General features: G+C 43.7%; 4 protein-coding genes across 6 annotated transcripts in view; 1 reads left to right on the top strand and 3 right to left on the bottom strand.

The window, feature by feature from the left end:
- The window catches only part of LOC115787237 (malate synthase-like), a 16,406-nt gene extending 14,127 nt beyond the window's left edge, over positions 1-2,279 (bottom strand). The window contains exon 1 of the mRNA XM_030739829.1: positions 2,183-2,279. The gene's annotated coding sequence lies outside the window, so the exon portion shown is untranslated. The remainder of the gene's footprint in view (positions 1-2,182) is intronic.
- Positions 2,280-13,385: 11,106 nt separating this feature from the next.
- LOC115787311 (sterile alpha motif domain-containing protein 3-like) lies at positions 13,386-16,995 on the bottom strand. Its single transcript, XM_030739967.1, has 5 exons — positions 16,934-16,995; positions 14,742-16,284; positions 14,498-14,659; positions 14,322-14,417; positions 13,386-14,148 (listed from the first exon to the last, which is right to left on the bottom strand). Exons 2-5 carry the CDS (start codon positions 16,161-16,163, stop codon positions 13,840-13,842), a joined length of 1,989 nt encoding a protein of 662 aa, XP_030595827.1. The 5' UTR covers positions 16,164-16,284; positions 16,934-16,995; the 3' UTR covers positions 13,386-13,839.
- Positions 16,996-20,419: 3,424 nt separating this feature from the next.
- LOC115787383 (histidine--tRNA ligase, cytoplasmic-like) lies at positions 20,420-31,658 on the top strand. Of its 2 annotated transcripts, XM_030740074.1 has the most exons (14): positions 20,474-20,613; positions 22,001-22,400; positions 22,528-22,614; positions 23,469-23,588; positions 23,684-23,779; positions 24,112-24,237; positions 24,417-24,524; positions 24,599-24,697; positions 26,196-26,289; positions 26,834-26,961; positions 28,709-28,981; positions 29,088-29,204; positions 30,826-30,972; positions 31,106-31,658. In XM_030740074.1, exons 2-14 carry the CDS (start codon positions 22,290-22,292, stop codon positions 31,163-31,165), a joined length of 1,566 nt encoding a protein of 521 aa, XP_030595934.1. In that variant the 5' UTR covers positions 20,474-20,613; positions 22,001-22,289; the 3' UTR covers positions 31,166-31,658. The 2 variants fall into 2 exon arrangements, with proteins under 2 accessions (XP_030595935.1, XP_030595934.1); XM_030740075.1 differs by lacking the exon at positions 22,001-22,400 and having other exon boundaries at positions 20,420-20,613.
- Positions 31,659-38,552: 6,894 nt separating this feature from the next.
- On the bottom strand, positions 38,553-52,021 carry LOC115787218 (dead end protein 1-like). 2 transcript variants are annotated; one of them, XM_030739803.1, is made up of 5 exons: positions 51,977-52,021; positions 45,731-45,836; positions 45,195-45,520; positions 42,467-42,599; positions 38,553-39,233 (listed from the first exon to the last, which is right to left on the bottom strand). In XM_030739803.1, exons 1-5 carry the CDS (start codon positions 51,995-51,997, stop codon positions 38,677-38,679), a joined length of 1,143 nt encoding a protein of 380 aa, XP_030595663.1. In that variant the 5' UTR covers positions 51,998-52,021; the 3' UTR covers positions 38,553-38,676. The 2 variants fall into 2 exon arrangements, with proteins under 2 accessions (XP_030595663.1, XP_030595664.1); XM_030739804.1 differs by lacking the exon at positions 51,977-52,021 and adding an exon at positions 49,596-49,613.
- Between the last annotated feature and the right edge of the window lie 19,399 nt (positions 52,022-71,420).

Here is a 71,420-nt window from a genome sequence, read left to right as displayed (position 1 = left end):
GCAACCACCAAGGACTTCTCTTCTCCTCCGCCTTTGGTAGTCAGTCTCTACCCACATACATGAAATGCGATTAGTCAGAAAGGAGACGTCCTTCCCAGCAACCCTGCGGCTTCCACAAACCAGTCCCTTCTCCTATGTATTTTTAATGGATTAATGTTAAGTTCCAGTAGACTGACGAGAACATGTCAGTTTGTTGGAAGATATAATTACACGCTAATCTATGAATGAGTACAATATCCTTTTTTCCTATTAAATCATCTCAAATAATTACTGACTGTAGCTTTAAGTGATTTCTTAATCCAACAGGTCTGGCAGTAATAAGGCATGGCTGTGGCCAGGGTCTGTAGCAGCCAGGTGATGCTAATCAAATGCACTTGACTAACTGATCATCAGCAAGTGTGACCACCTGTCATCATATGGGATGCTGCTGGAGTCCTTCTGCTCTGCTGAGTTATTCCTGTAGGTAGGCTCCTCCTGGATGGGTGGAGTTTTCGGCGTCTCCTTCTTCAGCTGTACACACCTGTTCCTCATCCTCATAATCCAGCTCCAGTATTCAAGGACCAGCGGTGCCATCCATTCTCTGCCTATCACAGTGGTAATCAGGGCTACTTTAGCTCTCTCTGTAATAATCAAGTCTGTACTTACCAGTTTCTGCCTTGTTCAAGGAAACTTGTTCTGTCAGCTGAAAAGCCTCACGTCTCTGTTTCCAATCCCTTCATTGCATTCTGTTACCTGCCTACGCGCTCTGACCGGAGCTCAAGTAAGACAAAGACTTTTGGATTATGTTATTCACATTATATTGCCAATATTATGAATGGACTTTAACCTGCTTCTCCCTCTCCTCTCAGAGGATCATCAGCCCCTGAACATCACCCTCTCACCCCCTGACCCCTGCAATATCTGCTGTCCAGTTTGTGTTAATAAAGATTGTGAACTGTGACACTGTTTTTGCTGGCTCTGCATCGCGGGTCCTCTCTACTATAGGCTTTTATAGAGCTGTGACACGGCCTCTATAAAAGCAGAAAACTCACCTCAAGGTCAAACTATTCAACTGCAAAACACTCGAGTTACACTTCAAACTGTGCAAGCCTTGGTTTGAATGCTTGAATGCTATCAAAGTTCATGACGGTACAGCTTGAAAAAGACCAAATAAGTATGGCTGCCATGAGAGGAGGAGGAAGCCTTTTCTCATGGCAGCACAGCTTAGGTTTGCAAAGATGCATCTGTACAAACCACAAGACTTTCTTTTTGAAACAGTAACGCAGATAAGACCAACGTGGAGATGTTGGACTATAATGCAGTGCCACATTTGGCAAAAACCCAACAGAACATGCTCACATAAACTCTTTAAATCAACTGTGAAGCACATGGGTGGTGGTGGCCTGATGATGATTTGGGCTTTTTTTTTCCCCCCCTCTCTTCTAGCCACAGGACCTGGACACTTTGCAGTCATTGAGTCACTCATGAACGCCTTTGTATACCAGAGTGTTCAAGCAAAGTGTGGGCCATCTGTCTAACAGTTAAAGCTTGGGCAAAATTGGATCATGCAACAGGACAATGATCCCAAGTGCATTAGCAAATCTGCCACAGAATGGCTGAAAAAGAAAAGGGTCAAGGAGCCGCAATGATCCCGTCAAAGTCCAGATCTCAACCAGACTGAAATGCTGCAGCAGGACCCGAAGAGAGCTGTGCACACACAAATGTCCAGAAACATCAATGAACTGAAGCAATGCTTAAAGAAAACTGGGACAACATTCCTCCACAACAACGTGGACTCTGATAAAGTCAAGCAGGAAGGTGGTTCTACAAACTACTGAGTCACGATTCATAGTAATTAAGAGGCTGAGTAGTTTTTCTCACACTGCTTCTGGCTTCATTTTGTTAAATAAACTGTAAAACAATGTTTAACAAAGGACTCTATGCAGTTTTGTGAAAAACTAAGACTGTAATTTCAGCTCAACAATAGGTACTTTTTTTTGCCAGTAATAGTGCAGTAAAACAGTCCTGTGATTCAATCTGAAATATTGTGCAAACACCTGTCTGACACAGCACTTCAGCTACTGCAGAATACGGTTCAAAGTCCACAATAACAGCCCTTTGTGCTGCAGCTGTTTTACTTATAATAATGCATTCAGTGCATAATGTCTGTTTAGCTGGAAAATCGAAAATATGTTGTACTCACAGATGTGCTAATGACAGCCCTCTGTTCACTCCACAGACGTGGACGTTCGACTTTATGCACTTCCTTTCGTGATTATTTGAACAGGGACATGTTTGTTTGTATGGAGAGTTTAAAGTCCTTTCCTGTACGTGGAGCTTCTGCGTGCAGCCAATCAAAACACTGCATATCCTATTCAGTCATTTGCTCAAATGAACAACGATGTGCATATGACATAAATGAGGAAAATTATGGTATACAAATAGGGCTGCAACTATCGATTATTTTAGCAATCGAGTATTCTACCAATTATTCTATTAATTAATCAGATAAAAAAAATAATTTTTCGTATTAACAATTCATCTGCATGTTTTAACTTCTGTACTGCAGATTTCTCTGTGTGAAACAAGGTAGCTGGAGAAGCTACAAAGTTCTCCTTTCTTCATGTTGCTCATCAGGTGATCGGTGAAGGACCTCCAGCTGTTTCCCGGTTGCTCCACCTGACCTCACCGTCTCAGTAACGCCTCCGCCTCTTTGTGCTGCAGACAGACTGTGAAACAGCTGCTGCTGTTGTTTTTGTTGAAAAACTGGGGGCTGCATGAGCTTAATGCTGTAATGCTTTTTATTCACAAGCATTATCCTAAATACTGTAGCGATTCTCTTAGTTAGAGAGCGTGTTGATGTTGTGGGATTTCGGACTGTTCGGGAGGTTCGTGAAGGCAGCATGGAGAGAGAGAAAAGACCGAGAGCTTGCCTGTGTGTGTGTGTTGCTGTTCCGCTGTTGTTGTTGTGGTTGGCGTGGCTGTGGCCTACAGCAGCCGTTTTTCTGCTAATAAAGACGACCTTTGTTGTGAATATCGCCGACTGTGGAAGTGTGTTTACAACGTTACATTGGTGTCAGAAGTCAAACTGCTAACCGTCGGCTAGCCCTGCTTCGGCTACCTCAGTTGACAGCCTGCGCTAACTATGGCAGCGCAGCGAGATGTGGCCGGGGCCCGCCCGAAGATCAAGAGAGAGGCTATGGACAGTGACTTTGGGGGCACGCTGGGTCCTGAGGGAGCGGACAGTGCCGGAGAGCGTTTGGCCCGCCTCAGACGGACTGCCAGAGGCCTGGCGGCCGCCGCTGGCTTTAGCCCGTCGACTGCAGGAATATACGCGGGCGCGGAGACGCCCGCCCCGAACAGCGCGGGGCCCGTGCTTGGCGATAGTGGCGCCCGGCCCTGCCAGGCAAATGTGAAAACCCCCAAGTACTCCGGTAAGGCTGACTGGGAGGCCTTCCATGCTCAATTTGAACTGTTAGCGCATGCTGGGGCCTGGTCCAAAGACACTAAAGCACTCCAGCTAGCCTTGTGCCTCACTGACGATGCTTTGGCATGCCTGCTGCTGCTTAGCCCAGCGGAGAGGGGTGACTACAGGGCTCTGGTTGGTGCTCTGCAGCGGCGGTTTGGGCAGTGTGGCCAGCCTGCTGTCCTGCGGTCCGAACTGACGAGTAGACGGAGACAACCGGGTGAGCCGCTTCGCGCTTTGGCTAATGACATTGAGATGCTAGCGAAGAAAGCATATGCCCACATGCCCATCGACGTGCAGAACGAGCTGGCCAGAGACCAGTTCATCCGCGCCATTATCCCTGGTGAGCTGCGCATCCAGACTCAACTTTCCCACCCCCGCAATCTGCACGAGGCCCTGGAGATGGCCTTGGAGAGGGAGGCCGTGGTGGCTTCTGCGGGGTGCGACCATAGCGAGTATGACCCGGTGGTGAGGGCTGCGGTGCCGGAGGCCCCGGGCCAGGGGGTGCCAGCTTGGGCGGCCGAATTGACCGAACTGGTTCGAGGCGTGTCTCTACAATCTTCACGCCACGGTGCTCGTCCTCGCCGAGACCCTCCTGTTTGCTGGACGTGCGGACAGCTGGGCCACATCAGCGTGCGATGCCCAGACCGTGCCGGTGTTCAGGGAAACGCCTCAGGGCCTGCGTAGGCGGGACGGCGCAGGCCCCCTCTTCTGTGTCCCAATCCGCCGGGGCGCCGGTGGACAGAGCCCAACGGTACAGCTGGGGGTGCGGGGCTCAGCTCCCCCCAGAAGCAGACGACAGCACAGAGTCCGCGAGGGTGGTGGGCTGGACGCGTGCAGGGGATTTTTGTCACATCCCCATCACCCTGGCAGGGGCTCCGTGCACAGCTCTGGTTGACACTGGCTCCACTGCGACCTTGATGAGACCTGACGTGGCGCCGGTAGGAACCCAGTTGGAACCAACTACAGTAAAACTGCGTACAGTGACTGGTGAGTTAGCCCCGATGTTGGGAAAAGGACTGGTCCCTATTCAGGTGGGGGGCCTGGGAGTGAACTTGGAGGTGTGGGTGGCAGCGGTGCAGGACGTTTGCATATTAGGCCTGGACTTTCTGCGGGCCTCACAGAGTGTCTTAGACCTGGGGAATAACACGCTGACCTTTCCAGGGGGCCCCATGGTTGACCTGGTGCGCCCCGCACAGGCCCCGAACCTACACCCGCCAAAGTCGAGAGCAGCGGGGGTGCACCATGAGGCACACCTTCCGCCCCCGATCTACCCCCCTGCACCCCTGTCCCCTGACCCTGATTTAGCCACCGTGGTGGGTTCTCCTGCCTCAGACCAGCACACTGTAATGGGGGAGGGGGATAGACTGGCAGTAGTGAGGGACATATGGACACGTAGCTGCCAAGATTTAGATCATCCACAGCGGGAGGAGCTGTGGCAGGTGCTGCTGGAGTTCAAGGACATTTTTGCTCTGTCAGAAGACGAGGTAGGCTTAACTCACCTCCTGCAGCACGACATTGACACGGGAGATGCACGGCCTGTGAAGTCACGCCCTCGCCGCCTCCCCCTGGCGCATCAGGCTGCGGCTGATAGTGCGATCGGGGAGATGCTCAGGGCTGGCGTCATTGAACCCTCCGACAGCCCCTGGGCCTCGGGGGTTGTGATGGTTAAAAAGAAGAAGAGCCCCAAAATGAGATTCTGTGTCGATTTTAGGCCGTTGAACAGTGTGACTAAGAAAGACTCATACCCGCTGCCCCGCATCGATGAGTGCCTGGATTTGGTTTCCGGCTCTTCCTGGTTCTCCTCGCTGGACCTGCGTAGCGGGTATTGGCAAGTGCCCCTCAGCCCCGCAGCCAGACCAAAGACTGCTTTCAGCACAGGCAGGGGGCTGTGGCAATTCCGTGTTCTCTGCTTCGGCCTATGCAATGCGCCGGCCACGTTTGAAAGGTTGATGGAAAAGGTGCTGGCCGATATTCCCCGACAGGAATGTTTGGTCTACTTGGACGACATCCTGGTCCACGGAAGTTCCTTCGAGGCAGCTCTGGCATCCCTGCGGCAGATTCTACAGTGGATAGCGGCAGCGGGCCTGAAACTCCACCCTGATAAGTGCTGCTTTATGAGGAAAGAGCTGGAGTTCCTGGGACACAAAATCGGGGGTGAGGGTATCAGTACGCTGGAGGAGAAAGTGCAGGCGGTGAAGGACTGGCCAACCCCCACAAACTTGAAGGACTTAAAGAGCTTCCTTGGTCTGGCGTCCTACTACAGGCGGTTTGTAAGGGGGTTCTCCTGTATTGCTGCGCCCCTGTTCCGCCTGCAGAAAAAGGATAGTGACTTTGACTGGTCAGCAGGATGTGAACAGGCTTTTGAGCGGCTGAAAAACGCCCTAACAGAATCTCCCACCCTCGCCACCCCGGACCCCAGTCTGCCGTTTATTCTAGACACAGATGCCAGCGATGTCGGAATGGGGGCAGTGTTGAGCCAGGTGGGGCCAGCGGGGGAGAGAGTGGTGGCGTACTTCAGCAGAACCTTTAATAAGGCTGAACGACGCTACTGTGTGACGCGAAGGGAGCTCCTGGCCATAGTACGGGCAATAAGTCACTTCAGGTACTACCTTTGTGGCCTGCCCTTCACTGTCCGGTCAGACCATTCAGCCTTGCAGTGGCTAATGGCGTTTAAGGAGCCAGAGGGGCAGATTGCACGCTGGCTGGAGGAATTAGCGCCATACGTCTTCGAAGTGAAGTACCGAGCGGGGGCTCACCACGCCAACGCAGATGCCATGTCCCGCCGCCCCTGTGCTCCAGCTGGTTGCCGGTACTGCGAAAAGCGGGAAGCCCGGGAGGAGGAGCTCCGGGCTGGGGGAGAGCATGATTCCGGATGTAGCGGAGGTGAGCTGGCCTGCAGAGTGGCACAGGTGATTGACCCGCTCGAGTGGAGAGCGCAACAGGAGCAGGATGTTGACCTCCGGCCAGTGCTACAATGGGTGGAGTCTGGTCAAAGACCGCAGTGGAGCGGAGTGGCTGGATACTCACCTGCAACTAAAGGACTGTTTGTGAAATTTTCAGCTCTCCGAGTAAAGGACGGAGTGCTGCAGAGAGCCTGGAAGGAGCCAGCTACGGGGGAGGAGAGGTGGCAGGTGGTGGTCCCCAGGGCCCTGAGGGAGGCAGTTTTGAAGGCCTCCCACGGAACCGCCGGGGTGGGGCATTTTGGAGTTTCCAAAACCCTTCGGCGGCTCCGGCAGAGTTTCTACTGGGGGCAGCTCAGGAGGGATGTTGAGGACTTTTGCCGCCGGTGTGACCTCTGTACAGCGCACAAGGGTCCCTCAGACCAGTCCCGGGCCCAGCTACAGCAGTTAGCAGTGGGAGCCCCGATGGAGAGAGTAGCAGTGGACGTGATGGGGCCTTTTCCACGCACAGACAGAGGAAACCGTTATGTCTTAGTTGCCATGGACTACTTCACAAAATGGCCGGAGGCATATGCCATACCCGACCAGGAGGCGGAGACGGTGGTCGACAGGCTGGTGGAGGGCATGTTTGCCAGGTTCGGGATGGCAGAAACCATTCACAGTGACCAGGGAAGGAACTTTGAGTCGGCTGTTTTCTCTGTCATGTGTGAGCGCTTAGGGATGCGAAAGACCCGGACGACACCGTTACACCCGCAGAGTGATGGGCTCGTCGAGCGCTTCAACAGGACCCTGGCGAAACAGCTGGCCATCCTCACTGCAGAGCACCAGCGTGATTGGGACATGCATCTCCCCCTTGTTTTGTTGGCGTATAGGTCCGCTGTGCAGGATTCCACCTTGTGTACGCCTGCCCTGCTCATGCTGGGGCGAGAGCTACGGACGCCAGCGGAGATGGCACTGGGGAGGCCTCCGGACGCTCCGGTAGTCGTACCGGGTCCGGAATACGCCAGGAGACTGCAGGACCGGCTGGAGTCGGCCCATGCTTTTGCCCGTGATCAGCTGGAGAAAGCGGGAATGAGACAGAAAAGGAATTATGACTTGAGGGTAAAAGGGAAAGACTTCAGGGCCGGTGACCTTGTGTGGGTGTACAGCCCGAGGAGGAAGAAAGGCCGGTGCCCTAAGCTGGACTGCCACTGGGTGGGGCCTTGTGTAGTGGTAGAGAAGCTGGGGGAAGTGGTGTACAGGGTTCAGCTGCCGACTAGGGGGAGACGAGTGGCCCTTCATAGAGACAGGCTGGCTCCATATAAGGGTGATGTGCGCCCAGTCCAGTCAACCCCCCTGAGAAATGAAACAGCCACAGCCCCAGACTCACTGACTGTGCCCCCTTCTACTGCCCCACAGCTTCCTCCACTTTTGCACCCCATCCCAGATCAAAAGCAGGGTGCTGCAGGACAGCAGACACAGCCCCAAGTGTCGTCTACAAGGGGGCTGCAGAGGCAGAGAAGACCCCCAGGTCACCTCAGAGACTTTGTACGGGATCCCTTGGGGCGAGGGATTTAGTGAGTGGGGGCAATGTAGCGATTCTCTTAGTTAGAGAGCGTGTTGATGTTGTGGGATTTCGGACTGTTCGGGAGGTTCGTGAAGGCAGCATGGAGAGAGAGAGAGACCGAGAGCTTGCACACTCTTGCATCATGTGCTCATGACCTGCTTACTTTCTTCAGGATGAGATGGACCTTGCCACATTGCTGAAAGAGTTCCAGGCAAACAACATAGAAAACAGCAACTCTTTTGTTGTTGCACGATGGAGGCATGTCCTGCAGAGTGACTGCACGGCACTCTCCAGATCCTCTTTCGCCTGGCATAAAGTGCCAAATATTGAGTTTGTGGACAAAATGGGTGATGATTACGGTGGCCCGAGGTGGGAATTTTTTGGTAATTTAAAGGGTCATCTGTACTATTCCAATACATAGCATGCATATATTGTCCTTTTTGTGAAATTGCAATGTGACTAAGTAAAAATGGCACTCTTTCTCTGTGGGTTACTTAGGAATTACACCCACACCAGGGATAAGGTGTAACGTACAAGCAAAATCAGCCAGAACCCAAAATGCAGCCAAGACCAGAGTTTGTTCACAAAATGTCTTTATTACAAAAATAAAGGTAAGGGGCTAGCAGGGAGTAGTCAGGCTAGTGGGTCAGGAAGGGGGAGGTCCACTGGGGTCAGGGATCCAGCCAGGGATGGGTCAGGTGGATGGGCAAAGGGAGAACTAGAGGGCTCAGGGGACAAACAGACGACAGGGACAAATTCCACCAACCAGAGGCTGAGTCAGGGGGGCAATCCAGGTCCATTCACAGGAGGGCCACAGGCAATGAAGATCCAGAAATCAGAAAAACATGAGACAAGGTCAGAGTCAGGCAGGGTCCATCAGCAGTAAGTCAGAAATCCTCCAGCAGCCAAGGGACAAGGCAAAATCTGTGGTCAAAAACAGGCAGGATCAGAAAACCAAAAAACTAGGAAACATGAGACACGGCTTGAAAGCTGAGACTGGAGCAACAGACGATCTCGCACTGAGCTGGTGACGAGCAGCTGTTTAAATAGGGAGCAGCACAGTGCAGGTGAGGGTAATGAGTAATCAGCACACTCAGGGTAGGGCTGCAATCATGACATAAGGAGATAATTATTGAATTTAATCAGCCACTTCACACACAGGTTACAGATTGATCTGGTTCAGACTGCAAAATATGATTAAACTAATACATAAGCAGAATCAGGGCATGAAGTCTGATTCCTATCTAAGTCTGTCCAGATCTCATATACTCAGAGCTTATCAGCTCTGTTACATCATATACAAAACAAGAAATGTGCAAGAAAATGGATTTCAGCAGCTGGTTCCTCGGACGGCCTCGAAGTTTCCTCTTATCTCCCAGTTTAATCTCCTTCTCGGCTGCTCAGGGCTCCATTCCGACGGACCATTGCCGAAACCTCGAACATCTGTGATTGATACACACATACCACCAAAACACACTGTCTGCCTAACCTAAACATCATACTTTTCTTTTATTAAGCATCTAACTTTATTTATGTTATACTCTAAGGCAAATTTTTCTCAACTAAATAAAATGTGAGAATAAAAAGCAAATGCACGACATGATTATAAGAAATAAGATCAAATGCATAACATGATTATATTTTGTAGCTCCATAAAACTCACTCCTCTTCACTCTCCAACCAACAATGGAACACAGACTGTGTGTGTGTATGCATGTTTGTATGCATGCATGCATGCGTTTTTTTTTTGTCATTCTCACTCTCTCCCAGGGTTGCTAACTGCAGCACCCCACATGACCTGGCAGAGCTGAAGAATCAGCAGGCTGTGGTGTCCCAGATGTATTCACTGCCACACTGTTGGATCTCAAGAGAATAAGGGGAGAGATTTTGGCTCACTTTCTCTTTCACAGGTAAGAATGAAGTAGCTGACTGACACTACCCCCCCCCCCCCCCCCTAATTTAAAACTTTGGTCAACAGGGTTGGACTGTAGGAGGAAACCCACGCAGACACAGGGAGAACATGCAAACTCCACACAGAGAGAGGGGGAGGGGCCTGGACCAAGGTGGAATCGAACCCAGGCCTCCCAGATGGCATTTGAACTGTGAGGCAGCAGTGCTAACCACTGCTCGTTTTAGCAGTGCTAGTGCTTTTTTACTGCTAGTCATTTAACGCCGCATGACGTAAAATGCGGCGTTCAATGACAAGAAAAAAAACGGCGTTTTTCCCGCCATTCAGAACGCCGTAAAATACGGTGTTTTTTATTTCTTTATTAAACCCGTTAGAATAGTGGCGAATTACGACCTTAATGGCTTAAGGTCATAATGTGTCTGCGTGGGTTTCCTCCTACAGTCCAAAGACCTGCACTTACTGGGGTTAGATTAAATGGTCACTCTAAATTGCCCATAGGTGTGAGTGTGAATGGTTGTCTGTCTCTCTGTGTTGGCCCTGCGACAGACGAGCGACCTGTACAGGGTGTACCCTGCCTCAATCATGTTTCTCCTGTTTGTCATCACTTGTGTTTGGTGACTTCTTGTTCCATGTTAGGTTAATTAGTCACTCTGAATTGCCCATGGGTGTGAATGAGGGTATGAATGCGAGTGTGGATGTTGTCTGTCTCTCTGTGTTGGTCCTGCGACAGGCTGGCGACCTGTGCAGGGTGTACCCTGCCTCTTGCCCTATGTCAGCTGGGATAGGCTCCAGCCCCCCTGTGACCCTGAACAGGATAAGCGGAAGCGAATGGATGGATGGATGGATGGTATCATATCTGAATGCAGAAGTCAAAGTGATGTTTAGGTGGCACAGCACAGGGAGAGGTGTCAGAAAGACTAAACAGATATTTAGTCCAGGCTGCATAGTAAGAAAGGTATTACCATCACAAGGCCCATCTGCCATAAGCTGGAGGTTGATGACTTACTTACTTCAGCCTACCATGTGTTCTATTGCTGACTGACCCACCTGTCCTGCAATAACACACGGGAGGTGTGGCAGGGCATTCAGAACATCACAAACTGTGACGTGACAGCAGGAGACCTGTCGTGCAAAAAGATCCACAGAGGACGCCATGAGTGTAGCTCTCCACTGTGTTGAGCAACTTGGAGCAGCAGCAGACCAACACTTGCATGCTGTTTGTGGATTACAGCTCAGCTTTCAACACAATCATCCTGGACATTCTTACTACCAAACCGCACTCCCTGGGGCTCCCCTGTCACATGTTCCTGGATAGAGGACAACTGTGAGATTTGGCCCCCATCTCTCCTCCACGCACACACACATAGCACTGGCTCCCCACAGGGCATGTAAGTTTTGATATTTTTAGGAAGTGACTTTCTACTGCATGGTACTGAACAAGAGTGGCCTTCCAATCTCTTTGTACATTCTGTATAATGACAAAGGCATTCTTGTATTTGTAATGTGTTTGTAATGTCCCTGGAACACTGAGGAGAAACTGCCTGTCTTGAAGCTCTGCCATCAACTTATCTTGCAGCGGTTTTAAATTTGTCTTTTCCACTGGCACAGGCAGATCACCATGATGGTGTGGTTAGTTTTCCTGCATTAACATCTGCCTGTATTGGCTATGCTATTCATTACATAAAGACCACAATAAATGAGGGACATGTGTTCTCCTGTCCAATTATACATGACCTGACAATGCTGCAAGCTTCATTCTAACCTTACCTTAGGTCTGAATGGCAGAATTGTGCTGCCACATCTGTGTCATGATCTGAACCAAAGCAAAACATCTGGATCAGATATTTGGCAGCTGAGAACATAAAAATGATTTGACCCCACCAAAATAAGCATAACTGAAAGCAATTCCAGTCATCTACAAAATTCTATGCAGAGATTTGCATTAATATTTAATGTAACAATGGGAACAAGTGCAATGTAGTAAATAAAAAGTTACATTATCTGATTTAGTGCATTGTTTGCCTTACGTTTACCTGACTTTTCAAAAGAGAACTATAAATACAACATAAACAGCAACATTTGTAAAGGGAGAAAACACACTCAGCACATTAAAACTCTACATTATAAAAGTCTGATGAAAGCAGAACGCCAGCAGGAATCTCCCTTCAAACCAAATGTACAGCTATGTCTTTCCAAAACCAAGGGATCGCCAAAGCAATGCAGGGAAATTATTTCTCTAGTCAGCATTTTCTGTATTTAACAGCTGTGTATATGATATGATCGATAACAGAGGCACGGCGCTGATTAGGCGCCCCGTGCTCCTTCACCTCCTCTCCTCCTGTTGCACCCCCACCCCCCCCACCCCACGCACACACTCACGCTAAAGACGGAGAGGCACAAAAGAAAGTTCTCCAGGCCACAAAACAGAAAACAGAAGAGGGAGGAGGATAAAAATGTTGTTGGGATTGAAGGAAATGAGTTTTTATGAGCTTATGGAATTATATTTAGGTCAAAAGTCACGCGTGAGCAAAAACACAATCCTCGCAAATAATTTTATTTCATGGGCGCAGGAATGCATTCACATTCGCTCGATGAATTTCCGCGCGCGTAGTAGCCACGCGAAAAAAAGAAGCCTTAATGGCAGCATACATCTGCCATGGGGTGAGAGGTAGGGTGCACCCTGTACAGGTCACCAGCAGTTAAACTGCATTTACACTGTAAAACCTGACAAGTCAAGTTAACTCAAATGGTTTGGGGAAACTGATTGCACAAATAGATTTAAGTTTTGTAACTCAAACTATTTGAGTTTATTTAATTATGTGATTAGAGTATTAAGAACCCTAAGCAATTATGATAAGGTAGCTCAAATGGATATGTTTATTAGCTCATTTTATTTAGTATGTTGCAACTTAAATCATTAACTATGTTGGACTAAAATACTGTATTTATTCACATGTTACATGTTACATGTTCATATTCAAATTAAGTTTAATTAACTTGAATGGTTCTTATTTAAACAACTTAAAAGTCTAATAGAGTTACTCAATCCAACTGGGGAAACCGATTGCACCAAACTGTATGAGTAGCATTAACACAACAAACTGACTTTTTCCATTGAGATTTTATTAACGGAAAAATGTAGCTTCAAACATAAAATAAGGCTACAAAAGCCATTATCAAACAAAACTTGGTCTTTTAAACCTGACACTTTGAATAATACATAAAACATTTGTTTATTATTCAATTTTCTAAATGATTATAAAACATTGCTTTAGGTGTACATCAATAAATTTGAATACTGTACAAAGTGAGAATAATTTAAATTTTTTAGAAGCAAATGAGTTTAGTTGTCATTAACTATCAGCCATAACCATCACAATTTTAAGATAAATTTTGATTAACGATTGTTACTTTACTTGTGCACAATATTCTGATGTACTGACATACACCTACAGCAAATGGAAGTACAGCTGAACTACAAGGATGTCTGTAACAACAATTATCCATGCATAATGTAAGAATGCATCATTTCAGTTGAACAATGTAAATGTAAAACAGTTTGCAAGAAGATATGTGGCTTTTCAACTGCTTTGCCCAAACCTCAAAATCAAAATGGCAAGCACTTATCTCACAACTCAAAAATAAGGATTCTAAATATAAATTTTGACTAATTATCAATTATTTTTTTGCTTTCAAATGTACTGACATGAATCTATAGTAAATACAAATATAGCTAAGATGTACAAGGATCTCAATAATTAAATGCTAAAAATGCATCAAATTAGCTAAAAAATATAGACTGCATGGAAAAAAAAATACTCAGATACTTGTGGCTTCTCAGTTGTTTGCCTTAAAATCAGAATCACAACAGAAATGTCAAGTATTCATTTGAACTTTTTCCTTAGTTTTAGTTTTATGCATATTGCCTACTTTAGAAAGCTTATCACCTGAACAAATAGAACTACTGACTTGAAGATATTCACCACTGATTCCTGGACAAGCATGAATGTACTAACCTGTGAACAACAAACCCCATCTACACCAGCTCATTTTTCAGTGTCTGCAACTTTGGTTTAAGTTGCTTTCTCTCATCGTTGAGCTTCAGCAACACTACTTGAATGAACTCGAAAAAGCTAATGCACTTCACAGGATAGCTCAGATGTAGAGCATAGATTAGCCCAAACAAACACACCAGTGCATCAGTCCATGAGTGATGAGTCATTACAACCTGATCCTCAAGCACAATGAACACTTGGCGTGGTGAGAAAAGAACTCCAGCAGGCGCCTCTTCTTCATCCACATCAGCAACCAGAGCAACTGCACCTTCATGGAACTCCATTTCATCCTGAAATGTCACACAGTTTGCAAAATTATTGATCAATAATATCCATGTCAAAGACAAAGGTGAGAATAAATACACATTGTCAGCTACCTTTTACTTTTTTTTTTACTTTATTCATTACAACCTTTTTATTTATTCCTATGGGCAAATTATTGTATTCCCCAAGTATAACATACCTTGCATGTTTTGAAAATGCCTGAAGAATCCTCTTTGAGGTAAATGGGTAGGCCAGCCAGGGCTGTTGTTCTTGTTGCATGAATGTCGTTTTTGTCCTTAAAGGATAAAAAAATAAATAAAACATGACAATGGGAACTATCATGCTAACAGTAAAGTGAATGTATTTTTTAACTACCTGTTTCTCATATGCCAACATAAGCTGGTCCATCTTTTCACCAACCCGTCCAGTTTTCTTCTTTTTGTAAAGTCCAATCAGCTTAGGAGCATATTCATCCAATGCAGCATAAAACACGTGTGGCAGATGCTGATTGGTAATCCGGTGAAATTCACAGTAGAGCTGAGGAGAATTAGCACAAAGGGATAAAATGAAAAAAACATTGCATACTTGATAAGCACTACATTTAAATAATTGCACTTACCTGTGTCTCACAAAAGAGTGCTGGCCATCTTTCCTTAAGTTCTGACACAGGAGGAGAAGTTGTGATGATCTCTTCACGCCGGAGGGCAAAGGTGCGCATCATGTGTTGATGAATAAGAGGGATGGCTCTTTCACCAGAGGTCTTCTGGAACTCCTCAACCATCTCAACCCTCCTGGTCTCCAGAGACTCCCTTGTTTCTCCAGAAGGATAACTGGGAAGGAAGTTGACCTCACCTCTCCTAGGTCTTTTAATATTGGCCCTTGGTGCAGCTCCTTCTGGGTTTGTTCTGCTGTGCTTCCCAGAATTTACAGCTACATCTTTGATGCCAGCTTTAGCAAACTTCTTTCTTTGGTTTCCTATTTTATGTCTCAGACTATTCTTCCATCCTTCCCACCCGGTGTCAGAGTTTCTCTCCTTTAAACAGGGATGTTTTCTAACTAAAGCTTCTGCAGCCTTGCCAATTTGTGTGCTACTAGGATATGCCTTCAACCTAAAGATTTCTTCCCCCATTGTCTCGAGTATGTTGTGTTTTTGATCTCTAGGGAGTCTAATTACTGTCCCATCTTTTTCATATGCTGCATTACCTTCCCTTAGCACATGTTCCATCTCATAAGAAAATATTGGAACAATAAAAACCTCTGGCCACCGACTAATACGCTCTGGTGTATCTGTGCTATCAGTACTATCAGTCTCACCAACCAGTTCGTCGGTATATGGACAGTTATGCTTCTGTAGAACATCAACAACTGATTTTCTAATCAGAGGTTCTGATAACAAAAACAGATGATCAATATGCTCAATGATCTCCTGTGTTGCTCTCTGGGACACATGGAGAATGCTCTGCATTTTCAAGAAAAAGCCAGCCAGATTGTACTGCAACTGCTCTTTTAAGTCCTCAGGTCTACCGATACTGCTAGTGGATGCCACTTCATTTTCATGTAATGACTCTAGTGATTCAAGCTGCATTTCATCTTTTTGGTCTACATTCATGACACATTGTACAATGCCTTCATCATAGTTTGTTGAACTTTGGTGGTCTCTGCATTTGTGGGCGTTGAATGTTGAGTATACATTGGTTTTAAAATTGCAGTCCTTGAAAGGACATAGGACAGTTTCTTTCCGTTTTAAATGCCCCCTGAGATGGATAAACACTTGTCTTTCAGTGAATGGCTGCTTAAAGTTACACACAGGGCAACAAAATCCATATTCATTAAAAGCTGGATAAGAGCTGTCTTTCCTTTGGGTAGCAGTGTGTATTCTTGACAGATGTATCTTTAATGAATTGAATGTACTAAACGTGCAGGTGTTGTAGAGACAGGGCAAAGGTGAAATTGTAGAGTACTGACTATGGTTAAGCCGATAATGCTTCAGCAACATGACTTTTATTGCAGTAGAAAAACTGCACAACTTGCAATTCCACATTTTGTCATAGATCAAAGGGTCACAATTAGATGTCAAATGTTTTATATCACCTTTACTGGCTGTCTTTAGAGGCAGAAGAGCAGTGGATGATCTCTCCGTGTGTGCTGCTTCTTATCAAACACTGTAATGTCACATAAAAAATATGTTAATATATTTGACATTTGAACAGAAAGCTAGCAGTGCGGTATTTTTACATTTACACTCTTACTACACCCAAAAATGCTAAAGTTGGATAATAAAAGTTTCAAAAACATTATCAACAGTAAGTTTTGGTCTTATGTAAGAGCAAATTTTCAATTTAGGTTGGTAAACTATGACTAAACATTAATTTTAACTTTAAGTTTTTTGCCATGAAGCTTTGAAAAAGTAAGTTTCACCACTCCAACAGTTTTATCCAAATAAGCCGCCAACCCTTATATTTAAAATTTTTTTACAGTTGGGCTTGTCCACTGAGTTTTTCACACATGTTGTTTAAACATTTGGACTAGTGAAAGTTTAGTTAAAAATAATTGAACTTTATTTTATCATTATGCTTTGTAGCTTTGAAAAGGTAGGTTACTTAACAACTATTTCACCAAACACTGTATAAAACAGGTGGACTTCAAAAAAAGCCAGGCGGGAGCTGTGCTAGCAAGCTCCGTGTGCTAGCTAGCTACCTCTGTGTGCTTGCAAGAATCTTTTTTCTGCATATCAGCAATATCAGCAAGTCTGATAAATTCACCTGCAAGTTGTGTATAAGCATTTACATTAATTAAAAAAAAAACATTTACCTTGTAATTTTCACAATGTAGCCGCTAAAATTGTTCTGTGTCGCGTGCCTCTAATGGTGGACAAGTCCGGGCAAAACACCTTGCATCGTGCACAAAGCTCAGTGATGACATCAGAAAAAGGAGGGGTTTTATTTCTTTGGGCTGAATCAGTGATCACAACTCAAACAGGTCAAAGCAACAATACTCAAAATGAATGATAAACAGATGTGTACTTATTGCAAGTGAGTTAGTACAACAAACTGTTCATTTTGGATCTACTTAAATCAGTTTATAAAAGTTACTCTAACTATTTAGCTGATCTGAGTACAAATAACTAACTTATTTTAGTAAGAAGCACCATTGGGTTTTACAGTGTATGTGTGTTAAACTGCACACATACATGCAGTTAAACACAGCAGTTTAGACACCACAGAAGGGTAAAGACTCTGTGATGTTTAATGTAATTTGCTGCTATGTAGAAAAAATTGAATTGAATTGGCCTGTACTTAAAAATGTAAATGCAGAAAATAAATGCAAAAAAAACAAACAAAACAAAACAAAAAAAAGTGCCCAAAGACTTGCCCTTTATCTACAGGTTTTAGACAGACATTAATTAATCTGAAATGAAATAAAATGAATCAGACAGTTTTATTGCCATATGGGTGAACAGGTCCACAGCATTAGGAAGTTTCTGCAGTACTTCGTGCTTACATAAAAACAAATAAGTATAAAAACTATAAGACAATATTACAAATATACAGAGATATTAGAAAACTATAACTATAACACAATATTACAAAATCTAGAGAACAATTAAAAGATAAAAGAATGTAAACTATAGTCCAGTAATATGTACATGACAGTGCAGTGATCAGTGCAAACAGACAGGTGCATAAACATAGGGTCATCGGCGTTTGTGGAGGGTGGTGGTAACAGTCTTAGAGTTACTGTTCATGAGTCCAACAGCAGAGGGGAAGAAACTGTTCTTATGGCGGGAGGTTCTGGTCCAAATGGACCGTAGCCTCCTGCCTGAGGGGAGAGGGTCAAAAAGTCTGTGCCCAGGGTGAGAGTGGTCGGCTGTGATCCGACCTGCACGCCCCAGTGTCCTGGAGGTGTACAGGTCCTGGAGAGATGGGAGGTTACAGCCAATCACCTTCTCAGTAGAGTGCACAACGCGCTGTAGTCTCTGTTTGTCCCTAGTGGTGGCTCCAGCGTACCACACAGTGATGGAGGAGGTGAGGACGCCCTCGATGATGGCAGTATAGAACTGCACCATGGTCCTTGCTGGCAACGTTCAATCAATGTTAAATATTCATTAAGCTCTTAAACAGAAGTGCCTATCTGATGCAAAATGAATTTCAATGCAAGGTGACAAATGTATATGGTACAATAAAGGTGTAATGATTTAGATGGACTCTAACAAAATAACAAAGGGTTTGTTAACCCTAAAATGAGGAAACTGTTCCAGACAGAGAGTTAGCTCCAACTCTGACTCAGTTACAATGGTAACAGACTCTGTGACCCTAACCTGCTGGCAGGTTTTAACCAACAACCTCTGAGTGTCTCTGACTCCTCCCCTCCTGCTGCACCTGAGCCACCTGTGTGACACTGATTCATTTCCTCATTCATAAAGTGGCTGCAAAGCACAGCGAGCGCAACACACAAACACGGCAGAGAGCAGGGGAAGCGTGGAAAAACGTGATCCACTCAATGTTAAAGGGAATCTGTCGCAGCGACGGAGAACCTTTTAGGCTCTGAGGGGTTTTTCTAACGCCTGATCTACACTCCAGTCCAGTAGGTGGCGGTAATGCAGCTCTAAGCTGGTTTGCCGACGAACAGTGTGAGTTAAAGCTCCACTTACACAGAGACACCTGAGCGCTGCAGAGTCTAAACGAAGCATCGAAGCAACAGGTTGGCTTCGAGGGTTTTTAATAATCAAATTATTGGAGTTACTGGAGGAATCGTTGCAGCTCTTCTTCATTTTCTCCACACGATCTGCATTCTTGAATTAAGATGTCTCATCCTCCCAAAACTGTACTGAAATATTTCAAACCTATAAAGCTGAGACATTCATTATAACATGTTTGCCTTTATTGGAGAAACTTTACATTCTTGGAAAGCTGCCCTTAATGTTTCCAGTTAAATATGAAACTATGACTGACTTCTGACCTTTAACAGTAACTCAGTGAAACATCTCTGCTGTGGCTGTGAGAGAGCAGTCATCTATCAGTGAAGCTGATCCTAGATCAGATTAGAACTGGTTAAACTGGGAAACATTAAAGCAGTTTTTCTCTGAATCTCATCACTCATTTTTATGCAGTAATGGCAAAAATAATGACATTTTAATGTGAATAATGACAGCAGACATTATAAAAGAAATTATATTTTTTTATAACAAACTTTTATTCTGTCAATGATGATGACAGAGTGGGTCAGGCTGATTAAAGTGACTCGTCATGCTCCACACTGACACGTGCGATCCTCCATCTATCGGATTAAAATGAGGCTCTGGGAAGTGCCCAAATATAGACAGTTTATTAAGTGCCTGACCAGACAAGACAACACTCTAGGTCCCTGTTACGGTATAATAAGCAATGCTTATCATGTGGTCCCCGTGACATGCTTGATAACGAGATGTCAATCCAAATATGAGTCCTGAAATGATCCTAATAAATAAACTGACCAGAAAGGGAGGCAATCTGACTGCACACATTATCAAAGCTACAAAAGAAGATGTCAGTGGACCACAAAGAAGCACATACTGACTACAGAGATGCAAGATGACTCCTTTCCTCCCTCTGTATAAGGTGCCTTTGACGTATTTAAGCTAGTCTCATATTTAGTTCCCTTAATCTTTTCCCAGCAGGCTTTGAGACCTGAGGAACTGTGGCTAGGGTTGCCACCTTTCACAAATGAAAATGAGGGACCCCCGCCACAGCTTCTCAGGACCATGACCAACATCGCCCAAGTTGCTCGACTCACATTTTTTGTTGTGCTTTTTGTAAAGGGGTGATCAAGAAAGCAATTAGTCATACATAAAATTAAATACTTTTTTGAATACTTTTTTTTTTTTTTAGCAATGAAGCCTTTATTGTGAAAGATTGCTGCATATAAAGTGCTGTTAAATTAAGGCTACATTACATGCAAATATATAGCAAAGTGCAATGAAACACAACTTGCTCAAAAATTATTGTACAATTAACCTAGTAAATGAGAGAGAGAAGCGCCTCTGTTATATTTGCGACATCCAATATGGCGGCGCCGTTGACATGCGATTCATCGCTCAGCGGGACGTCCAGCAGATTCGCCTGTTGCTGCCTGAAGCGATTGAATTTCATCGCCCTTACGTGGTCTCGCTGACTGTGCATGCTTCTTAAGCGTGTGTCTGGACCTGTAAGTTTGAGAAGTTTTATAATTTTGCTGTAAATGTGTGCTTGAATTTTTAGTTACTTTTATCATGAGAGGTCTTTTATTTAGATATCATGAAACGGAAACTGTACTTATTTCCGTTTCCGCTTTATGTCACCGTTGATCTTGGCAGCGACAGGTCCGGCTGTGCTGTGGGATCGCTGGTAGCGTGAGTTGGGCTAGAGTAACATTTAGAAAAAGCTATGGAAGACAAAGCACAGATACAAGAAGCGATTAAAATTCAAGGTGAAGTCGTTCGGAAATTAAAATCAGAGAAGGCGAGCAAAGATCAGGTCAGTCAGATTTACCTAAAATATTAATTATGATGTTAAGACAAATGAGTTACAGCGTGTAGCCATGCGTCTGCATTTAACTGATGGGTTGCTAGCCAGTCAGCAGCCCATTAGGTAAAATGTGTATCCTGCAACTAAGCGGACAACCGCAGTTTAACACTCGTTCTTGGGCCGCAGTTCTTGTCAGCAGCTGACTCAGTACTGACTCGGTTCTAATTTATATATTGTGTCAGTTCTAAAACGCGAGTGCTGCTACTTATTAAATGAACTTCTAATCACTTGGTTTTCCTAAATAACTGGAACGCGCTTGTAATGTAGAAAACGACACCGGTTTTCATGTAAGATAGCAATGTGTCAAAAAAACAAAACAAAAATCGTGATGTGATCGCTGACAAAATATTCGCTAAATGCAGGTTTCAGGTAGAAGGAAACTGCTCATTCTTTTGGTTTCACCTGACAGGAACAGACTGAAAGTTAGCTGAAATGGAAAGCTACTGTAACAGTTCTGCGGTGTAACTGTCCGGCCTCCTTCATTCAGTTCAGTTAGCTAGCGAATGCTAACTTACATGTATTGACATATTAGCTAAACGAATTAGCAATAAGAGCAACACAATTATATTCTCACATTGGCTTTTTCTCCCCCCGATGGCACACTGCGTTAAAACACCGACTTTGAACGTCCTGTAAATTTATAAGGAGGGCTGATGCAATAATTTGCATTTGTTAACACAGTCGGATGTCAGAAAATCAGAGCCCGGGACCACTGAGAATATATAACTGATGTAATACTGTCTTTATTATTAGAGCACTGGAGCAGAGCGCTTAAGACATGTTCTAGGGACCAGTGTTTGTTCTAGCAGGTCAAAAATGCAGTTTTCCATTTATTCGGTAGATCATTTATTGAATTGAAAACGTCCCCTTTGTTTTATTCAGGAATCTCGTAGATTGAGGGCATTCCCTTTCAGTGAAGATACCTTTTCTGAATAGCTCAGACAGCAGCCTCATCATGTTTCTTTTCTCATTCCCAGTGACCTTTTTTGCTGTTCTTTATTTCTGTGTTTTATCTGAATCGTTTGCAGTTAGGTTTGGGTTTGAGTGTCACTCTGGAAAAGACACCATAGAAATTTTGTGTTTGTGTTAAACTAAAATGCTTGCTGATAGGTTGTGTTTGTTAGATGCAATAACGTTACAGGTTAAAGCAACAACAGCAGATATGTTAAGCAGCGGGCTGTGGGCATTAAGTTTAGTGTAAGACAGACCTCTCTGTGTGTCTCTGTATATGTTTGGGGGTTGGATGGGGGGGGCTGTTGGCTGCTATGATTGACTTGCTGCATCTCGTGTTCTATTCTCCTCACTGTGGTGATTATGATGCCCCACCCTCTCCTAGTGATAGGGTTGCTTACCACTTTTCTCCTGTTCTTCCTGCCTGACCCCGGGTGACCTTGGCCTGTCACGCTCTCATCACCACCATCATCACCATCATCTGCTTCACCATCTGGTTGATCCAACTCTCCTGGATGGCACTACACATCTACTGATTTAATGACACTGTAACTGGCTGCTGTATAACACTGGATGATGCTGCACTCGTGATGCACTCCTGAACTTTTTTTTGGTCCTACTTCTGGACTTTCTTTTTTTTTTTTTTAATCCTTACATTGTTCCTGTGCTGTGGGATGACCATGCTGGGCACAATCTGTGTTCGTGCCTGCTCTGCTCTGGTGGGATTTCGGGCCACCACGTGTGTCCGATCTCTGCGCTCTTTCCCTGGGATCACTGTGGCTCAGGTAGACAGCTGCACATGTGTTTGACAAAATGTATTAATATGTTTCACGCTGAAGTTGGCAAAGGCAGTACAGAACCTCTGAACACTAAATCCTTGTGTTTTGTTCTGTGTCCTTTTGCATATTTCAGATTGATGAAGAAGTAGCTAAACTGCTGGAACTGAAGGCTCAATTAGGAGATGATGGCAAAAACCAGTTTGTCCTCAAAACACCAAAGGTAAGATTAGAGTGCAGTTGTGTTTAAGGAAATACACTTTTGTATTTATGGTGCTGTTTGTATAGAAAGGAAAGCAGACCCAGAGGGGGACCCACCTGGTTATCGGAAAAGGGATCCCCACAAAGTGTCCCATTGATGGGACCATCGCAACAGCACACAGTGAACCAAAATGGCGGCGGCAAGTGGTCGATTGCTAATTACAGTGAAATAACACTAAAGTTCTGATAACAAACAGGTAAAGTTCTCCGCCCAGTGCAAGAGGACAGCAGCCCAGCACATCACTGGGCAATCAGCTGCTGGCTAGAACACTGAGGCCTGGAATAATCAGTATCAGGACAAGACAAAGATGCCACAGGTTTAAAGCTTTTCTCACTATCTCAGCACGAATAGGAGAAAAAAGGCTATCAATGGCAAATTCACTGTTGCCTTATACTTCAATCACATGTCATTTGGATAAAAGCTTGCTGTGAGTGGAGGCAGGCATCGCCTTTGTTACCCATAGGTATGTCCATGAGACCTGGGCATTGCACTGCTGTAAGTGGCTGCATATTAAAGACATCATGGAATAAGAAATAATTGCTCTAGATGGTTTGTTAGCAAAGACCAGCTCAAAGAGCCACTATCATAGGAGTGGGTTACCAAATCAAACGCAGCTGTAGTACCAAAACTGTACCAAACTTTTTCTCACTGTGAGATCTGCTGGCTCTAACTACTTTCTAGACAAAAAAACCCCCCCTCTGACCTCTGATGACTTAGCACTTCAATATATCGTTAAAAACAATAAGTGACATTCACTGTAACTGTTGCTGCTGTTGCTGCGTGTACCCCTAAAGACAGAATTATTCTGCTGACAGGGAACAAGAGACTACAACCCCAAACAGATGGCAATCAGAGAGAAAGTCTTCAACACCATCATCCACTGCTTTAAACGACACGGAGCAGAGACCATCGACACACCTGTTTTTGAACTAAAGGTAGAATTTCACTCACTTTAACAAGTTTGCTTCTTGAAAAATAAATCTTAGGTCAAAAGCAAACATGGAAGTGAGCTGTTTCTCTGTTTGCCAAGGAAACATTGACTGGGAAGTATGGAGAAGATTCCAAGCTCATCTACGACCTCAAGGATCAAGGAGGAGAGCTGCTGTCCCTCAGATATGATCTCACTGTATCCTTCAGATACACACAGCCACCTGCACTGTTCTAATTTACCCATTTTCACAAAAACTGAGAAAGGAGTCGAAAGACTAGTGGAGGTATTCGACTGAACATTATATATGGATTGAATAATGCTGAATGAAAGGGGCTTGTTTTTAATCAAGTGCAGCTCATCAAACAGCTAAATTGGATCTCTTTTGCTGATAGAGGACTCAGTTACGTTAATCTGGAGCTACGGCGTGTGAAATAGTTGGTGATTAAATAAGATTTTGTAGTAAACGTAGTGATGAGTTCAGCACTGTTACGCTGTGGTGGTGTTGTTCTTGACCCGCCCTCTTTCAGGTACCCTTCGCCCGCTACCTTGCCATGAACAAGATAACCAACATCAAGCGCTACCACATCGCAAAGGTCTATCGCCGCGACAACCCAGCTATGACCCGCGGACGTTACCGAGAGTTTTACCAATGTGTGAGTCACCTGCAGATAGCACAGTTGTGTGTCTCACTGTGGGAAAGGGTTCCCGTGTGACTTAGAAATCACAGGCTTAATATGTAAATAGTAAATGGACTGATTCTTACATAGTGCTTTTCTATTCTTAGCACTCGAACCACTTAATGTGTGTGTGTGTGTGTGTGTGTGTGTTTCAGGATTTTGACATAGCGGGGCAATATGACGCCATGATCCCAGATGCTGAGTGTCTAAAGATTGTATATGAGATCCTCAGTGAGCTGGACCTCGGAGACTTTCGTATTAAGGTTCGTCAGTTAGTTGAGCTGAATGTCACCATGGTGAGTAAGTGTCACTGTCTAACCACATCCTCCACATGCAGGTAAATGACAGACGCATCCTTGATGGGATGTTTGCTGTGTGCGGTGTTCCCGATGACAAGTTCCGCACCATCTGTTCAACAGTGGATAAACTGGACAAGGTATCTCATTTCCATATTCAATTAACCTAACCCTGGTACTTGTACCCATGAGAATGTTGGTGAGATGAATATGTGGGTTATTTATAGCTAAACACTCAGAAACCAGTTATGTGCAGGTGGAAGTGTCAGGTATCACGCTACTCTTATTTGTAGTGTTTCTTTGATTGAACTCGTTGTGACACCTCTGTAAATGTCTCCTTGGAACGAGCTGGTTTGTTTGCATTTGGCTGGACAGCATGAAAAAGTTCAGAAGGCAAAATGTTATGTGCCAACTGCTCGACAAGCACAGAGACGTGCACTGTGAGGTGAGATTAAAGGGTTGTGAGCAGGTTTTGTGTTCTGAGTTTTAAAATCAGCTGTAAGCACCACATCTTCACTGTTCCTGGTGTTCTAGGAGCCACACAGATTCTCAGCAGTGAAGGAGTATGTTACACACACACACACTGACATGTACCTCAGTAAAACTGCCAAAGAAAACCATGAAGAAAAGGTATAGCAGCAATCAGCAGGACTGCTCCTTTGTGCACAGAGTAACAGGATGAGCACTGACAGAGCCGTTCAAAATGACCTCCAGCAGGCGGCTGGTGTGAATGTCTCTGACCAGACAATCAGAAACAGACTTCATCAGGGTAGCCTGAGGGCCTGACGTCCTCTGGGGAACTCTGTGCTCACTGCCCGGCACCATGGAGCCCAGTTGGTATTTGCCATAGAATACCAGCATTGGCAGGTCCAGCACTGGCACCCTGTGCTTTTCACAGATGAGAGCAGGTTCACCCTGAGCACGTGTGACAGATGTTAATGGGTCTCTAGAAGCTGTGGAGAATGTTATGCTGCCTGCAACATTGTTCACCATGACTGGTTTGGTGGTAGGTCAGTGATGTGATCTGGTGAGGCATATCCATGGAGGGATGTACAGACCTCTACAGACTAGGCAATGGCACCCTGACCTGTCCGGTCAGACCCTACGCTGGTGCAGTGGGTCCTGGGTTCCTACTGGTGCACGACAATGCCCGGCCTCAAGTGGTCAGAGTATGCAGGCAGTTCCTGGAGGGTGAAGGAATTGCTAACATTGACTGGCCCCCCACGCTCGCCTGACCTAAATCTAATAGAACTCCTCTGGGACATCATGTTTTGGCCCTTCTGACAGGCCAGGTTGTCCATATCTGTGAGGAGATCCCCCAGGATGCCATCTGTTGCCTCATTAGGAGCGCTGATGTCAGGCATGCATACAAGCATGTGGGGGCAATAAAAACTACAGAGTACCATTTTGAGTTGCTGCAATGAATTTTCAGCAAAATGTTCCAGCCTGCTTCATCATTTTTCACTTTGATTTTTGGACTGTCTTTGAATTCAGCCTCTGCAGGTCGATCATTTTCATCATCCGCTCATTCCGAACACCTCATCCAGTTCATATCCAGCATGATTTTTTTTCCCAATTGAGATTTGATGTGTTTTCTAATTGTTCCTAAAGCACGTCCTCATTCTGCTGCTTCTCTAGATGTCTTGGGAGGATGTGAGGAAGGAGATGGTGAATGAAAAGGGCTTATCAGAGGAGGCTGCAGACCAAATCGGGGAGTATGTCAGCATGCAGGGTGAGACTGTCCTCTACATCCACACAAGAAGTGCGACCTGCTGATGAGTTTACCACAGGGATTCTCAACTCCAGGCCTGCAGGTTTTAGATGTGTCTCTGCTTCTGGGTCAAATATAGAAATCATTAGCAGGACTCTGGAGAACTTGACTGCATACTGAGGAGGTAATTCAGCCATTTGATTCAGGTGTGTTGGATCAGGGACACATCTAAAACCTGCAGGACACCGGACCTCGAGGCCTGGATTTGAGGATCTCCAGTTTATCACAGCAGTCAGAACCAGCTGTCATGTCTGTAGCACAAACAGCTGGAGAGCAAACTGTCAGCTGCTCAGTGGAGACATTTTCACTCACTTGACGAGAACATTAGCTCCTCTGTTTCTGTTTTGTTCCAGTATATTCTAAGCTTACAGTGTGTTCCTGCAGACAAACACAATATTAAACAGTTTAAATCATTTAAATGCTGCTTTCATCTTGCACAATTCTAGCAGAATAATAGAACAACATGTGCAGCACACAGACTCACTGTGTACTGGATGTAATGCAGGTGGGATGGACCTGGCTGAGCACCTCCTTCAGGACCAGAAAATGTCTCAGAGTAAGCAGGCCTGCAGTGGCCTTTCAGACATCAAGCTGCTCTTCAGCTACCTACAGCTTTTCCACATCACAGACAAGGTGAGACACTGATGTTCACACAGGCCTTAATTTTCTCTGGCACTGTCAAAGAATTCCAGCATATGATTTTAGATTTAACAGTAGATAATTGGATTTGGATTTTGCTTAGTTTTGTAGGTGTTCTGTAGCAATAGTATTGCTGCGTACAGTCATGGGGGAAAAAAGTAGAAGTAGAAGCCAGGTGCTGTTACTCATCAGCAAGGAGCTAAAGTTTGGCTTTGGATATGCAACTGGACAATGATCCCAAACACACCAGCAAATATTACAAAAGAGTGGCTGAAAAAGAAAAGAATCAAACTGTGCTGTGGCAGGAGCGTAACCCAATGATTACTACAAATTACTGCTTCTAAAGGTGGTTCTACAAGCTACTGAGTTTTTCACAGGACTGTATAGATTTATATAGCACCAAATCACAACAAACAGTCACTTCAGTGTGCTTTATATCATACGGTAACAACCCTAGAATAAAACCACAACAATCAGATGACCCCCAATGAGCACTTGGTAATTCTTGGCAACAGTGTCAGGAAAAACTCCCATTCAACAGAAAAAAAACCCCCCTAAATTCAAAGTGGTGTAGAAGCTTAGAGAGTTAAAGATGTGAGTGAAGATCTTGGGAAGCTCCAGCAGCCCGGGCCTATGGCAGCGTAATAAAGAGAGGGTTCAGAATCACCTGATCCAGCCATAACTATAAGCTTTATCAAAAAGGAAAGTTTTTAGCCTAATCTTAAAAACAGAGAGGGTGTCTGTCTCCCAAATCCAAATGGGAGCTGGTTCCACAGAAGAGGAGCCTGAAAGCTGAAGGCTCTGCCTCCCATGTGGGTTTTGGGGGGCAACCGGGTGGCTTAGTGGTGAAGCGGCCACATACAAATGCCGTATTGCGGTGCGGGCGGTGGGAGTTCGAGTCCCGGCCTGTTGTATCCTTCCCTCATTTCTTGTCTCTCTCCACTACGAATAAAGCTGCTGTGGCAAAAAGAAAAGAATCCTGTATTGGGGTGATGCGGTACTATGAGGTCTTTAATATAAGATAGGGCCTGATTATTCAAGCCTTGAAAATGTATTGTCTTCTAATAATACTACCTAAGGAAAGCATGTATAATGTAAATAGATTTACATGAACAAATTGTTGGATAGATATAATTCAAACGGTTGCAGTGCAGTTCCTGTGAAAACCTTCCTTTTCACAGGACTGTGTACATGCAGATATGATTAATCTGTTAATGGGTCAGAAAAAGAAAACAAGCTTTTGAGTGCTCAACCAGCACAAGAAACTGGTCCATTTAGCGTTTTACACTGTAGCTCAGCAAACTGTCTGCAGGCCTTTAAAATCTTAAGACGTTGAATTCATTCTCTAAAAACACTGCCTGCTGATCTTTGAAAATACTTACAAATGTTAAGGCATGGGAAGTAGGATGTAAATGGTAAATGGACCAGTACTTATGAAGCACTTTTCTACTCTGAGCACTCAAAGCACTTTTTACTACAGGCCTTATTCACACATTCATACAAGCTCTTCTTTCTATATCTAAGCACCTTATCTAACATACTCATGGGGGCAACTTGGGGTTCAGTATCTTGCCCAAGGGTACTTTGACATGCAGACTGGAGCAGCTGGGGATCAAACCACCAACCTTTCGATTAGATGACTCGCTCTGCGTTTTGAGCTTCCATTTTAGACAAAACGTGTTTTTTGCTTGTTTGTTTCCTCCTGCCTGGACTCAGGCTTTTTAAACTCTGTCTTCTTCAGGTGGTGTTTGACCTTAGTCTGGCCCGGGGTCTGGACTATTACACCGGAGTGATTTATGAGGCAGTGCTGACTCAGGCAGGCGTAGCCCCAGCCTCTAATGAAGCCCAGAATGGGGCAAATGCAGAAGAAAGCGTCAGCGTGGGCAGCGTGGCCGGAGGGGGCCGATACGACGGCCTGGTGGGCATGTTCGACCCCAAGGGCAGGAAAGTCCCCTGTGTGGGTGTCAGCATCGGCATAGAAAGGATCTTCTCCATCATGGAGCAGAAGGCTGAGGTAACATCTCACCTGTTGTCTCTGAAATAAAGATGAAGCTGGAGCAGCTTTGCTTTTTTAGTGAATGATGAGTGAGCCCAGACAGTGACGGGGTTGTGTTGTTCAGGCCTCAGCACAGAAAGTGCGCACCACAGAGGTTCAGGTCATGGTAGCATCTGCTCAGAAGAACCTGCTGGAGGAGAGACTTCGACTCGTCACCGAGCTCTGGAATGCTGGCATCAAGGTAGGTGTGTGTATGTGTGCGCGCGCATGCGTGTGTCTGTTCTGTAATTTCTTCTTCTCTTGTCGTTCTTTTTGGTTTTTGCATAAGTTTTAAAACAAACAAGCACATTTTAGTGCAGGTCATCTCACCACACATCCAATTAGAAGAGACGGTTTCTCTGCTAGATGGGCTTTGGTATTAAAAAGTCTCCTGATGTTACCAGCACTACATTTAATGGTTAAATTAGTGTGGATCTCATCAGTGTAACAGTGAAGACTGTTGTTTACAGATTGAGTTTATATTGTTTGCTTTTCCTGCCAACAGCATTAAATGCTGTTCTAAATCAACTAGCCTGAAGTGGAAGTGGGTAATAAGGCCCTCCCACAGTGAGTGCACAGATGTAGGCTGTGCACTCACTGTGGGAGGGTTAGGGTTAAACGCACTGAGATAAAAGCCACTGACATCAAGACAATTCAATTCAGTTTCATTTATATAGTGTCAAATCAAAACAGTCGCCTCTCAAGGCACTTTATATTGTAAGGTAAAGACCCTGCAAAGATTACAGGGAAAACCCAACAGCTGGCATGACCCCCTATGAGCAGCACTTGGTGACAGTGGGAAGGAAAAACTCCCTTTAACAGGAAGAAACCTCCAGCAGAACCAGACTCAGGGAGGGGCAGTCATCTGCTGCAATGGGTTGGGGGTGAGGGAAGGGCGGGAGACAGGACTGTGGAAGAGCCAGAGATTAATAACTAATGATTAAATGCAGAGTGAAGTATAAACAGAGTGAAAAGAGGTGAATGAAAAAGAAACACTCATCATGGGAATCCGCCAGCAGCCTAGGCCTATAGCAGCATAACTAAGGGATGGTTCAGAGTCACCTGATCCAGCCCTAACTATAAGCTTGATCAAAATGGAAAGTTTTAAGCCTGATCTTAAAAATAGAGAGGGTGTTTGTCTCCTGAATCCAAACTGGGAGCTGGTTCCATGGAAGAGGAAGGCTCTGCCTCCCATTCTAGTCTTAAGTATCCCAGTATCCACAAGTAAGGCAGCAGTCTGAGAGCGAAGTGTTGAAGAAAGAAAGCTCCTTACTGTGTGTGGAGGGTTTCACCCTAAATCCAACACTGACACTGTAGGACAGTGGAAGGAGCCACTATCCTGGATGAAACAAAGATCTATGACTACATCACAAAGATGGACACAACTGATCATGTGCTTAGTGAATACCTCTGGCAGCAGGAACCCAAGAAAGAGGAGCAAGAACAGGAACCATCATAGAAGGACAGGCCCCTGCCTGGCATGTACCACCGGCAAATCAAGCAAAATCAGATCAACAAAGCAAGACCCCAAGTGCAGGCTGTGCAGAGATGCCCCTGACACTATCCACCACATAACAGCAGGGTGCAAGATGTAAGCAGGCAGGGCATACATGGAACAGCGTAACAAAGTGGCTGGTATAGTATACAGGAACATCTGTGCTGAGTATGACCTGGAAGGCCAGAGGTCAAAACAAGTTCTGGTTAAATGACAGCAGAACCAGTGAAGAGCACATCTTTCTCTCTCTGTGTGTGTGTGTGTGTGTGTGTGTGTGTGTGTGTGTGTGTGTGTGTGTGTGTGTGTGTGTGTGTGTGTGTGCGCGCAGGCAGAGGTGATGTACAAGAAAAACCCCAAACTGCTGAGTCAGCTGCAGCACTGTGAGGAAGCGGGCATCCCCCTTGTGGCTATATTAGGAGAGCAGGAGCTGAAAGATGGAGTGGTCAAACTGCGTGTGGTGGCAACCAGAGAGGAGGTGACTCATACAGATTGTGAACACACACACACACAAACTCACTGTAATACACACATGAAGCACTGCTAGGACATATTTGTTATAGCTAAATAAAACAGTTATCTTCCTGCTCCCCTCTGCTGTTTCTGCACAGGTGGATATATCCAGATCTGAGCTTATCAATGAGATCAGGAGGAGGACCTCGGAGGCCTAGCTGCTCCCCGGTGCGCTGCCATAACCCCACCCGCTTCATCTGATTGGCTCTAATTCTTGTGCAGAATTCCTTGCCCGGTCCACTACAGAACATGACAGACACACACACATACACACACACACACAAACACACACGTGGACTGGTGCTGTGCAGAGCATGTAGTGCTCGTGAACACAGCAGGAGGCTAACAGGGAGCATGCTGTCCATGTGAAAGTCTCATGTAACTTGCTGTCGGCGTTCATATTGTTCAATATCAAGCTCAGGTGATGAGGTCATAGATGTTAATCACACCAAAACAGTACACTATCAAAAATGACATACATACCTGTAGTGTCCGGGACCAAGGGTGAAAAACTGTTACACATTTACTTTCTACATGAATAGTTATGACTTACTGCAATTACAGTTCTTACTAAAATGCTCATTTTGGTCTGTATAAAATCTACTGTACTGCCAAATGTCTGGAATAAAGTATCCTTCATTTTGCTCTAAACTCGACGTCTGTATTTCTGCCTGTGAGAAAAGGTTGTAGCTTCCGCATCTGCAACAATGTGAAGGTCCACTCTCGTGCCTCGTCCCTGAGGCAGCAGCATGCTTACTACAACAGAGATACTCATCTGCAGTGTCTGCAACTGTCTTCATGCACATCTGTAAGCACTAATAATAGCACATTAATCTGTAAGGCCCTTATAGGGTGTCAGAGGTTTTCAGTCACATGGTTATAAGTAAAAGTTACTGAATATTTGGATGTTGCAGTATTTCTGCAGTGGTGCACTGTTCTCGGTTTGAAGCTCGTAGTCAGTTGGATCCTTGCTGAGTGGATTCCTCTGGGTACTCCACCTTCCTACAGTCCTGTACTAGTGCATCTCAAAAAATAATACTGAGATTTTAAAAAAAAAAATTTTTTTTTTTTAGTTTTTTTTAAATTGAGAAGGGTAAACTTGATGGCCACAACCTCCAGAGGATCGTCAAGGAAAGTTGATTGAAGAACTTGGGCATGATTCACAAGGAGTGGAGTGAGGACGGCTGCTCACTGATTCAAAGTCCTGGTTGGTCCACTGAGTTTTATCGTGTCCGAACATGGATGTATTCAAGCAGATTTTAGAGCATTTTATGCTTCCATCAGCTGGCAGTCTTTACAGGGATGCTGACTTCCTTTTTCACAAGGACATATCACCTGATTTCCATGGGCCAAAAGCTTTTGTCCTAACAAAGGCTTGAGATATTTTACTCAAATATAAAAGATATGAAAGTTTACATTTTTTAATTATAATTTTTGGGAAATGCTAATTTTTGACATGTACTAGTAGGTTAATTAGTACCGTATTTTTCGGACTATAAGCCGCTACTTTTTTCCCACGTTTTGAACCATGCGGCTTATAGCCCGGTGCGGCGTTTCTGTGGATTTTTCTTTAACCACCAGGGGGCTCTTTAGCAGGATATGAATCATGGGACGTCAAAGTTGGAAATCAAAGAAGAAAGCGCCAACAAGTGCTAGCAGCAGGCACAAAAGAGATTTTTTTCAAACTCCCTCATCATGGAAACCACAAAAAGAACTTCCTATGATGCCGCTTTTAAGTTGAGGGCTATCGACCTGGCACTACAGGAGGGAAATAGAGCCGCTGCACGTAAGCTCGGCGTGAACGAATCAATGGTTCGGCGTTGGAGACGGCAGCGGGAAGAACTCATTGAATGCCAAAAGACGAGAAAGGCTTTCAGAGGACATAAAAGCAGGTGGCCTGAACTTGAAGATGTTCTTGAGGATTGGGTAAACACTCAGAGGGCAGGCGGCCGAGGTGTATCCACCGTGCAAATCCGTCTGAAAGCCAAATCGATTGCCTGCCAAATGAATATTGACAATTTTAATGGAGGACCGTCATGGTGTTTCAGATTTATGAGAAGAAAGAACCTGTCCATCAGAGCACGGACAACTCTCTGTCAGCAACTTCCCCCGGACTACCAGGAAAAAGTTACAAATTTCCGACAATTTGTTGAAACAAAGATCGCGGAGAACGCCATCGGACCAGACAACATTATAAATATGGATGAAGTGCCATTGACATTTGATATGCCTCTGACCAAGACTGTAAACAAGACAGGTGCATCATCCATTTTGGTGAAAACCACCGGACACGAGAGGACACATTTCACCTGTGTCCTGGGCTGCACCGCGTCTGGGAAAAAGCTCCCCCCGATGGTGATTTTTAAGCGCAAAACTATGCCGAAAGACCAACTCCCGAAGGACATTGTAGTTAAAGTCAACCAGAAAGGATGGATGGTAGAAAATCTGATGATGGACTGGTTAACGGAGTGCTACGGAAAGCGCCCAGGAGGATTTTTTCACCGGAAAAAAGCGCTGCTTGTTTTGGACAGTATGAGGGCCCACATCACCGATTCGGTGAAATCAGTCATCAAGAGAACCAACTCAATTCCCGCTGTTATTCCTGGAGGTACAACAAAGTATTTGCAACCCCTTGACATCAGTGTGAATCGAGCGTTTAAAGCAGCACTCAGGGTTGAATGGGAGGCTTGGATGACTAGCGGGGATAAATCCTTCACAAAAACTGGCCGAATGCGAAGAGCATCATTTTCTGAGGTCTGCCAGTGGATCCTAACAGCGTGGAGCAGAGTGAATGAATCCACCATCACCAATGGGTTCCGAAAGGCTGGACTGCTGCGTGAAGAGGGCACCACAGCTTCGGAGCCAGCTTTACCCCGGGATGACAGCGACACGGAGAGTGACACGGACATAGAGACAGAAAGGGTATGTGACGAAGCTGTTCTGAGGCTGTTCAACTCCGATACCGAAGAAGATGACTTCAGTGGTTTCAGTGTGCAGGAGGAAGATGAATAAACCAATCAATAACTTTTCTGTTTTGTTCGATCAGCAGTTTTACTATGTTACACACACCGTAACATAATCAGTTCAGGTAAAGCTAAACTTGTCATCTTTTTCTTCCTTTTCGATCAGCGCTGTTACTATGTTACATGCACCTTTCGGAAACTACCATAATCAGTTCAGTTAAAGCTAAACTTGTCAACTTTTTCTTCTTTTTTAACCTTAATAAATTTGTTTACAAATTAATGTGATGGTGAATTGACTTGTTATAACTCAAATTTGGGGTTGTCTGTCCCCCTCTGCTGAGTGCCGAGTAATTGTGGAAAACCGAGAGCGGCGGAGATACCAGCGGCTTATAGCCCGGTGCGGCTTATATATGTACGTTTCCAGTTTTTTCCAAAAAATTTGTAGGTGCGGCTTATAGTATGGTGCGCTCTATAGTCCGGAAAATACGGTAATTCTAAACTGCTCATAAGACAGACAAGAAGCACAAAGAACCATATGAATGTATGGGCAAATGTGGCTTGTAGTATAGTACAATATGTGATTGGTCAGACTAAGAAGTTGCTCTATAAATGCCAGTTTTTCCCAAACAGGGTCTGATCTTTACCTGGGTCAGGACTGCAGACAGCCATAGTTAAAAGTAATAACACACAGTTTCTGAACACTGAGTACAAACTCAGAAAGCTGGAAAAGTAAATCAACTAACAGTGATGCTCGTTCAGGAATTTCCTATATATTATGTTTGGCAACGTCTGCATTGAACAGACCTCTTCAAGTCATACTACAGGATCTTAGCTGGTCAGGACTCTGACATTTCCATTCCTTAAACTGAATGAGTGACCAGACTTTGTATACCTTTGTTTGTAGTGGGGAGCCCCACTGCACCTCACAGCGCCAATCTGATTACATTAACTGAACAGCTGACTGAGTAGCTTTTGGAGAATTCATTTAGCACAGAAACTCACTTTATTCAGCCTACATTTATTGGCTATCAGCAGATTCATGACGAGGGATCCCAGGAGGAAGAGACCCCAGACAAGCCTGTACCTCTAACAAGCTGGCTAAGAGCCAGAAACAAAGGAGGAAATGGGTTAGGGCAGTGGTTCTCAAATCCAGGCCTCATGGTCCAGTGTCCTGCAGGTTTTAGATGTGTCTCTGCTTCAACACACCTGAGTCAGATATAGAAGTCTTTAGGAGGACTCTGGGGAACTGGGGAGGTAATTCAGCCATTTGATTCAGGTGTGTTGGATCAGGGACACATCTAAAACCTGCAGGACACCGGGCCACGAGGCCTGGATTTGAGAACTACTGGGTTAGGGTGTCTCTAAATGTTAACGTGCACAAATAAAGAGAAGGTGTAATGAAGGTGGTACAAGGAGTCATGGGTATCAGTGGGATTCAATCAGCTGTATGTAGTAGTGGTATCAGTGGAAAGCAAAAGGTGAATCAAACAAAGCCAAGATCTCAGGAGGGAGAGATCCTGATTTAGACCAGTTACATATAAGTGAACCCAAATCAGTCTAATGACCCTCCCTGCAGGAGGGGACCCTACAGGGAGGGCAGAAAACAGAGCCAGTAAAAGAAGCTCCAGAGTTCATCTGAAACTGTTGGCAAAGCAAGACATCCTAAAGCATGTCCTCAAGTGCAGCTTATTGACAGTCCTATGGATCATCACCAGGACACTTTAAAGTGAACCCTATACTTATTCTTTGTTCTGTGTAATTTACACAAATGTAGTTCCTGATACTGTGAGAAGACTAAGCCACAGATAACTGAGCAGTTAAAACAGAGGAGTACTGGTCTGCGGCCACATAAAAACACAGTTCATGTGCTGCCATCCATAAAGCATGAAGTGTTGCTTTCTGCTCTTGACAGTATAACCCAGGTCATGTTGGCCAGTCAGAGCAATGAAATCACAGAGCTTCTCCCAGTTTTTACAAATGTAAAACTGCAGACTGTATATAAAAGATGGACACATCAGTCATTGGTTTCTGACTCCACATTCAAATCTGATACGTATCTGATCTTTTCAAATGTGACCTGTGTCTGTACGGCCAGGTCACGTTTATCCAATCTGCACGTCAATGACATTCTGCATTCTGATCCACGTTTACTTCTGCAAACACTGAGGACGCTCACTACATGTGACGTTATTGCATCCTCTACTGCGCATGCGGGACACTTTCAGGTTTGCAGTTCACACAGGAGATCACATACAAGTCGCATATATTTGGAAATGTGAACGACCACACAGAAAAAAAACTGGATTTCACAAAAAATCGGAATCAAGGATTAAGGCCTGCAGTGTAAACGTAGCCTAAAAGTCTGGATGAGAATGATCACGCTTCGTAACAGCACGAAGTGAGAACTTTAAACAATCATTGCTTTGCCATTTTTATAAGTTTTCATCTGTCATTATATACATTTATACCAGTTATACCAATATTTTAGCTATACTGTTGATTGTAACTGACATGTTTATTAGTGCATGCAAGAACATAAAAATGTGTCCTTCCAACCCCATAAGGAAATGAGTACCGTATTTTTCGGACTATACGTCGCTCCGGAGTATAGGTCGCACCAGCCAAAAAATGCATAATAAAGAAGAAAAAACATATATAGGTCGCACTGGACTATAAGTCGCACTTTTTTTGGGGGGGGGGGGTTGATAGAATCCGAGACTCAGAGCACAAATTCCATCTTGAACGGCAATTTAAAATAATAATGGATTAAAGAACAGGACGAACACGGTTACACCTACGTTATGCTAACGTAGCACATTCAGCTACATGACGCACAACGAACACGTGTTCGGTATTGTAACGTTGTAAACACACTTCCAAAGTCGGCGATATTCACAACAAAGGTCGTCTTTATTAACAGAAAAACGGCTGCTGTAGGCCACAGCCACGCCAACCACAACTACAACAGCGGAACAGCAACACACACACAGGCAAGCTCTCGGTCTTTTTCTCTCTCTCCATGCTGCCTTCACGAACCTCCCGAACAGTCCGAAATCCCACAACATCAACACGCTCTCTAACTAAGAGAATCGCTACAGTATGTTAACGTAACATTAAGTTATTCAGATAACCATAGCATAAAGAACATACTAACAAGTTAACCAAACCATCAATCCATTGAATTCTTCATCCTCGGTGTCACTTCTAAACAATTCCGTACACTCCGTAGACGAAGCGCCGCTTCCTCTTCTGTGTCGCGTTAGTCAGACTCGTCGTCAGCTGCAGTTCCAATTATTCCAGCCTTTCTGAATCCCAACAGGATGGTTTGTCACTGAAGCCCATGTTTTCTTGATCCATCCAATGACTTCCAGGAAAGTTGGGTGGCGCATTCTCCCAGTTGCCGTTAAGCTGTGCTCTCCATCCACCATCCACTGCGCCCACAGGTTACGCAAGACTGCCTTAAAGCTGCAGTTCACGGAGATGTCAAGTGGCTGGAGTATTTTGGTTCATGTGTTATAAATGTCACATATACGTCGCTCCGGAGTATAGGTCGCACCCCCAGCCAAACTATGAAAAAAAGTGCGACTTATACTCCGGAAAATACGGTACTTTTATTTAAAGCTCCACTTCCAGTGACCCTGCTGGGTGAGTTCCAGACACCAGAGTCATCTACGTATGTACTACGTAACCTTCAGTCACTTAAAACTCTCATTTTATGTTGCAGGACCTACAAATGCTTATTTATCATTGTTTAAAAAAACCCCCAAAACATCCCTGCCTCCTGATCTAGTGACCATAGTGATGGTCACCAGAAGCAAACAATTTATTAAGCTTCAATGTATGAAATGCTCTCATAATCATAATGTATTCTTACCTGCACTGTCATGACACAGTGAATGTTACTTCACTGGCTGTTATTTGTCAAAGATCTCTCATTTGTAACTGGTAACAAATTAAAAAATTAAACTTAAATCTGAGTCAGTCCTTTTGGCCTCATCACTGTAATTGCAAATCTGACAGCAGAAGGATCATCACCATTATGAAAAAGCTTTCAATGCCGTTTTGTTAAAACACTGAAACAGTGGTGCTGGTATAACAACATATTATACTGCACCACTGAGAAACATGCAAAATAAAAAATTAAAAAATTGGATGAATTATATCGAAGTTGCCAAATTCCAAAGTGTCAGACTGTCAGCAAATGCAGCTACCAGTATGAGAAGTCTATACGACACCCTCCCTGAGTAAATACACCTCTGGCATGGTGTAAAAAAAAAAAAAAAAAATCCTGTGTTGCCTCATTCTTCAGTTATCACATTCACAAGATTTTCAGAAAACTTGACCTCTGACCTTGAGGGGTGACCACAATACCCCATCAGCCTTTAAGCCTGAATAATAAAAAAGACACACACACACACACACACACACACACACACACACACACACACACACACACACACACACACACACACACACACACACACCACCTTTTCTTTACAAAGCTCATTTATTTAAAATGAGAACCAATCCAGTAACACAGAACACTCGCCTACAGTAACATAGCGTAAAAAAGCATGCATAAAACAGACAACATAGATAAAAAGCATAAGTTCAAATAAGACAAATAAACAGTGCTAATAAAAACATGCAGGAAATTAAACTACATAACATCCCAAATGGAGTGAAAACACAACTCCACAACAGCATCAGGCGTTGAACTGGTTGAGGCACACCTTCTGCAGGATCTGCTGGGCTGCAGCCTTCTGGGCCTCTCCTACCATGGTGCGGGCACTGGATCCTGGTGCGATCAGGACCAGCCCCTTGAAAACAGCAGTGATCCCAGGGATCTGCACCTTATAGGAGAAGTAGAGGAATCCATCCGGCCCAGTATGGTTGTACTGCATATCATAAAATGGCTGGCCAAAGCCCATCACCTCACATAGTTTTTGGAGGAGCATTACTGGTGATGCTCCAAGAAGCCCCTCGGTGAAGAAAGAGGTGGGACAGGGTTTGGGGTGAGGGAGCTGTGGGGCAGTGGGACCGCCCACTGCTTTGCAGAAAGCTGAGGGGATGGATAGAGGGAGGGGCAGGCCTGGAGGCGGTGCTGAGGGCTGTGGGGGATTTTTGGTGTAGCGCGGGGGCCTCTGGGGTGATGGCAACAGGCTCTTTGCAGGTTTCTGAGGGCAGCGTGGCTCGGCAGGGTTCAGCTTCTCGGTTGAATGCCACTTGACTGACACAGCCATTGCAAATTGCTTCTTAAACTCTGCAGACAGAAGGAAGCAGAGCGGAGCTGAGATTAGCTGGAAGAAGTATTAACCTGCAGAGTTGTTTGGTCATTAGCATCAAACCAACAGGGATAAAATCTTAGTGAGGGACAAATCATGATATGAGATAGAATTAATGTGTTTTTATTAGAACTGCTGACAGCAAAACTAACAGAGAGCTCTTTGAGCTCTTCACATAGCTCCGCTGCATTCAGGGGCTCGGTCTAATGAAAAGGACCAGGAGTAAGGATCCTCATTTCTGATGATGTCATATTCTTCATAAACCCCCGAGAATCCTCACACTGTATCTACACCAAAAACAAGAGTAAACCCACTCAAACTACTGCTCACTATCCGGCTCTCACACACTCCTTAATGATTATAAATGAGCAATGGATAGAAATTGCAAAAACTATTATTACAACTTTAAATTGTCATATTCAATTTGCTCATGTATGTATGTTTGTTCATGTATGCTGAAGCTTAATGTGTCTTCCTGCCAGTTTGACACTTTGCAGATTCTGGGATCTTCTGTCCAGTCCTACAACACTGGCTTCAGACCAGTTCCACATATGCACAGGCATGTTTGTATGCACAGCTTTTTCTATGTACTTTGGCCTTTTGCCCACATGTAAACAGTGTTTTAAGTTATTGAAAACGGAGCTTCACACTCAAAATATTTGATTTTTCCTTATGTTCACATGTAAACACAAAGAAAAATCAAATATTTTGTCTCGCAATGTCAAATTTCTGTACCTTTCTCCTTTTTAAATGTCAGAGTGTGTACCTTTGTTATTGTTTGTAGGCTTCTGATTGGCCAGTATTTCTATACAGGGTTGCACTGCCACTGGTTGCTTTTGAAAAATAGCCATTAAAAAAAAAAAAATGCTTGTGCAAACATGGATGTAGCCTTATTGTTTGGTTCCAGCGTCTGACTATTATTAATAAAAGGTGCTGGTCATATAATTAGAATATCATGAAAAAGTTGATTTATTTCAGTAATTCCATTCAAAAAGTGAAACTTGTATATTATATTCATTCATTACACACGGACTGATATATTTCAAATGTTTTTCTTGTAAATTTTGATGATTATAACTGACAACTAATGAAAACCCCAAATTCAGTATCTCAGAAAATGAGAATATTACTTAAGACCAATACAAAAAAAGGATTTTTAGAAATGTTGGCCAACTGAAAATTATGAACATGAAAAATATGAGCATGTACAGCACTCAATACTTAGATGGGGCTTCTTTTGCCTGGATTACTGCAGCAATGCAGCGTGGCATGGAGCTGATCAGCCTGTGGCACTGCTCAGGTGTTACGAGAGCCCAGGTTGCTCTGATAGTGGCCTTCAGCTCTTCTGAATTGTTGGGTCTGGTGTATCGCATCTTCCTCTTCGCAATAGCCCATAGATTTTCTATGGGGTTAAAGGTCAGGTGAGTTTGCTGGCCAATTAAGCACAGGGATACCACGGTCCTTAAAGCAGGTACTGGTAGCTTTGGCACTGTGGTGCAGGTGCCAAGTCCTGTTGGAAAATGAAATCTGCATCTCCATAAAGTTGGTCAGCAGCAGGAAGCATTAAGTGCTCTAAAACTTCCTGGTAGACGGCTACGTTGATCTTGGAACTCAGAAAACACAGTGGACCAGCAGATGACATGGCACCCCAAACCATCACTGACTGTGGAAACCTTACAGTGGACCTCAAGCAACGTGGATTCTGTGCCTCTCCTCTCTTCCTCCAGACTCTGGGACCTTGATTTCCAAAGGAAATGCAAAATTTACTTTCATCAGAGAACATAACTTTGGAGCACTCAGCAGCAGTCCAGTCCTTTCTGTCTTTCGCCCAGGTGAGACGCGTCTGACGCTGTCTCTTGTTCAAGAGTGGCTTGACACAAGGACTGCGACAGCTGAAACCCATGTCTGCATACGTCTGTGCTGGTGCTTCTTGAAGCACTGACTCCAGCTGCAGTCCACTCTGTGTGAATCTCTCCCACATTTTTGAATGGGTTTTGTTCCACAATCCTCTCCAGGGTGCGGTTATCTCTAATGCTTGTACAATTTTTTCTGCCACATCTTTTCCTTCCCTTCGCTTCTCTATTAATGTGCTCGGACACAGAGCTCTGTGAACAGCCAGCCTCTTTAGCAATGACCTTTTGTGTCTCGCCCTCCTTGTGCAAGGTGTCAATGGTCGTCTTTTGGACAACTGTCAAGTCAGCAGTCTTCCCCATGATTGTGTAGCCTACAGAACTGGACTGAGAGACCATTTAAAGGCCTTTGCAGGTGTTTGGAGTTAATTAGCTGATTGGAGTGTGGCACCAGGTGTTTTCAATATTGAACATTTTCACAATATTCTCATTTTCTGAGATACTGAATTTGGGGTTTTCATTAGTTGTCAGTTATAATCATCAAAATTACAAGAAAAACATTTGAAATATATCAGTCTGTGTGTAATGAATGAATATAATATACAAGTTTCACTTTTTGAATGGAATTACTGAAATAAATCAACTTTTTCATGATATTCTAATTTTATGACCAGCACCTGTATTTGTTTTCAGCATATTCACATTTTTCTGTTACATTTCTTCCTTTCTCTCTGAATTGAAGCCCACACGTCTGTGATTCAGTGAGGTTTTAACATCGGATACACAACAGCAGGAAAAAGGCTGCAACCAGAAATCGAGCCAAAAATGATGATGACAGTGGAGTGGCTAACCAGCAACAGGCAGAGTTCTTTCATGACTAAATGACACCTGGGCTGGCACAGAAATGTGACCATCCATCCATCCATCCATTCGCTTCCGCTTATCCTGGTCAGGGTCGCGGGGGGGCTGGAGCCTATCCCAGCTGTCATAGGGCGAGAGGCAGGGTACACCCTGAACAGGTTGCCGGCCTGTCACAGGGCCAACACAGAAAGACGAACAACCTTACACACTCACATTCACACCTATGGGCAATTTAGAGCAGCCAATTAACCTAACCCCAGTAAGTGCATGTCTTTGGAATGTGGGAGGAAACCGGAGTACCCGGAGGAAACCCACGCAAGCACGGGGAGAACATGCAAACTCCACACAGAGAGCGGGAGAGGCCTGGGCCAAGGTGGAATCGAACCCAGGCCTTCCAGATGGTATTCTATCTGTGAGGCAGCAGCGCTAACCACTACGCCACCGTGCTACGCCAGAAATGTGACCATAATCAAAATTAATAAACTTCATCCATCTCCTACCTTCCATCAACACTTTCTTAGCCATAGACGCAGCATGGTGAGATGAGAAAGCAGTTATAGCAGATACCCCCGCTATACCAGGGCCGGCCTTCAGGGACACTCTCTCCACCCCTTCGACCAACACACGCAGCATCTAGAAGGAAAGCATCATTACTCAGAAGGCAACATTCATCCATACAATGGTCATGCGGCACTCTCAATGCCAGCTCTGGCTCAATTCAACACTACACTGTATGTGCTATACAACATTTCTGTTGCTGATGCTACTAGCATCCTCTATCCAGGGGAACACAGAAGGCTAGAAGCTACAAACATGGAAGTTGTAAAGTTGGCAGAAGTTAATATAACATATACTTTGCTGTGCTGTTAAAATGTGAGCTGACGTTTTATACTAGAGCTGCAACGATTCGTCGACACAGTCGATGACGTTAACTTCAAAAATTAGCCGACGTGGAATTTTAAATCTTTTTGATTTAATTTGAAGCCATATTTGAATTTTTGGTCAGACCATTTTTATTTATTTATTTGTGCATTATTTTCATTAAAAATTAAAAATTACTTTCACTTTAACATTGTTTGATATTTATTGTGATGCCACATTAGTGTTAAAAATACATTTGATTATTTTCAAACTCATATTTTTATGGATCATTATTTTAATTGTGACTATTGACAGATTAGTCTATTACCAAAATAATGATTAGTTGCAGCCCTGTTTTACATAGTACTGTGCAAAAGTACCACCCCTCCTTTCTTTATATTTTACCATGAAACGAGTGCACTAATTTACTGAAACGTATAAGCATCCATGGAAATACCGTATGTAAGGCAGAAACAGAGTTTGTGCAATTCAGCTGAACTTGAGTCATTACCCAGGACACACTTGAAAAAGAGATTTTAATCTCAATGTGTTTTTCTTCCTGGTTAAATAAAGGTTTGAAATGAATTTGGTGTGACCACCTTTACTCTTCAACACAGCCAGACTCTCTGAGGCAGCTTTCTTTAAGCAGTCTTAAGGAATTGTTCTCCAGGCTTCTTGAAGGACTTTCCAAAGCTCCTCTTTGGATGTTGGCTATATTCTGTTCCGTTATCTATCCAGATGATCCCACACCAGGGTTCTAGCCAGCAGTTATTACCATAATTAGCAAGTGACTGTGGCTATTAGCGCTAGCAATTTTTTCTTACCAGATCCCTGCAAACTTCATCAATTATAGTAAATGAACTGGTTTGGATATAGAACTTTTCTACTTTATGTGTAGTAATTTATAATATCTTTATTTAGCCTGGAAAAAGAGTTTGTTGTGCTTTAAAAAAGCCCTCCATACAGTTAGGTGGTCTTACAATGCATCACTGATTGAAGAAAATAATAACCCCAGATTTCTTTTCAGCAGTGTAGCCAGACTGACAGAGTCAGAGCTCTGTTCAAACAAATGTTTATTTAACCTCAACTAGTAATAACTTCAAGTGTTAACCATTAAGAGAAAAAGAATTATTCACAATACATGTATATAATTAAAATATATGTACATATCATGTACAGCTACCTTCAATACAACTGATATTTACTTAGACTCTTTTTCTTCAATTGATTTTGAGTAAAGTTCAATAATTACTAGCTTCAAAAGATCGATGTTGTTTATTAGACCCCATTCCTAAAGCGCTCTAAGGAGACTGTTGTGATTTGGCGCAATATAAATGAAATTGAATAGAATTCCTATAAAAAGTAGAATGGGAGGCAGAGCCTTCAGCTTTCAGGCACCTCTTCTGTGGAACCAGCTCCCAGTTTGCATTTAGAATTGACACCCACTCTATTTTTAAGATTAGGCTTAAAACTGTCCTTTTTGACAGGGCTGGATCAGGTGACCCTGAACCCTTCCTTGGTTATACTGCAATAGGCCTAGGCTGCTGGGGGCTTCTGATGACGTGTTTCTTCTTCATCTCTTTTCACTTTCTCTGTTTTTATACACCCTTCTGCATTTAATCATTAGTTATTATTAATCTTTGGCTCCCTTCCAAGAAGAGAGGCCCCTGCCATCACCCCTCCCCCAACCAGTCATGGCAGATAGCTGCCCCTCCCTGAGCCTGTTTCTGCTGGAGGTTTCTTCCTGTTAAAGCTGTTGCCAAGTGCTTGGTCACAGGGAGTCGTCTGATGAGGTTCTCTTATTATAGGGTCTTTACCTTACAATATAAAAAACCTTGAGGTCACTGTTTTTGAGTTTTGATGCTATATATATATATATATATAAAATGTATTTGAATTGTTAAAAATCTGGGAATATGAAGACTTTTCTTGTCAGTGTGTTTTTTTTTTTTTGGACAGATGAACAAATATTTTTGCATATCGCTGTGTTCTTTGCATGCCACACACTTCTTAAGTGAGTAGCTGTTGTAGACAGTTCTTTTCCAGCTTCATGCATATCTATAATGCTTCTTCCAAGGTCCTGTCAGAGTTGTTGTGATTGATGAATACATGCTAAACAACCTTTCATCAGTGATTCAAGACATTAGCACAGAGGTTCCAGCTGTCAGTGTGTTATTGGTTAAATTCAGATTGTCTTTGTGTACAAAGCAATAACAACATTCTGCTCAAGGTTCACTACATTTAACTGTGCATAGAGCTGTATTCATGAGTGATAGATGTGCTATTTATTACTGACTGTGACACAATTTCACTTTTTTCTCTCTTCAACAAAAATAACAAGAAGAACACTCCACAGTTCAATCGTACCTGCAGTATGTCCTCTTGTCTAGTGGCAGCAGGCAGATCCCCAATACAGAGATGTCTCTTCTCAGTGCTGTGGCAGACACTGAGGTGGTGGCCGGGCTCCAGCAGGTAGCCATGAAGCTGGCGAATGGCTTCAGCAGCTATAGCTGGTGAGCCATATTTGGCATAGGCAAAGCCACGGTTCTGCCCGCTGAAGTTCATCATAAGTCGGAACTCCCAGAGCGCTCCCACAGAGCTGAACAGGGGGATCAGCAGGTCTTCATAGGTGTCCCGTGGGATCTGGCTGATGAAGACCTCGCAGTGGGGTCCTGGGGTGGGACCATCCCACACTGACCATGAAAGAGTGGAGATAGAGTAGATGATGGTATTTTATTTGCTTTATGCAATTTTCAGTTCAGTCTAATGCAAAATTATCTTCTACAACATTTGGAATGCTGCTTCTTTCAAGCAAACTGTGGCTGCTGTATTGATGTCAGAAGGTTAGTGTTAATTGAATTGGTACACATGAAAAAACTAAGCTGCTGCTGCCTCTCTCTTACCCTCAGGCGGTCCTCCATATTTTCTCTGGCCATTAACTTGAATCAGCTTTGTGTTGGTTGTTTGCAGCCAGGTTTCCAGAGCCTGCATCCGCTCACGGTTCAGCACCTGAGGTGGAAACAAAGTAGAACCAGCATAGTATCATCATCAAGAGGACCTGTTACATTAATTTCCAAATTCTTATTGTTATTCTTGGATTCTGGAGTAGTTTTACATGATTCACAGTTCAACACAATCCTTATTTTATTCTGAGCCTTGGTGCAGCCCCTCAGTTCACCCCCTGAAACAAGCTGTTTTGCTCTCTTTAAAACAACTTTCTTGTGACTGGCTGTACCTTAGATTTCAGCAGTGGGTCAAAGGAGCATTTCTGCTTATAGCCAGCACTGTGAGCCTGAGATGAAGACCAGCCCTTCTCTCTGATTTCATACAGAAGAAAGAGTAAAAAAAACCTAACATTTATGCTATCAGCAGTCTCAAATGCAATTTGATGTCAAAAATATAAGACAATTTGGCCCTTAAATTTACTTTTTTGACATTTCGCTCCTCTTAATTGGAGGGCAAAGCGTGGGCCAGGAGTTTGAGACCGCCGATTTAGCCTAAGCTTATGGTTCACAGAAATTACTTGTACTGACCTCATTAACAGAAGCCATTTTTAATCTGGACCATTCTAAAGATAAATACATGGCAGAAAAGCTCCACTTTAACCAGACTGACACAGACTGAAAGAAGCATTCATTAGTGCAAAGAAAATGAAAGTCATTTTCCACTGAGCTGCTGTCACTGATGACAGACTACCTAACTCAAATATCACAAGGTGCCAGCAGCACCATTATAGTTCAATAATTGTGACAATCCATTACATAAAGTGCACAATAGTGGTGTGACAGTGTTTCCCCTGTAATTTTTCAGTAAAAGTATAACTGTAACAATTTAACCAGCTTCTTTAGTTTAACAATAAGCAAAGTAACTTCATGTTGCAACTCTTCAGCAACCTGCACAATATTGTCATTAGTAATGAATTATAATATTCCAGCCTAGAAGAAATAAATGCATGAATTAGCTTTTCAGCATCACTCTGAGACATCTGTGCAAATGCAGAACCCTCAATCCTACATATTTAATATGTGCATTGAAGGACATATCCTGGTCAAAAAGGACTCCAAGATTACTCACAGTGAGACTGGAGGTAATGCCATCCCAAGTAAGTGTCTAGTTGGACACCATGTTTCTTCAAAAAGAAGATGACTGACTAATGGACCAATCGTGGGGTTTGGGCGGCGGTCATAGGTGACACATATTTGTGTGAGCAGACTTTCTCTGTTCTGAACTTAAACGAGAACCGCTTGAGATTCAAACTAAGTGACTCCCACCTAGTGGCATTTTACACATGTCTACTACTGCTCTCGAACAAACCTGCACTGTGTGCCCTTTACATTAGGTAGCTCGCCTGCTGCTCTGTTATCAGAATTACAGAGTTGTACTTTATAGTTTTCTATAAGTTTGAAATTTCTGCTGAAAATTTAGATAGCATGCTCTGAAAGATTTATGGCAAAAAATAAACCCATCAGTAAAGGCCTGATCACTCAATTATATAACATGTTGGTTGAGAACCACAATGACAATTCTGAAAGTAAAAGACAGGGTTGGTTACGTGATTTACAGGAGGATATCTCACCTGAGGAATGGAGTAGAATATGTTTAAAGACGCATACACAAACCATCAATACCCGACTGAGATTAATACAGTATAATTGGATAATGAGAACGCCCTACTATTGGCCAGCAGCTTCCCCTTTACAGCTGAATAAGTTTGACCCCAGGAATCCAGATCTTTGTTATAAATGTAACACCTATCAGGGTTCACTATATCATTGCTTGTGGGAATGTGAGAAGGTACAAAGATTTTGGAGTTCCGTGTTAAACTTTCTTTCTCAGACAGTATCAAACCCAATACCTTTATGCCCTAAGTTATGTATTTTTGGTAGTTACCCAAAAAATTGGTCTGGAACCAGCAGGGAAAGAAAAACGGTTGACCTTTGTTTATAGCCCAGGCGCTCTATTGCACTATTCTGAAAAATGTAAACTGCCCCTCTCTTAGCCACTGGTTAAAGAACTGAACTTCGAGTTTGGCTCTCGAAAAGCTGACCTATATAGTTAGGAGGAAAGCTTCTGAGTTTTATGGTATATGGAAGATGTTTTTGGAATTTGTGAAAAATTGTGATATTGAAGAGGCATTGAATATGAGATAATTATAATAGCTACTTTATGTGAGGAATGCATGTTATTTTACTGTAATTTCTCTTATGATTATTAGTTTGTTTTTTTGTTTTTGTTCTTTTTTTAATTTTTATTTAAACACTGCCAGTTGCTCAATATGGGAAGGTTAGGGAAGTGTTATTCATGGCATAAATGAATAAAACTAATAAAGATATGTTTAAAAAAAAAAAAGATAGCATGCTCTGTGTTCATCTTAATGGTTACATTTGCTTACTTCATTTTTGTCTGCTGCATGAAAATGAAAATATTAAAAGAATATTTATGTGCATTTTTTATTGTTTATAATAATGTCATCAGGGACTGTTGGCCCTTGGGTACTTTCACATTATCAAATCTACCCCTCCTTGAAAAAAGATTGGACAGCCCAGGCCTAAGGGAAGCATGTATAATGTAAATAGAACATGTAAATAGGTCCTAGCACAGAACCCTGTGGAACTCCATAATTAACCTTAGTGTGTGAAGAAGACTCCCCATTTACACGAACAAATTGCAATCTATTAGATAAATATGATTCAAACCACCGCAGCACAGTACCTTTAAGGGAGACATATGCAAAATCCACTTTTTTAGCCCCGTGTGCTGCGTAGATATCTTTATATTCTTTTTGGGTCATAATTTTCAGTCTGTTCAGTTTTCTCTATTCCCTGCTTTTCTTTCTTCTTACGTCACAGTATTTGCTGCGAAAATGAGAACTGCTCCATCCAAATTGGGATGGATGGTTTTCCCCAGAAACTTTCCCCGATTATCTATAACAGTGGTCCCCAACCTTTTTTGAGCCGCGGACCGGTTTAGTGTTAGAAAATATTTCCACGGACCGGCTTTTAAGGTGTGGCGAATAAATACGTCAAAATAAATGATACGACCATAACCAAGTGTGATATTTTCTACGTATAATAATAAAAAACGGGAATCCACTTTGTATTCGTATGCAACTCTATCAGCAGCGTTCTCGTAACATCCCGCCTCAACATGAATAACAGGCTCTCTGCCCACAGCGCTCCCTGGTCAGCTGTTAGAGCCATGGTAAAACATGCCTTCAAAATAAGATACACCGCAAAAACAAATACAGTAGAAATCACCTCAGTCGGATTCAAATGGCCCAGTTTGGGGTCTATTATCGAATTTCGCTGCAATGGCTTCTGCTTCATCTATGAATTTGCTTCTGCAAATTTTATAATCTGAAATTTTACTCGTAAGTGCAAGTTTGTAGCTTACACTTGCCACGATTGTCCCCGGTGAAATGAACTGATATAAACACTAAAACAATTTCCAGGCGTTGTTAGTGTGTGTGTAGTTGTGCATGAACGAGCCGATGCATGGAAGTGGGCGGACAGGAGCTGAGGAGGGTTTTAGCGCTAAACTCATCCAGTTTATGCGATCACATTTAACTGGAAATTTATTAAAATGGGACCAGATTTTTCATCCGAGGTAGGTGAATATCCGACGGATTTTATGTGATGATTTTATTGGAATTAATGTTAGGAAAAATCAGGACCTGCAGATGCCATCCAACTAGAGCGAAAACCCGATTTGTGCGACTTCGACTTAGGTGATTTTTACTGTATAAAGCGCATGAAAAATACAACTCACCATAACACTGAATCAGTGTAAGCCCCCTGAGCTTGTTTCTCTGATACTCATTTTTGCTGGCTTCTGGTTTGACTGGGTTCGGCCGATTTCACATGGAGCGTGGCTGCAGAGCCGCGGTGTCAAGCGCTGGAGAGTCAGTTTGATGGCTGGGTCTACCTCACTGCTATCCCCGGTGTTGATAAATAAAAATGGTAAATGGACTAGTTCTTACATAGCGCTTTTCTACTCTTGTTGAGCACTCAAAAATTTAAAGAAGCGTTATGTAGGTCAACCAACCGATTTCGTTAGACAGGCCTGAAGCTTCTGGGTTTCATTTTAGTGGTGACGTATCATGTGAGCAGAAACGACTTGACACGTCAAGAGGAAGTCATGGAGGGAAGTAACGGAGCGAATCCGCCCATTTTTCAAAATAAAATATAGTTTTGGCGCAGATAATAAGTAAAACGGAAATAATTTAAGTTATTTATTCTTTATGTGCGGCCCGGTACCAAATGTCCCACGGCCTGGTACCGGTCCACGGCCCGGGGGTTGGGGATCTCTGATCTATAAAGCCCACGTTGTTTTTTTGGACACCACTCAGACTGCCAGCGATTCAAGGAGAACATGGAGCTAAATGGTCAGGCTGGGGAGGGGTCAGGAGAAAATCTGAGTCCTGAATTATTTTGGCAAAGTTACACATGATTCAATATTAACTTGGTGTAACCAGGTGTCATTACTGCTAACGTGAATTATTATTTCACCAAATCTATATTTAGCCTTAGCCAGCAGTTTCAAATTTCCTTCCATGTTGCCTGCTGTTGCCCCTGGAAGACCGCCAATCATGGTTGCTGGTGTCGCTGGCTTCGAGTTTGTTGTTTCCACCTACAGTAGGAACATTTTTCTTACATATCTGGCAAAGCACTGCGCCTTGCTGGAGGTTGTTACAGTAGCTCTATTTTTAATAAATCATCAGAGGCTGACGCATGCTGTCAGACATGTCGGAGCCTGTCTTGCTGTTGTGCACTATAGGGAACATAAATGAATGGTAAACTTCTCTCTATTATTAATATTCCAACATCACGATTTAAAAAAAAAAAATCACGTTAATACCATTATTATCGCGGACAATGTGATATGACACAGCCCTAATTCACACAATGATTTTTGTTAGCAGGTGCCAGACCCCCTCCTTCTACCGTAACTGTTCATGCAGCTCCTCTGCAGTCCTCTGGGGGTTTCCCAGGGGAGCCCTGTGATCTTCAATTCTTAACAGCATTTCAGACCATTTAATCTTTCTGTTTGAAGTTCTAAATTCACACATGTAAGGTTTTAAAGTTTAAATTTATCAGCTTTGCATGGGTGACTTGTTGTCATTACCTCATGACAACTTTGTAAGGACTGTAATACATGTACTAATCAGGCTGTGTGATTGGTGGACTATACAGACTAACAGAAACAGATACTTAAAGACTTGCAAACACAAGTTGTGTTTTTTTTTTTTTTAGCCAGGCTATTTTCATTCCTGGGGCAGCAAATACTGCAGTTTTGTGCAGCCACTGAATCACAGTCTCACAGCCACAACAAACAAAAAACAAACTGTGTGTTCCAAATATGAAATATTCCATATTTCCACATATTAAATATTTGTAACACACTGGGTGATCACTGAGTGTTTGTTGAACACTCATGTTCAAGTCATACCACATCTCAGCTGGGTGGTCAGGCCCGTCCTGACTACTCCAAAAGCTGTTTTGGTTTGATTTTTTCACTTGTTTGTCAACCTCAGTTCTCTGTTGTGTATTGGGGTGTTTGTTAGGAGTTAATAGGATAAAACAGAAGGCCATAGGAACAGTAAACATGTGCCCTCTTCAATGCTGTTTGTTTTTTTTTATCTTTAGACAACCGACTGCAGTATTGACAATAATAAACATGATTAATTTTATTTATATGTTCATTCCTCTGATACAGAATGCAGAAATGAGGAGCCTGCACTCTAATATAAAACTCACTGCACAAAGTTTTATAAACTTGGACGGTAGAAACGCACTTCAATCTAAAACACAGCGAGAAAAAAGGGGGAAACAATGTTGGTCATTTTTAGTACAACTGAAGAAAACAGTGACGAAGGCTTTATTAATATAATTAGCGGCAGGTGGGGCTTCATCGTAGAAAGTTAAGGGCTAATGGTCTAAGCTGGGCTTCTTAAACAGTAATGAAGGGAAGCATGAAGGCATGACGCCAGCACGTCGGGACAACACTTTAAACATTGTAGCCAACAAGCGTGTTCGTTTTCAACAACAGCAGCCCTCGCGCCCTCACTCCCGCTCACCAACCAGCCCTTATTTAACAATTTAACAATTAAACAGCACAAAAACTGAAAAAAGTTGAAGAAAAAAAGTTACCTGGGTCTCCTTATTTTCCATCGTCGTGGTTGTAGACTTGCAATGTAACGTGACTGTGTAACCCCGGGTCCTCACCTGCAGCCGCCCTCCTATTGGCCAGCAGCTTCCTCTTGACGCGGTGTGACCTTCATTGCCCACTGAGCAAAAACACGGAATGAAATTAGTCTCATGTACAAATAAACGGCCCAGAGTGGAAGACTACTCTGAAACTTGTTTTGGTAAAATACTGTGCATTCTCTTATTTATCTGTGTAACTATTATCTATATGTTTAATTTTTTTAGGGCAGCACGGTGGCGCAGTGGTTAGCACTGTTGCCTCACAGATAGAATACCATCTGGAAGGCCTGGGTTCGATTCCACCTTGGCCCAGGCCTCTCCCTCTCTCTGTGTGGAGTTTGCATGTTCTCCCCGTGCTTGCGTGGGTTTCCTCCCACATTCCAAAGACATGCACTTACTGGGGTTAGGTTGATTGGCTAATCTAAATTGCCCATAGGTGTGAATGTGAGTGTGAAAGGTTGTTCGTCTCTCTGTGTTGGCCCTGTGACAGGCTGGCGACCTGTTCAGGGTGTACCCTGCCTCTCGCCCTATGACAGCTGGGATAGGCTCCAGCCCCCCCCCCCCGCGACCCTGACCAGGATAAGCGAATGGATGGATGGATGTTAATTTTTATGAGCACATGCATTTAGCTAAAAATAGGCGTATGTGTGTTGCATTTTCTTGTTCAAGACTCCAACATCAACTTAATAAACATATCTCTGTGACAGGCCCCAGAGCAGATGGTTTTTTTGGACCCTTACTGCCTAGGGGTGGGCAGATCCAGATATCCATAATATTGATACCAAAGTTGGTATTGTTATTGGATTGATAATGGCATGATAGGATCAACACTTTAGTTTCAGTTTCTCTCCTCAATGTTCAGTAAGTTGCTCTCATTTGTGCAAACCAGGGTTATAATAGTTTTGAATTTTACATTATAGTTTAGTTTTAGTTAGTTTTTACTTTTTTTCTCTAATTCAGAGCCACTACAGCTGATCTTAGGGTTCCTCCACCTTCTGAATCCCACTGTAACCCCTGAGTATCCTCATGTTGGTGTTTAGGTGACACAGTCACCCTCTACTATGGAGGACACAGAGAACAGAGCTGTGTTTAAATTCCCTTTCACAGTTTGTGTCCTACATAACAGATTCAAGCTGAGTGCATTCATTAGAATTAAAATTTAGATTGGAATAACATTTGTATTCTCATGTACTATTTTATATTATTACAATAATATATAATGAGGTTCGGTTTGTTTTACACAAAAATAGCAGGTAGAAACATCCTCCAAAGAACTACTTTTACTTTCTTACTTTGAGTACATTTCAGAGCCTGTACTTTTTTACTTTTACTTAAGTAGAGAAGTTGAACCAGTACTTCGACTTTTACTAAAGTATTTTTTAACATAGGTACTTGTACTTCTACTTAAGTACAGAATGTCAGTACTTTTGCCACCTCTGATAGTAATATTAAGGACACACATGAACATCAACAGGGAGAAACAAAGAAAAACATGAATTCCCAAACTCCACAATAAAGTTCAGCATCAGTGCAGCAGATTAACAACACCTACATGTGGTGTTTGACAAAAACAAACTCTTTGAAGGAGTCAAAGCTCAAATCCAGCTGCATCCTGATGTTCTCACCACCTGAAGCTGCTTCTGTTTTGGAGCTAGCTCGGTTAGATGCTCGCTAATTAAACTCGCAGGGTCTTTACGGCCTCTGCACACAACCTACGGAAGTTGCCGACCTCGTGTTCACATTTATGCTTGTGTAGCTGGATTGTGTGTGTTAATTACCTTGTGGTCGTGTGCAGGTGTTTTATATGCAGCGCAGGCTGGGACTTCTTTTTTGGTCCTCGCTCTTTGTGCTCAGTTTTTTGGCTGCAAACATATTTGTCCCTGTTTTGTTTTTTTTTCACTTTCTTCATTCCTTCACGTCCATCCTGATAGTTTCAGCAGTCTCCTACCAGGAATTTGCTGACAGTTGTGAGTCCTTATATTGATGCTTTGATTATTATTCCTGATTGTTATTCTCTCACTGATAAAGTAGACGGAAACGCACAAGGACGCAACAGTTTAGTCACAACTTTCTGGGCTGCGTGGACCCGACAAGTAGTCACGTTTCTCAGAGGCGCAGGCCAGGTTACCTGGTAGGATCAGAGCGGTTTCTGTAGCCGTTGTGCGCTTCTCAGGTGGACTTTGATGTTGCTGGTTTTTCCTGACTGAGAAATGTGCCACGCATTTTTCATCATCCACAACAAGACTTTCGATTTTATCTGTGCTTTTGTACTCAAAGAACCTCCATACGGGACTCACACAGTTGTCCTACGGCGCTTCCAGCTTGAAGTCGGAGAGCGGAAAAAATGATTTCATATCAATCCACAAGGTTTAAAAAAAAAAAAGGAAAATGAAAGTCAGTTTATCGATAATTTCAGTTAGTTTTAGTTAGTTTTGTAAACTCACAATTCAGTTTTAATTAGTTAACGTTTTTTCCTTTTAATTATAGGTTTTATTTATTTCAGTTAACGACAATGTTTTTTCAATTTCAGTTTTCGTTATTTCGTTCGTTTTCATTAACTATAATAACCCTGGTGCAAACACTGCTTATTTCATGCACATATGCACACTTTGCCTCTTAGGCGTCGCTTTGACTGCTGGGTTTTCTCTGTAATTATTGCAGGGTCTTTAACTTACAATATAAGGCACCATGAGGCAACTGTTTGTTGTGATTTTGTGCTATATAAATAAAACTGAACTGAATATTTGGATTCACTCGCCCTAACACTGGCAGTCATGATAAGCAGTCACACAAAGCTGGTTATCAACCAGCTAAGTTAAGCCAGGGTTTGCCCTCCACATGTTGGGATGGGACTGGCAGCATCTTACCACTCAGGAGTGTACTGGCAACAGCTGATTTCACAGTGGAAGATGAAACTATACTATGGGGAAAAACATGAGGAGGTTAAACACATAATACAGACAGAAAACAACACAGCAGTGTGTGTGAGGGGAAAAAAAGCACTGCAGAGTAGGACAAAAGTGTGCGTATTACTGCTTTTTAAAAAAATCGTTAGTCTTCGCAGTATTCACAATGTTATCAAAAATGACAAATTTTCCTCATACTTTGATGCCTATTATGCAGAACAGAAAAAATAAGCGCTTTGGTCAGTAAGACTGGAAATGAGCTGCTAAATTAATAAAGTCTGGCCTATTTGAAGCCTGGAAGGAAAGCCGACAAAAATGCCAAGTTCAATATTACAGCTCTATCATTCAGACATGGGAGAATCTGATGGATTATATTTCATTAAATTGTTTAAAAGACAATTTCAGTTTTTTTATTCTTTATTCTTTCAGCTGCAGACTCAGTGGTGTTTAATGCTCTGAGAGTAAAGAATTAAAAACAGAATTCAAATGTCGGCTTAATCTACATGCACATTTGATCTGAGGTCAGCAGGAAAAATAGCTGCTCTGCTTTAGGATCATACATTAATACTAATAACATTGTTTTATGTGTGTTTGCAGCAAAGAGGGAAAAATGAAGGAATAAAGTTGCTTCTATCTATATTACTGATGCTTATTAGGGAAACTTCATACTAGGGTTTAATCCCGGGATCCGATATTCCCGGGAAATGCGATCAGAACCATTTCCCGTTTCCCGGGAAACGTAAGACGGGAAACTGGGAAAAAAGTCGCACACGTCGATTTGTTGTCATACGGTAACATTGATGGGGTGATGAGTCAACAGTACTTACGGTATTGCGGTAACTCAGCAGAAGCGAGGCGCATACAGGCAATGATGTCTCCGAACAGTTTTGTGTGGGGGCATTTTACAAAAATAGATAATGACAGCGCCAAATGTATGTTGTGTGACCGAGTCGTCAAATGTTCTGGTGGATCAACAAGCGGACTACGCAGACATTTAGAGTCCAAACATGACAAACACGAAGAAAGGCCATCATGTTCAAAACGTGCTAAAACGCTGGATGGCTACTTTAGCCGAGTTAGCAGCAAGTCTCTTGAAGAAATACTAGCGGAGATGGCAGCTTTCCATGGATTCTCCTTTAATAGTATGGCGAAATGTGAGTATCTGAGATCAGCACTCAAGAGGGATGGCTACACTCTCCCAAAGAATCCCACAGAAATCTCCAAGCAGGTTAGAGTGTTTGCGAACAAGGAGAAAATTAAACTGGCCGAAATGTTCCAAGACATGGTGAAGAAAGGGTTGCGTTTTTCGTTGACCATTGACGAATACACTTCTTCCCAACATAAGCGGTACATGAGCATAAATGTGCACGGTGCGCAAACTTACTGGAATTTAGGTGTCATACATGTCCGTGGAACAATGCCAGCAGAAAAAGTGAAAGTGTTGGTTGACAATCAGCTTCAAAGTTTCAAGCTTGACATGAACCAACACATTGTGTGCTGCACCAAGGATGGAGCATCAGTGATGGTGAAGTTTGGGAGACTGGTGCTGCCGGAATTACAGCTGTGCTATGCCCACGCAGTTCACCTGGCTGTCACAGATGTGCTCTACCACCGTGCCACCTCTGATGGAGAGAGCGAAGCAAGTGAAGAAGAGGAGGAGAGCAGTGAAGACTCTGATGACGAGTTAGCTGTGTGCGAGGATGGGTATCGGTCAGTGAGAGAGGACATGTACAGGAGCGTGGAGCGAGTGCGTAAAATCGCGAGGCACTTCCACAAATCCCCAGTCAGCAACGACAAGCTGAGGGAATGTGTCAAACATGACCAGGGGAAAGAGTTGGCACTCATCTTGGACTGTCGCACCAGATGGAACAGTTTGGCTGACATGCTGGACCGCTACATTGCACTACACAGTGACGAAGACCCTCGTTGATATCAACAACACACTAATCATCACCAACAAAGAGCTTGCACTCATTCAGCAACTCAGCTCCTGCTTAAAGCCGGTGAAGATGGGAGTCGAATCGCTTTGTAACCATGACACCACCCTCGTTAAAGCTGATGGGATTTTCATCTTCATGATTGACCAGTTGACAAAGCAGGACACCCCCCTTAGCCTTGAAATGAGGAATGCGATTGAGAGGAGATTCATGGAACGGAAACAGAAGAACTTGGTATCTTTGTATAGGTGAGCATTATTAGGGCCCGAGCACGAACTGTGCGAAGGCCCTATTGTAATTGCTTCGTTTATTATTATTTTTTTTTTTTTTTTTTTTTTAGGGCCCGAGCACGAACTGTGCGAAGGCCCTATTGTAATTGCTTCGTTTATTATTTTTATTTTTATTTTTATTTTTATTATTATTCAGGCAAATGAATTGGCTTTTTGGGGGCTTTATCATATTCAAAAACTCATGAAACTTTGCACATGCATCACACCTGGTGAAAATTTAAGTATTTTAATGGGCTCGGGCAAGGGCGCGCCCAAATGGCTCGCTAGCGCCCCCTAAACTGGAGCCCCACCGCTGTGTTTCACGTACATGAATGAAACTTCATACACATGTATATCATGTCCACGCGCACAAAAAATCCTCTTGGAGCCATGCCCTAAACCCAACAGGAAGTCCGCCATTTTGAATTAATTATGCAAATTTGGCGATTTGCAGCCCTCACACTTTCTCTAATAACTCAGAGGTTTTAGACGTTATCATCTTCATATTTGGTTTGTCTAACCTACACCCCCAGGGGAATCTAAATCTCGAAAATGGTGAGTTTTTGCCAAGGGGGAGGGGTCCTTATGCCCCTTTGACCTTTGATCATTCGCCATGAAAATTTGATTGCCTCTCATTCATACCTACATGATCCAATGTGCATCAAACTTCTCCAGTAGGATGAGGGTGCCCCCCTGAACACATACATATGACAATATTTAATATCAGTCGCAGCGCCACCTAGTGGGAACAGGAAATGTCATATTTTACACTTGGAGGTCCAGCTCCAAGGTGGTTTAGCAGAACCATCTCAAATTTCACCTGGAAAGCCTTAAGAAGTTGGACTTACTGTGTTTTCAAAACTGTGAGTTTTTGACAAAAGGGCGTGACCCTTATGGGACGGCAAAGTTCGATGATTCGCCATGAACACAAAAATGGCTGTAACTCAAAGCCAACTTGCCCAATCTGGCTCAAACTTCAGTGGTGTGATAAGCATGCTGCCCTGAACACACTCATATGCATAAAGTCCATAAACGTTACAGCGCCGCCTAGTGGCAGCTCGGAATATCTTAAAATAGCAAGTTTTTTGAGTAGCCCCGGAGCTACGTTTTCTCTACATGTATGAAAATGTACATGCTCGTGTAACATACTAAGACGTACAAAAAAGTCTCTTGGACCCATACCCCAAACCCTACAGGAAGTCGGCCATCTTCAATTGAAGGTGTCAATTTTTGCGATTTCCACGCCTGCTATTTGAACGAACTTGTCCTAGGGCATTTCACCCAGTGACACCAAATTGGCTCCAGATCATCTACACAAGTAGCCCATCAAAAGTTATTCAGGGTTTTGTAGAATATTGAACGGTGTTGCCATGGCAACCCTCTGAATTTGGACTTTTTTCAATTTCAAATTCACAGAGATTCTAAACATCAGCCCCTGGGCTGTGCTTTCTCTATGTACCTGAAAATGTGCCTGCTGATGTAAAATGCTAACATCTACAAAAAAGTCTCTTGGACCGATAGCCGAAACACAACAGGAAGTCAGCCACGTTCACTTTAAAGTGTCATTTTTGCAGCATTTTTCGCCTTTTCCAGGCCTTTTTGCCTCAACTCCTCCTAGGGCATTTGACCCAGTGAGACCAAAATGGCTCCAGATCATCCACACAAGTAGCCCATCAAAAGATATTCATGATTTTGTAGAATATTGAACGGTGTTGCCGTAGCAACCCTCTGAATTTGGACTTTTTTTCCATTTCAGGCCCAGATAGGTTCTAAACATCAGCCCCAGGGCAGTGCTTGGTCTGTGTACCTGAAATCGTGCATGCTGAAGTAACATCCTAAGACGTACAAAAAAGTCTCTTGGACCGATAGCCGAAATCCAACAGGAAGCCTGACATGTTCTAATTAAGGTTTCATTTTTGCAGCATTTCTCACATTTTTCAGGCCTGCTATTTGAATCATCTTCTACTACAGCTTTTCATCCAGTCACACCAAAATGGCTCCAGATCATCTACACAAGTAGCCCATCAAAAGATATTCATGGTTTTGTAGAATATTGAACGCTGTTGCCGTAGCAACCCTCTAAATGTGGGATTTTACTCATATACCACAGTGCACCAAATTGTTACATCTCTGACATACATTGTCCGATGTGCCTCAAACTTCACAGGCTTAATGGGAGGGTAAGGGAGACCGGACACACCCCTCTATCAGCTTTGTTTCACACTCATAACGCCACCTAGTGGCAACAGGAAATCAGTAGGACACTGATACTCATCATCCTATGGTCATTACAGTTTCATTGATGGCTGCAGGCATTACATAGAGCATTGTGACATATTAATTAGTGGGCACTCACCGACGCCACCTAGTGGGAGCGGGAGACGATCGACGCGAAGTACGGCTAGCCTGCTGAGCCGTCAGCAGCCGGGTGAGCCAGCTACTCTCTCGTCTGCGAGAACCTCCGAGCGCGGTTCGGCTGGAGCGTGCCACGGGTCGACGCGCGGCTTGGCTGGAGCGCGCCAGGGGTCGACGCGCGCCGGGTGCGAGGGCCCGCTCATCGCCGCTTGCGGCTTTAATTAGGGCCCGAGCACGAACTGTGCGAAGGCCCTATTGTAATTGCTTCGTTTATTATTATTTTTTTTTTTTTTTTTTTATTATTATTATTATTATTCAGGCAAATGAATTGGCTTTTTGGGGGCTTTATCATATTCAAAAACTCATGAAACTTTGCACATGCGTCACACCTGGTGAAAATTTAAGTATTTTAATGGGCTCGGGCAAGGGCGCGCCCAAATGGCTCGCTAGCGCCCCCTAAACTGGAGCCCCACCGCTGTGTTTCACGTACATGAATGAAACTTCATACACATGTATATCATGTCCAGGCGCACAAAAAATCCTCTTGGAGCCATGCCCTAAACCCAACAGGAAGTCCGCCATTTTGAATTAATTATGCAAATTTGGCGATTTGCAGCCCTCACACTTTTTCTAATAACTCAGAGGTTTTAGACGTTATCATCTTCATATTTGGTTTGTCTAACCTACACCCCCAGGGGAATCTAAATCTCGAAAATGGTGAGTTTTTGCCAAGGGGGAGGGGTCCTTATGCCCCTTTGAACTTTGATCATTCGCCATGAAAATTTGATTGCCTCTCATTCATACCTACATGATCCAATGTGCATCAAACTTCTCCAGTAGGATGAGGGTGCCCCCCTGAACACATACATATGACAATATTTAATATCAGTCGCAGCGCCACCTAGTGGGAACAGGAAATGTCATATTTTACACTTGGAGGTCCAGCTCCAAGGTGGTTTAGCAGAACCATCTCAAATTTCACCTGGAAAGCCTTAAGAACTTGGACTTACTGTGTTTTTAAAACTGTGACTTTTTGACAAAAGGGCGTGACCCTTATGGGACGGCAAAGTTCGATGATTCGCCATGAACACAAAAATGGCTGTAACTCAAAGCCAACTTGCCCAATCTGGCTCAAACTTCAGTGGTGTGATAAGCATGCTGCCCTGAACACATTCATATGCATAAAGTCCATAAACGTTAGAGCGCCGCCTAGTGGCAGCTCGGAATATCTTAAAATAGCATGTTTTTTGAGTAGCCCCGGAGCTACGTTTTATCTACATGTATGAAAATGTACAGGCTCATGTAACATCCTAAGACGTACAAAAAAGTCTCTTGGACCCATACCCCAAACCCTACAGGAAGTCGGCCATCTTCAATTGAAGGTGTCAATTTTTGCGATTTCCACGCCTGCTATTTGAACGAACTCGTCCTAGGGCATTTCACCCACTGACACCAAATTGGCTCCAGATCATCTACACAAGTAGCCCATCAATTATTGTGGAAATCTTTAAAAAATATTAAACGGCCTTGTCACACCAGCCCATTAAATTTGGCCTTTGTTTTTCTACCTCACCACCAAAATTTTTTGTGCACTTGTTCGCACATGCTTTGTCTGATCAGGCTGAAAATTTAATCACTCATGTACACACCCAGGCTGAATCCATAACTACAGATTCAAGACTGTAGGCGCAATAGCGCCCCCTACAGAAGCAAATGAAAATTTGTATGACCGTCCACAGAATTAGTTTTGCTCTGAAATACATGAAATATCTTTCACCATTCCTTACAAAATCCTCATCTATTTGATAAGCCTCCTGCCCTGAACACATTGACATGCATAAAGTCCATAAACGTTAGAGCGCCCCCTACTGGCAGCTTTAAATATCATAATATACCATGTTTTTTAGCTAGCCCCTGAGTTACATTTTATCTACAGCTCTGAAATTTTGCACACTCATGTAACATCCTAAGACATACAAAAAAGTCTCTTGGAGCCATACTCCAAACCCTACAGGAAGTCCAGCATCTTCAATTGAAAGTGTCAATTTTTGCCATTTTCAGGCCTGCTATTTGAATGAACTCCTCCTAGGGCATTTCACCCAGTGAGACCAAATTGGCTCCACATCATCTAGACAAACAGCCCATCAAAAAGTCAATCAGACCCATGCCCTATTTTGCATGCTGGAGCCGTGACCACACCCCCAAATATTCCATTGCGTCTATGCCGAGAGCAAAAGATACCTTTTCCTATAAAAGAATTCAACTTTCTAGAGACCCATCACGATCACAAAACCTCCGAGTGCAGCACGGGTCGACGAGCGCCACAGGTCGACGCGCGCGGAGTGCGAGGGCCCGATATCACCGCTTGCGGTTTTAATTAGGGCCCGAGCACGAACTGTGCGAAGGCCCTATTGTAATTGCTTCGTTTATTATTATTTTTTTTATTATTATTAGGGCCCGAGCACGAACTGTGCGAAGGCCCTATTGTAATTGCTTCGTTTATTAGGGCCCGAGCACGAACTGTGCGAAGGCCCTATTGTAATTGCTTCGTTTATTATTATTATTATTATTATTATTATTATTATTATTATTATTCAGGCAAATGAATTGGCTTTTTGGGGGCTTTATCATATTCAAAAACTCATGAAACTTTGCACATGCGTCACACCTGGTGAAAATTTAAGTATTTTAATGGGCTCGGGCAAGGGCGCGCCCAAATGGCTCGCTAGCGCCCCCTAAACTGGAGCCCCACCGCTGTGTTTCACGTACATGAATGAAACTTCATACACATGTATATCATGTCCAGGCGCACAAAAAATCCTCTTGGAGCCATGCCCTAAACCCAACAGGAAGTCCGCCATTTTGAATTAATTATGCAAATTTGGCGATTTGCAGCCCTCACACTTTTCTAATAACTCAGAGGTTTTAGACGTTATCATCTTCATATTTGGTTTGTCTAACCTACACCCCCAGGGGAATCTAAATCTCGAAAATGGTGAGTTTTTGCCAAGGGGGAGGGGTCCTTATGCCCCTTTGAACTTTGATCATTCGCCATGAAATTTTGATTGCCTCTCATTCATACCTACATGATCCAATGTGCATCAAACTTCTCCAGTAGGATGAGGGTGCCCCCCTGAACACATACATATGACAATATTTAATATCAGTCGCAGCGCCACCTAGTGGGAACAGGAAATGTCATATTTTACACTTGGAGGTCCAGCTCCAAGGTGGTTTAGCAGAACCATCTCAAATTTCACCTGGAAAGCCTTAAGAAGTTGGACTTACTGTGTTTTCAAAACTGTGAGTTTTTGACAAAAGGGCGTGACCCTTATGGGACGGCAAAGTTCGATGATTCGCCATGAACACAAAAATGGCTGTAACTCAAAGCCAACTTGCCCAATCTGGCTCAAACTTCAGTGGTGTGATAAGCATGCTGCCCTGAACACACTCATATGCATAAAGTCCATAAACGTTAGAGCGCCGCCTAGTGGCAGCTCGGAATATCTTAAAATAGCAAGTTTTTTGAGTAGCCCCGGAGCTACGTTTTATCTACATGTATGAAAATGTACATGCTCATGTAACATACTAAGACGTACAAAAAAGTCTCTTGGACCCATACCCTAAACCCTACAGGAAGTCGGCCATCTTCAATTGAAGGTGTCAATTTTTGCGATTTCCACGCCTGCTATTTGAACGAACTTGTCCTAGGGCATTTCACCCAGTGACACCAAATTGGCTCCAGATCATCTACACAAGTAGCCCATCAAAAGTTATTCAGGGTTTTGTAGAATATTGAACGGTGTTGCCATGGCAACCCTCTGAATTTGGACTTTTTTCAATTTCAAATTCACAGAGATTCTAAACATCAGCCCCTGGGCTGTGCTTTCTCTATGTACCTGAAAATGTGCCTGCTGATGTAAGATGCTAACATCTACAAAAAACTCTCTTGGACCGATAGCCCAAACCCAACAGGAAGTCAGCCACGTTTACTTTAAAGTGTCATTTTTGCAGCATTTTTCGCCTTTTTCAGGCCTTTTTGCCTCAACTCCTCCTAGGGCATTTGACCCAGTGAGACCAAAATGGCTCCAGATCATCCACACAAGTAGCCCATCAAAAGATATTCATGGTTTTGTAGAATATTGAACGGTGTTGCCGTAGCAACCCTCTGAATTTGGACTTTTTTTCCATTTCAGGCCCAGATAGGTTCTAAACATCAGCCCCAGGGCAGTGCTTGGTCTGTGTACCTGAAATCGTGCATGCTGAAGTAACATCCTAACACGTACAAAAAAGTCTCTTGGACCGATAGCCGAAATCCAACAGGAAGCCTGACATGTTCTAATTAAGGTGTCATTTTTGCAGCATTTTTCACATTTTTCAGGCCTGCTATTTGAATCATCTTCTACTACAGCTTTTCATCCAGTCACACCAAAATGGCTCCAGATCATCTACACAAGTAGCCCATCAAAAGATATTCATGGTTTTGTAGAATATTGAACGGTGTTGCCGTAGCAACCCTCTAAATGTGGGATTTTACTCATATACCACAGTGCACCAAATTGTTACATCTCTGACATACATTGTCCGATCTGCCTCAAACTTCACAGGCTTAATGGGAGGGTAAGGGAGACCGGACACACCCCTCTATCAGCTTTGTTTCACACTCATAACGCCACCTAGTGGCAACAGGAAATCAGTAGGACACTGATACTCATCATCCTATGGTCATTACAGTTTCATTGATGGCTGCAGGCATTACATAGAGCATTGTGACATATTAATTAGTGGGCACTCACCGACGCCACCTAGTGGAAGCGGGAGACGATCGACGCGAAGTACGGCTAGCCTGCTGAGCCGTCAGCAGCCGGGTGAGCCAGCTACTCTCTCGTCTGCGAGAACCTCCGAGCGCGGTTCGGCTGGAGCGTGCCACGGGTCGACGCGCGGCTTGGCTGGAGCGCGCCAGGGGTCGACGCGCGCCGGGTGCGAGGGCCCGCTCATCGCCGCTTGCGGCTTTAATTATTATTATTTTTTTTTTATTATTATTCAGGCAAATGAATTGGCTTTTTGGGGGCTTTATCATATTCAAAAACTCATGAAACTTTGCACATGCGTCACACCTGGTGAAAATTTAAGTATTTTAATGGGCTCGGGCAAGGGCGCGCCCAAATGGCTCGCTAGCGCCCCCTAAACTGGAGCCCCACCGCTGTGTTTCACGTACATGAATGAAACTTCATACACATGTATATCATGTCCAGGCGCACAAAAAATCCTCTTGGAGCCATGCCCTAAACCCAACAGGAAGTCCGCCATTTTGAATTAATTATGCAAATTTGGCGATTTGCAGCCCTCACACTTTTTCTAATAACTCAGAGGTTTTAGACGTTATCATCTTCATATTTGGTTTGTCTAACCTACACCCCCAGGGGAATCTAAATCTCGAAAATGGTGAGTTTTTGCCAAGGGGGAGGGGTCCTTATGCCCCTTTGAACTTTGATCATTCGCCATGAAATTTTGATTGCCTCTCATTCATACATACATGATCCAATGTGCATCAAACTTCTCCAGTAGGATGAGGGTGCCCCCCTGAACACATACATATGACAATATTTAATATCAGTCGCAGCGCCACCTAGTGGGAACAGGAAATGTCATATTTTACACTTGGAGGTCCAGCTCCAAGGTGGTTTAGCAGAACCATCTCAAATTTCACCTGGAAAGCCTTAAGAAGTTGGACTTACTGTGTTTTCAAAACTGTGAGTTTTTGACAAAAGGGCGTGACCCTTATGGGACGGCAAAGTTCGATGATTCGCCATGAACACAAAAATGGCTGTAACTCAAAGCCAACTTGCCCAATCTGGCTCAAACTTCAGTGGTGTGATAAGCATGCTGCCCTGAACACACTCATATGCATAAAGTCCATAAACGTTAGAGCGCCGCCTAGTGGCAGCTCGGAATATCTTAAAATAGCAAGTTTTTTGAGTAGCCCCGGAGCTACGTTTTATCTACATGTATGAAAATGTACATGCTCATGTAACATACTAAGACGTACAAAAAAGTCTCTTGGACCCATACCCTAAACCCTACAGGAAGTCGGCCATCTTCAATTGAAGGTGTCAATTTTTGCGATTTCCACGCCTGCTATTTGAACGAACTTGTCCTAGGGCATTTCACCCAGTGACACCAAAATGGCTCCAGATCATCTACACAAGTAGCCCATCAAAAGTTATTCATGGTTTTGTAGAATATTGAACGGTGTTGCCATGGCAACCCTCTGAATTTGGACTTTTTTCAATTTCAAATTCACAGAGATTCTAAACATCAGCCCCTGGGCTGTGCTTTCTCTATGTACCTGAAAATGTGCCTGCTGATGTAAGATGCTAACATCTACAAAAAAGTCTCTTGGACCGATAGCCGAAACCCAACAGGAAGTCAGCCACGTTCACTTTAAAGTGTCATTTTTGCAGCATTTTTCGCCTTTTTCAGGCCTTTTTGCCTCAACTCCTCCTAGGGCATTTGACCCAGTGAGACCAAAATGGCTCCAGATCATCCACACAAGTAGCCCATCAAAAGATATTCATGGTTTTGTAGAATATTGAACGGTGTTGCCGTAGCAACCCTCTGAATTTGGACTTTTTTTCCATTTCAGGCCCAGATAGGTTCTAAACATCAGCCCCAGGGCAGTGCTTGGTCTGTGTACCTGAAATCGTGCATGCTGAAGTAACATCCTAAGACGTACAAAAAAGTCTCTTGGACCGATAGCCGAAATCCAACAGGAAGCCTGACATGTTCTAATTAAGGTGTCATTTTTGCAGCATTTTTCACATTTTTCAGGCCTGCTATTTGAATCATCTTCTACTACAGCTTTTCATCCAGTCACACCAAAATGGCTCCAGATCATCTACACAAGTAGCCCATCAAAAGATATTCATGGTTTTGTAGAATATTGAACGGTGTTGCCGTAGCAACCCTCTAAATGTGGGATTTTACTCATATACCACAGTGCACCAAATTGTTACATCTCTGACATACATTGTCCGATCTGCCTCAAACTTCACAGGCTTAATGGGAGGGTAAGGGAGACTGGACACACCCCTCTATCAGCTTTGTTTCACACTCATAACGCCACCTAGTGGCAACAGGAAATCAGTAGGACACTGATACTCATCATCCTATGGTCATTACAGTTTCATTTATGGCTGCAGGCATTACATAGAGCATTGTGACATATTAATTAGTGGGCACTCACCGACACCACCTAGTGGAAGCGGGAGACGATCGACGCGAAGTACGGCTAGCCTGCTGAGCTGTCAGCAGCCGGGTGAGCCAGCTACTCTCTCGTCTGCGAGAACCACCGAGCGCGGTTCGGCTGGAGCGTGCCACGGGTCGACGCGCGGCTTGGCTGGAGCGCGCCAGGGGTCGACGCGCGCCGGGTGCGAGGGCCCGCTCATCGCCGCTTGCGGCTTTAATTATTAGGGCCCGAGCACGAACTGTGCGAAGGCCCTATTGTAATTGCTTCGTTTATTATTTTTATTTTTTTTATTTTTATTTTTATTATTATTCAGGCAAATGAATTGGCTTTTTGGGGGCTTTATCATATTCAAAAACTCATGAAACTTTGCACATGCATCACACCTGGTGAAAATTTAAGTATTTTAATGGGCTCGGGCAAGGGCGCGCCCAAATGGCTCGCTAGCGCCCCCTAAACTGGAGCCCCACCGCTGTGTTTCACGTACATGAATGAAACTTCATACACATGTATATCATGTCCAGGCGCACAAAAAATCCTCTTGGAGCCATGCCCTAAACCCAACAGGAAGTCCGCCATTTTGAATTAATTATGCAAATTTGGCGATTTGCAGCCCTCACACTTTCTCTAATAACTCAGAGGTTTTAGACGTTATCATCTTCATATTTGGTTTGTCTAACCTACACCCCCAGGGGAATCTAAATCTCGAAAATGGTGAGTTTTTGCCAAGGGGGAGGGGTCCTTATGCCCCTTTGACCTTTGATCATTCGCCATGAAAATTTGATTGCCTCTCATTCATACCTACATGATCCAATGTGCATCAAACTTCTCCAGTAGGATGAGGGTGCCCCCCTGAACACATACATATGACAATATTTAATATCAGTCGCAGCGCCACCTAGTGGGAACAGGAAATGTCATATTTTACACTTGGAGGTCCAGCTCCAAGGTGGTTTAGCAGAACCATCTCAAATTTCACCTGGAAAGCCTTAAGAAGTTGGACTTACTGTGTTTTCAAAACTGTGAGTTTTTGACAAAAGGGCGTGACCCTTATGGGACGGCAAAGTTCGATGATTCGCCATGAACACAAAAATGGCTGTAACTCAAAGCCAACTTGCCCAATCTGGCTCAAACTTCAGTGGTGTGATAAGCATGCTGCCCTGAACACACTCATATGCATAAAGTCCATAAACGTTAGAGCGCCGCCTAGTGGCAGCTCGGAATATCTTAAAATAGCAAGTTTTTTGAGTAGCCCCGGAGCTACGTTTTATCTACATGTATGAAAATGTACATGCTCAGTGTAACATACTAAGACGTACAAAAAAGTCTCTTGGACCCATACCCCAAACCCTACAGGAAGTCGGCCATCTTCAATTGAAGGTGTCAATTTTTGCGATTTCCACGCCTGCTATTTGAACGAACTTGTCCTAGGGCATTTCACCCAGTGACACCAAATTGGCTCCAGATCATCTACACAAGTAGCCCATCAAAAGTTATTCAGGGTTTTGTAGAATATTGAACGGTGTTGCCATGGCAACCCTCTGAATTTGGACTTTTTTCAATTTCAAATTCACAGAGATTCTAAACATCAGCCCCTGGGCTGTGCTTTCTCTATGTACCTGAAAATGTGCCTGCTGATGTAAAATGCTAACATCTACAAAAAAGTCTCTTGGACCGATAGCCGAAACACAACAGGAAGTCAGCCACGTTCACTTTAAAGTGTCATTTTTGCAGCATTTTTCGCCTTTTCCAGGCCTTTTTGCCTCAACTCCTCCTAGGGCATTTGACCCAGTGAGACCAAAATGGCTCCAGATCATCCACACAAGTAGCCCATCAAAAGATATTCATGGTTTTGTAGAATATTGAACGGTGTTGCCGTAGCAACCCTCTGAATTTGGACTTTTTTTCCATTTCAGGCCCAGATAGGTTCTAAACATCAGCCCCAGGGCAGTGCTTGGTCTGTGTACCTGAAATCGTGCATGCTGAAGTAACATCCTAAGACGTACAAAAAAGTCTCTTGGACCGATAGCCGAAATCCAACAGGAAGCCTGACATGTTCTAATTAAGGTGTCATTTTTGCAGCATTTCTCACATTTTTCAGGCCTGCTATTTGAATCATCTTCTACTACAGCTTTTCATCCAGTCACACCAAAATGGCTCCAGATCATCTACACAAGTAGCCCATCAAAAGATATTCATGGTTTTGTAGAATATTGAACGCTGTTGCCGTAGCAACCCTCTAAATGTGGGATTTTACTCATATACCACAGTGCACCAAATTGTTACATCTCTGACATACATTGTCCGATGTGCCTCAAACTTCACAGGCTTAATGGGAGGGTAAGGGAGACTGGACACACCCCTCTATCAGCTTTGTTTCACACTCATAACGCCACCTAGTGGCAACAGGAAATCAGTAGGACACTGATACTCATCATCCTATGGTCATTACAGTTTCATTGATGGCTGCAGGCATTACATAGAGCATTGTGACATATTAATTAGTGGGCACTCACCGACGCCACCTAGTGGGAGCGGGAGACGATCGACGCGAAGTACGGCTAGCCTGCTGAGCCGTCAGCAGCCGGGTGAGCCAGCTACTCTCTCGTCTGCGAGAACCTCCGAGCGCGGTTCGGCTGGAGCGTGCCACGGGTCGACGCGCGGCTTGGCTGGAGCGCGCCAGGGGTCGACGCGCGCCGGGTGCGAGGGCCCGCTCATCGCCGCTTGCGGCTTTAATTAGGGCCCGAGCACGAACTGTGCGAAGGCCCTATTGTAATTGCTTCGTTTATTATTATTATTTTTTTTTTATTATTATTATTCAGGCAAATGAATTGGCTTTTTGGGGGCTTTATCATATTCAAAAACTCATGAAACTTTGCACATGCGTCACACCTGGTGAAAATTTAAGTATTTTAATGGGCTCGGGCAAGGGCGCGCCCAAATGGCTCGCTAGCGCCCCCTAAACTGGAGCCCCACCGCTGTGTTTCACGTACATGAATGAAACTTCATACACATGTATATCATGTCCAGGCGCACAAAAAATCCTCTTGGAGCCATGCCCTAAACCCAACAGGAAGTCCGCCATTTTGAATTAATTATGCAAATTTGGCGATTTGCAGCCCTCACACTTTTTCTAATAACTCAGAGGTTTTAGACGTTATCATCGTCATATTTGGTTTGTCTAACCTACACCCCCAGGGGAATCTAAATCTCGAAAATGGTGAGTTTTTGCCAAGGGGGAGGGGTCCTTATGCCCCTTTGAACTTTGATCATTCGCCATGAAATTTTGATTGCCTCTCATTCATACCTACATGATCCAATGTGCATCAAACTTCTCCAGTAGGATGAGGGTGCCCCCCTGAACACATACATATGACAATATTTAATATCAGTCGCAGCGCCACCTAGTGGGAACAGGAAATGTCATATTTTACACTTGGAGGTCCAGCTCCAAGGTGGTTTAGCAGAACCATCTCAAATTTCACCTGGAAAGCCTTAAGAAGTTGGACTTACTGTGTTTTCAAAACTGTGAGTTTTTGACAAAAGGGCGTGACCCTTATGGGACGGCAAAGTTCGATGATTCGCCATGAACACAAAAATGGCTGTAACTCAAAGCCAACTTGCCCAATCTGGCTCAAACTTCAGTGGTGTGATAAGCACCTGTCCTGAACACACTCATATGCATAAAGTCCATAAACGTTAGAGCGCCGCCTAGTGGCAGCTCGGAATATCTTAAAATAGCAAGTTTTTTGAGTAGCCCCGGAGCTACGTTTTATCTACATGTATGAAAATGTACATGCTCATGTAACATACTAAGACGTACAAAAAAGTCTCTTGGACCCATACCCCAAACCCTACAGGAAGTCGGCCATCTTCAATTGAAGGTGTCAATTTTTGCGATTTCCACGCCTGCTATTTGAACGAACTTGTCCTAGGGCATTTCACCCAGTGACACCAAATTGGCTCCAGATCATCTACACAAGTAGCCCATCAAAAGTTATTCAGGGTTTTGTAGAATATTGAACGGTGTTGCCATGGCAACCCTCTGAATTTGGACTTTTTTCAATTTCAAATTCACAGAGATTCTAAACATCAGCCCCTGGGCTGTGCTTTCTCTATGTACCTGAAAATGTGCCTGCTGATGTAAGATGCTAACATCTACAAAAAACTCTCTTGGACCGATAGCCCAAACCCAACAGGAAGTCAGCCACGTTTACTTTAAAGTGTCATTTTTGCAGCATTTTTCGCCTTTTTCAGGCCTTTTTGCCTCAACTCCTCCTAGGGCATTTGACCCAGTGAGACCAAAATGGCTCCAGATCATCCACACAAGTAGCCCATCAAAAGATATTCATGGTTTTGTAGAATATTGAACGGTGTTGCCGTAGCAACCCTCTGAATTTGGACTTTTTTTCCATTTCAGGCCCAGATAGGTTCTAAACATCAGCCCCAGGGCAGTGCTTGGTCTGTGTACCTGAAATCGTGCATGCTGAAGTAACATCCTAAGACGTACAAAAAAGTCTCTTGGACCGATAGCCGAAATCCAACAGGAAGCCTGACATGTTCTAATTAAGGTGTCATTTTTGCAGCATTTTTCACATTTTTCAGGCCTGCTATTTGAATCATCTTCTACTACAGCTTTTCATCCAGTCACACCAAAATGGCTCCAGATCATCT

Source organism: Archocentrus centrarchus, chromosome 10, assembly GCF_007364275.1.
Source record: "Archocentrus centrarchus isolate MPI-CPG fArcCen1 chromosome 10, fArcCen1, whole genome shotgun sequence".
NCBI lineage: Eukaryota > Metazoa > Chordata > Actinopteri > Cichliformes > Cichlidae > Archocentrus > Archocentrus centrarchus.
Note: the sequence above shows the minus strand (reverse complement) of the source record. Positions and strands in the feature narration are given on the sequence as shown.

Bases quoted from the DNA above. Each gene is read 5' to 3' on its own strand.
- LOC115787311 (XM_030739967.1), bottom strand. From the start codon at position 16,163: ATGTGGAATTGCAAGTTGTGCAGTTTTTCTACTGCAATAAAAGTCATG. The intron at 14,660-14,741 runs GTAAGTGCAATT...AATTCTCCTCAG, and splicing joins CACTCTTTTGTGAGACACAG to CTCTACTGTGAATTTCACCG. The intron at 14,418-14,497 runs GTAGTTAAAAAA...TTATCCTTTAAG, and splicing joins TGTTGGCATATGAGAAACAG to GACAAAAACGACATTCATGC.
- LOC115787383 (XM_030740074.1), top strand. From the start codon at position 22,290: ATGACCATGCTGGGCACAATCTGTGTTCGTGCCTGCTCTGCTCTGGTG. The intron at 24,525-24,598 runs GTTCGTCAGTTA...CTCCACATGCAG, and splicing joins TCGGAGACTTTCGTATTAAG to GTAAATGACAGACGCATCCT. The intron at 30,973-31,105 runs GTGACTCATACA...GTTTCTGCACAG, and splicing joins TGGTGGCAACCAGAGAGGAG to GTGGATATATCCAGATCTGA.
- LOC115787218 (XM_030739803.1), bottom strand. From the start codon at position 51,997: ATGGAAAATAAGGAGACCCAG. The intron at 42,600-45,194 runs GTACGATTGAAC...CTTTCCTTCTAG, and splicing joins GACAAGAGGACATACTGCAG to ATGCTGCGTGTGTTGGTCGA. The intron at 39,234-42,466 runs GTAGGAGATGGA...TTCTGTCTGCAG, and splicing joins TAAGAAAGTGTTGATGGAAG to AGTTTAAGAAGCAATTTGCA.